Source organism: Eptesicus fuscus, chromosome 18 (assembly GCF_027574615.1).
Source record: "Eptesicus fuscus isolate TK198812 chromosome 18, DD_ASM_mEF_20220401, whole genome shotgun sequence".
Taxonomy (NCBI): Eukaryota; Metazoa; Chordata; class Mammalia; order Chiroptera; family Vespertilionidae; genus Eptesicus; species Eptesicus fuscus.
In genome coordinates this window covers 13,938,341-14,010,429 of record NC_072490.1, presented here as the reverse complement: position 1 = coordinate 14,010,429, position 72,089 = coordinate 13,938,341, and the positions used below count along the sequence as shown (strand labels likewise).

The window sequence follows — 72,089 nt, the reverse complement described above, 5'->3', positions numbered from 1 at the left end:
TCTTCCACTCACTTTCTTGGGTCCCCACCCCACCATGTAAATAAGTGTAAGTTGACCTGCTGGAGGATGGAAAACCCTGTGCACTCGTGTCAAATGAGTCCAGTTGTCCCTGATAAAGCCTCAGACATGTGAGAACACCCAGCCAACATCGGTAAACCTGCCCATCTGGCCTTCAGCTAATCACAAGGGCATGAAGGAGCCCTGCCAAGACCAGAACTACCAGCTAAGCCTGCACTAACTAGTTGACCTATAGAATCATGAGTTAAATTAATGATGTCTGTTTTAAGCCTCTAAGATCGGTGATTTTTAATGCACAATAGGTAACTGATAGCTCCTCAGAATTAATTCTGTTATTGGTAGGAAGCCTGATAGCTGTTCCTCCCCAACACTAAGAGCTGGGAGAGTCTCAGCTGAATGATGATGGGCTCAACTTCTCTGGCTCTGAAGCTAAAATTGGATCTTCTACGGAACAGAGCTCAGAATGCTCTACTCACCAGACCATGTCCAGATGCAAAACACAGATCATAAACATGGTATCTAAACACCAGATACCAATGACTGTTCCAGAGGGCATATGTGGCTCATGAGTGGGAAACAGGACAAAGGTGAGAGACAAGGAAAGGCAGGCTCTTCAGTAGCTGCCTCCTGTGCTGGCTGTATGCTCACTGTGCACAGACACCGCTTGGCTTGCTCACCAGCATCTGGCACACAGGACGAGCTGAAGAAATATTTGTGGAGTGGATATGTAGCCTGAGAGCTCATACGTGGGACTTGCCTCTCTGCATCTGCTGCTGACTACACAAGAAGGATGGGGCTTCCCTCCTAGAGGGAATTGCCCACAAGATCACAGAATCCACTACTTAGAAAAAAAACAAACAGAAATAGCTACATAGCACTTTCTGTAATCACTTAACAAATAATAATTTATTCAATCCTCTTAATAGCCATAGGAGGCAGGCATGAACTTTATACATATTTTCCCCCGGATGAGCTGAAGCATACAACGTTTTATAGTTTGCCCAAGGACATGTAACTGGTAAGTAGGCAAACCAGCAGTCCAGCTCTCAAGTCTGTGAACTGACATCTCCTTTCGCTGCCTGTTTTAATATCATCACAACTAACACAGCAGCCTCAGAGAGTGCTTAGGTTGACCCCTGTGTCTATAGATGAGCACATTAGGGCCCAAGTAACACACACCTCCTGACAGTTTTTTCCCCTATACCACACTGAAAACGTGGAAAGCTATTTCATGGACATCTTTATTTCCAAAGGGGTTCAGAATTTTGAGGCATCTTGAACTCTGAATTTTAAACCCAAGAGGGAGTGGCAACTAACACAAAGACTGGTAGGGAGGAGAAAGGAAAACTGAATGAAATAAGAGACAGGCTTTCCAGTCTGCAGATACTGAAGTTATGTCATGATGGAACAGGGGACCTACCCATAGACTGAAATCTACCAGGGAGTCCTGAAGCCTCAAGGACTCAAGTTTTTGTTTCACAGGTATGTGGAGGAGTCTGGTGTCCTAGGGCAGAGCCTCTCACATGTCAGTATGTCCATGCATCACCTGGGAATCTTATTAAAAACTAAGAAGATGGGTCTGGAGATTTTGCACTTCTCAAAAACTCCTAGATAATGGCTGTGCTGCTTGTTCATGGAGCAAGGATCTAGAGCCCTTAGCCCAAATCAGATCTAAGACCCTGATACAAATTTCACTCAAGGCCATGAGACAACCTGAAAGTAAAACCCTAAATTGTGGTCAGAGGTCATTCAGAGGTTTAGGTGCATGAGATATATAAATATTCATAATAATATTCATATGCACATGTGTCAAATATAGCTCAGATTTTCAGAAAGGAAAAAATACCCTTAAGGACTGTTAACAGTATTTAAAGAAAAGCAACCAGGCGTTATATGCCTTGGGATGTGATACAGTGGGAAGTACCCAACATCATTTATGAAATATTTTTGCCAAAAATCATACTTGAATCAGAGTAAACCTCTAAATCTAATGACCAGTTTAGAGGAAATATGGAGGAACAAAGGAACATGTTAAACATCCATGAGGTACAAAAAAAAAAAAAAAAACAATATCTGAGAAATTCTACAGGAAAAATGACCTGATTTCTTCAACAAAATTTATGCAAAGGAAAATCAAGGGAAATACATTGGCCAAATGTAATTTAAGAATGTTGTCAGAATTCTGATGAAAATAAACCATAAAAAAGAAAATAGTGTATGACATAATCTAGAAAACTTTATTATTAACTGAATATTTGATGATATTAAAGAATGATCATGTTTTAATTATAAAATATTATTGCAGTTATTTTTTTTAAACAAACCAACCTGATTCTGGACATACCTACTAAAGTATGTACAATGGTGATCTGATACCATTCAAAGCAATCCAGTGGTGGTTGGGAGGATTGTACGGGGGCACAGAAAAAAACAAAAAACAAAACAAACAAACAAACAAAAACCAGATTGGCCAGAGAATGAAGCATTTGAAGTTGGTAATGTGAATGGGGGGAGAGGGAGTTTATTAGAATAGTTTCTCCATTTTTCTATAGATTTAAATTTTCCTAATTCAAGGTTGTAAGTAAATATATAAGCAAAGAAAAATATAGAGAAGTAAGGGAGAAAAGGAGGGAGGGAGTTGGAGAGAAGAAGAAAGGAAGGGAGAGAGAAAGGTAAAGAGGGAGAAGAGCAAGAGAGTAGAAATAAGTAGATTCACAAAGTGGGAATTCCAATTCCAATACCAGGACATTAGATTCCAGGACATTTTATTGAAATGGTAAAAATTAAACGTAAAAAAAGAAGAAGAAGAAAGCCAGCTGAGATCACCTGGCCCTGCTAAGGGCAATTTGTTCAGACTCTTCCCTTTTTATTATGGCTTCTTGACAGCCCTGTCATAGATTCCATAGATATAAGGCCTCTGGATCCAGCACAGCATTTGTCGAAGTCTCTTCTGATTTTTAAAAAGAAGATAGAAATTGTGGCTAAGATGATAGCATGGCAACGTGGATTTATGACTGGTTAAACGTCCATCCCCAAAAGGGGTGGATTGGGAGCCCACGTCAGGCAGGGGGCAGCTCTTAGTGGAAGGCTGAAAGACTTCGCTTCCACATGCTGTTTTTTTATCAATGACAGGTGAAGATATACAAGATATGTTGGTCAAATTGAAAGGGACATAAGGTTCAAAGGACTATCTTTGAATACCTTTGATGAAAGAATTATTATCTATATATATCTCAACATTCTACAACAGAAGCCAGTGTTAGCAGGCTGAAATTTAATAGTGCTTATTATTTAACATCAGCCAAGAAAGTTGAGATGAGGAAAAGGCAAAAGCATGTGGCTACTTTTTATCACAAATGTATGTGATAAAAAGTGTCCGTGGACCAACTGCTCTTACGGGCACTTGTAAGATATGGAAGAATGGGACCCTTCCCTCTGAATTTTGTCATCATCCTCTCCTGGTCTGAGAAGCACTGACTTAAAGATTTTCTCTTACTGTAAATTCCATATGATCAATAATGTAAGTGGCTGCCCAAGCTAATTGGATCTGCTAATTTGATTTTAGGGTACATTAAAACAATTACTTCTCCAGAAGAGAAGAGGGAATAAAACGAGAACTGCATTTACCATTTAGTAAGCATTTATGAGGCATCATGCCAGATATTTTACATACATTTAATAGCCACATTGTCCTTTCTAGGTGAGTGCTAATAACCTTATTTCCTCGATGGGGTAAAGAGGTCCAGAGGAGTTCAGTGAGTTGGCTGGAGTCACACAGCTGGTGAGCATCAAAGCTAGGATGCAAACAGAAAGCCTACTGTGCTAGTAACACAAACACTTAATTCTCAAAACTGTCTGGGATGGTCCAACAAAACAATGTAGGGTTTAGTTCTGGGTGCTATCTTTTAGGAAAGCATTAGCACATTTTCGCCTGTGTCCAAAACTCAGTGTCATTGGTCAGGCTAGTGAGAGGACAAGTACATAATATGAGGAGAAGAACAGGCCATTTAGCCTGTCACCATGAATGCTTAGTAAACCTTGGCTGAAAGACTGACAGTGGCTGGAAGAAAAGAGTTTCATGGTGTCTTCTGGTTTGGTTACCAATCGCTACATAAGAAACCACCCCAAAACTCTGGCTTGAAATAATTAACAGTCATTTCTTACTGTTCTCTCTCGTGGTTCTGGGAGTTGACAGGGCATCGCTGAGTGACTCTCACTCAGGATCTCTCAAGTGGCTGCAGGCATATGGTGATAGGGGCAGGCATCCTCTCAAGCTTCGCTCACCTGTCTGGTGCCTGAGTTGGGAAGACAACAAGAGCTGGGGCTCCTCAGGCATCTCCCTCTCTCTCCAGGTGGTTCCTCCACGTGATTCTCTCGTAAGGTAACTTCTAGGGGGGTGGACTCCTTATGTGATGGCTCAGGGCTTCAAAGGTACAAGTCCCATGGGAGACATAGAGTCTGGTGACAGCTCTAATGCCTTTCCTGACCTAGCCAGCATGTCCCACAGTGTGACTTCTGCTGCATCCCTATTGCAAAATCAGTCATAGAGGCCAGCCCTGTTTCAAGGGAGGGGATAACTCTTGAAAGAGGAGGGGAAAGATTCTGGAAGAGCTTATTGAACCGGAAATATTGTTGCAGCCATTGTTGTACAATACTATCTGCTACATTCACCTAAAAATATTTGGGGTGGAGGTGAGAGGCTAGACTTATTCTATGTGGACATAGAGGGTGAGGTAGGCCAGGTTATGGAAAAAAGTAAGATGGACACTGATTTTGTTTCCATAAAGGAAGAGATGTTAAAGGTATTGGATTCTCTTAATATGGATGGATTTTCTGAAGTATTAAGTTGATGGTCAGAATCTTTCTAAGGATTGATATAGTAAGGTGTGTGATCCCTCTGGCTAAAACAGGAACTCTTCATGAGAGCCAAAAACGCCAGAGGACTGGAAGAAACTAAAAGTTAAAATAAAAATTAAAAATGTAAAGAGCACGAGGCCCAGGCTGCCAGGAGTAGGATGAGCAAGTTACTGAACCTAGCAGAGGCTGGAAATGAAAATTCACACTGGGGTCTGGAACAAGAGTTTGAAACCAGAGAGGAACAAATCAGTGTAAGTAAAGTAGGTGTGGATCTCAAGGTTGGAGGAGGGGTGAAGGATGGCCAGGTGACCTGAGCAACAGAAACACACTCTGGAGTGACTAGAGCATGTTCCACATTCCCGCTGGGGTATTAGGCACATTGGAGGTGGAGGAGAAACTACTGGAAAGAGGTTGGCCTGGCCTATAATATGATGTAGACAGGAAGATTTAAGTATAACATGGTGGGCAATATGATTCATGCTTTCAGCTTAAAACCTCTCTGGAGCAACACGGTGGCTAGACTATGAAATCTGTTATCTTTACTCCTTAACGTTCACTTTCTTGGACAGAAGGTGAAGCTCTTATGAGAGTAGGTAGGGGGAAAAATAAATTAAGTCCCAAGTTGAAATAGTGACCCAAAGGTTCAAAGAAGAGATGTAGATTGGGACCCAAACTCCCATCCCTGCTTTGAGTAACAGAATTTTGTAGTTGGAAGTAGCCTTAGAAATTATTTAAACCAATTTCTCATCTTATAGTTGGGAAAACACATGCCATACAGGAATATTTACATATCTCCTGGTCATTTCTTTCTGTGACAGAGTATTCCCGCAACGCATACAGTGAAAAAAAATGGGGACAATAGAATTTGGGCTTGCAGAATATTATTTTCCAATTCCTGCCATAAAATAATTGCTGTATCTCTTACCACCCTTGCAGCATGATCTGGTGGGAAGGAAGAAACACTGTGAGCCAGGAATTCTGTGATTTTATCCCAGCAACATCTTCTCTAGCTCTGGAACCTTCTCTCAGGTCCCTTTCTGATTTTTCTTTAGCCCAGAACCTATCAGAGTTCAGCACATGATTGATGCTAAAGACATGTTTGATGAATGAATAAATGCACTTAAGCTCTAAAATTCTGCACAGTAGTAAAAAAACAACAAGCCCTCTTGATAAGGGAAGTTGCTTCATCTATCAGAATATGAATATATTCAAATTCCTCTATTTCTGTTACGATAAATGCACAGTGATTTTGCTAGAAATACTTTCAAAAAAGGCAATTAATATAAGGGTACCCTAATGCCCTAGAGATGTTCATTCATATCTTCAATTTAGGAAGATGAACACTTCATTTTTATTCACTAGAGAGTCAAGACTCCTGGGGAAGCTTTAAAAATTGATCTCCCTTGCCTGGCTGGTGTGGTTCAGTGGTTGAGTGTTCACCCATGAACCAGGAGGTCACGGTTTGATTCTCTGTCAGGGCACATGCCCTGCATGCGGGCTCGATCCCCAGTAGGGAGCGTGCAGGAGGCAGCTGATTGATGATTCTCTCTCATCACTGATGTTTTAATTTTTCTCTCCCTCTCCCTTCATCTTTGAAATCAATAAAAATATATTTTAAAAACTGATCTCCTTTTAAGCTTCTTAGATCCTTCCTTGCCTCTTAATGAGGCCCCCGGACCAGTAGTGTCAGCATCAGTATTTCCTGAGACCTGGTTAGAATTACAGAAGTTCAGACCCAACCCTAGGGTTTGAATCTGTATTTTAGCAAGAGCCCCAGGTGATTTGTGGACGAGGTAAAGTTGGAGGAAAGCTGCCATAGATCAGGCCAGCAGGCTGCGATTGTTAGCTAGATGCATCATCCCACTTTGCAGTTTATAGCACCCTTTTCCTCTATTAAGGAACCTGCCCTGTGCACCAGCTACTTAAACACTCAAGGATAAACACCCAGTGAAACACACTTCAAGAAGCTGTCAGAATATTTTCTTAATGATTAGACTGAACCATATGAAATCTCTGCTACTTGATGTTTTCCAACAACAAAGATGGCCATTTCCTATATTTCAATATATTTACCATTACTGAGTGCTTCATGTCAGTACTTGAGCAAGGTTTATTCTAATCCAAAAATCCTCTATGAGTCAAAATGAAGTCCACTGTACAGTTGAGAGAGTTAAAAATTAGGAAGACTATGTTCCCAAGGTTGCACAGCCAGGAATGAAAAAGCTCAGGTCCATACCCAACCCTAACCCGCGGCCTGGCATTTCTCAAGATGTGACCCTCAGACCAGCTCATGAGAAGTTTGTTAAAAATGCGTATTTCTAGGTAGCAGCCTAAAGATACTGAATCTCAGTACCCAGACATCCTGAATCTCAATCTCTGGTGTTGGAATCTGGATTTGAGTAGTTTCCCTGGGAATTGGGCATGTTTTATTCATGAATAAATGGAATCCTGCTATGTTCATATGTTGCCTTCTTTCCAGTTAGGCCATTGGCATAAGCATCTAACTTGCTCCAGGGCAGAGTGACCATATATCCAATTTCCCCTGGTTTATGATCATTGTCATGGTATAATTACTAAAAGCTCCTCTTTGATTCTGCTCCGGTTTGGATGATAAATTACACGTTCACTCTGTGTTAGGGAGGAAACTGAGCTGGGTTTCTCACAAGAAGGCATCAGAGTCTCTATCCCCTTTGGACAGATCCCTTGAGCTTCTCAGTGAGCTGAGCGAGTCTGGACCTACCCCTGGTGCAGCGCCCTGAGCCTCACTCTCTCCCTCCTCCTGCCCTGGCCTCCCTGAGCCTACAGCCATAGGACAGCAGTGGCAGGCAAGATTCCAGTTGTACTCAAGGCATTCACATAAGGATGCCCAAGCTGGTGTTCCCTAAAAACCCATTAGAAACCTTTGAGCAGTTTTGATTTATTCTCTACCGAGAGAAATGTCTCTTTCCCATTTCTCATCCTCCGTGCCTTTAGGGTAGCCTTGCCTGAGACTTCTCCTCCATGACTGAATCAGTTGTGTCCCCACTTGGCCACTAGGGCTGGCCAGGTCTGGCTCTTCTCTGGATCCTAGTGTGTAACACTGGACCAGGCACTGAGTGAAATCCCAACAGATGCTTGCTAACGGTCTAAATGAACCAATTAATGTCGTTATCAGATTATTGCCCCAGGAGCAGGTTTCAACAAATTGAGGAGAAAGGAGAACAACAAAACTAATGGACAGAGAATGTAATTATATTAAGGCCCTGAGGGAGCGCAGAAAAGAAAAAAGCCTACAGGATGTCTGCAAAGGCAGGATACAAAAAAATAAACTTATCGTTAAAGAATATGTTAGCTGCATCTTCAAATAATAAGCTCAGTATATTCTCCTTGAACCTCTAGACACCTTTTTAGGTAAAGTGCCCCTAAATTTAAAACCATGGGTCTAATTAAAAATGTACTACAGAACAGCCATCTACTAAGTCTGCAAACACAAAGAAAACAGTGTTCATTATACCGTTTTCAGATTGACATGTTGGCCCATTGCTTTAAATTTACAGGGACTTTATCTGCAAATATGGTTGGAGACCATATATCTTCTATCTATACTGCTTAAAAGTAACCATACTATGTGTGGTGGTGAATTTTACATGTTAACTGGACTGAGCCATGGGGTGCACAGATATTTGGTCAGACATTGTTCTGGGTGTGTCTGTGAGTGTGTTCCTTCCTTCCCCCCCTTTCCCTTTCTCCCTCCCCTTACCTTCCTTCCCCATCCTCCCTCTCTACCCACCTTTCCTTTATCCCTTTGCTTCCTTTTCCTTCCCTCTTTTCCTTTCTCCCTGCCTCTAGTTTTCTCCCAAACAGAAGGATCACCAGAGAATTTCCTGGTTCCATATCATAATTTGATACCTGTACCTTTGCTGTTTGTTTTCCTAGTAGAATACCCTGCCTTTTCAAATTTACTATTCCAGGCTCACTGTTGCATTTGAGCCTGAGGGCTCATATTACTTTCAGACCATCTTCTGGAGAGGCCCTAATTTTGTTAGTCAGAGAGGGGAGCCTGTCTTTACACTGACTTCATCCTTTGTCTTTATCAAAATGAAAGATTTTGACATAGATAAATGTATACCTACTAAATTATTTGTAGTAGCAAATGTCACTGTAATGAGATCAACCAGATACTATTGCCATGGGCTGTTGCCTAGGCCTTAGAGAAACAAGCTAGAGGGAACTTTCTATTGATAATCCTCATTGTAATAAGATGTGACCATCATTCCTCTCTAAAAGGATCATAATGGATATTGATTCTTAGTTTTGGAGTTTGGCTCATTAAAATAGCAAACAGAATTCTTTGGGGAATGAGCTATATTGATTGCTTCATTTTGTTTTATGGGTTTGTTTCCTATGTAACATGTAATTGTATTTTATACTTGCTATAATATGCAAGAATTAAAGACCTAATTTAGCTAAACAAGAATTGGCTTATAAATTATGGAACATTCTCTCCCATCAAAATCCTGGATAATTAAACAAAATTTTAACAAATTCTATCTTTGGAGATTGCTTTGTATTGGAGGGGGTGGGGATGAGAGAGTGGGAAAGAAACTTTTTTTCCCTCCTGTCACTTTTTAACTTTCTTAGCAGTTAAGCCACTAGTAATGAGTTTACGGATTTCAGACAAGGCTGTTAAATTCTTGCTGAGGTCTATTAAGCTGTCTTTTCTTTCAAATTATTTTGCTTCTAAAATCTCAAAATGTGTTGCTTTCAATGGCATAGTGACAAAAGCACAGGCTCTGAAAATATTTAGACTTAAATTTAAACTCTGCTTTCCCCTCCTCACTGCTGTGGGTAGATCGCACTTCTATGCACCTTGATTCTGCACCTGACCACCTCACATGCATTGGCCAATGAGAAATGAGCAGATGTGATGTAAGTAACAGCTTGAAAAAATGCATACATTATTGGGCTGCTTGTCTTGTTCTTCTGTCAAAGCCATGAGAAGAACATGCTTATACAGGCAGTCCTCGGGTTACATCAGACTCAGCGTACATCCTTTCATGGTTACCGCGCCATCTCCCATTTATTTATATGTAAAAAAAGTTCCATCATTTCGACGTATGTACATATGTGCTTTATGTTTTTTATTATTTATTTACCACAAGTAAAGGTCAGGAATTGTTATCTTTTTTTTTAATTGTTTTTACTGTTTCACTTCATTACTGCTGTGTATGTGCTCCATGTGAATGATTCAGGTGCTTATGTAGGTGGGTTCCGACTTACAGCTAAAATCGCGTTATGTCGCGCTGTAGGAACGCATCTCCTACGTAACCCGAGGACCTACTGTATTAGCTACCTGCTCCCAGCAGGAGGAGGGATAACACCTAGAGGTACCCCTGGCCAAGATCAACCTAGATAACTGGCTATTAGCCAACCAGTATATTTGCACACTAAATAAATGATAATTACTGAATGGTGCTGGGATTTGTTTCAGTTAACTGATAGAGCCTGTCAAGCTTCCTTTACACATTACTTTCTTTCATTGTCAAAGGAAATGGTCCTCTATCAGATAAAGAAAGACACAGACAAGAATAAAGAGATCAATTAATATGTCAAATGGATATGTACACAGACAATGGCAAAAGAATTCTTTCTATCTGCAAGAGTCAAGTGTGTTGAAACAGGAACAAATTTGTGGTTTCTAAGGAGTAACTGTCTGGAAGACTAAGAACATAGCTTTGATACCAGGAAACATGGACTAGGATGATGTTTCTATAATAGCATCAGAAAATAAGATGAAAGATAGAAGAAGGAATGATATGAGGGGAGGTGACTAGAACTTAGATGCAAGCGATCTTTAAGGGCCCAGCTGAGTCAAAAAAGAAAAATGAAGAGAAAACCTAAATAAGATTGATTTAGTTTCTTTTTCTTTTCATTTATTTAAACCAAAGAGTCTACAACTCTCATAGGAAATCCAAGAATCTACCCTTTAATGGTAGATTGACAGTGGCTGAGGGAGTTGTCAAGGTAGATGGGCTTAGTGAAGCCTCATGAAACCAACCCACTTCAGTGATAGGTGGTAAAAACAGGAGATGGGTCTACATTCCATGCCAGGGAATCCTTGCACTTCAGCACAAGGATGTAGTTGGAGAGCAAAAGAGCAGAAGAGACCAGGGAATTAGAAAAGAAATGCAAGGAGGTATGCACCTCAGAACCAGATTCCTTAAAGCTGAGCAATAAAAATATGACTTAGGCAAAGAAAACTGGATCTTTTCCGGATTGAAAAGTGCTAGCCTTTAAATCTCCGAATCCCTGTTGGATTTGATATTGTTCAAGACAGAAGCATTTTCCAGGAGAATTTTTGCATCTAGAGATGACGCTAAGGTCTTCTGGGTATTAACAAGTATAACGAAGCTAAAAAAAAGATACTACAAGACTGAGAACTAAAAAGTGTCAGGTGAGATTCAGTGTGGGCAAATATCTAATAAAATGTTTTAAAATTTTGTGTTCTTACATGAAACACCATCAACAGTATCTCTAAAGCTAGTTATCTCTCTTTAATGATTAAAAAGAGGTGGTATACTCATGAAGACAAAGAAGATGGGAAAGACAATGTTAGAACATGGAAAATGAGACAAGTGGGACGTAACTCAGCAGAAAAGAGAAACAAATATGCTAAAGATCTACAGAGCAGGATGACAGTAATATCAAATGGATTCAGATTGTGGGACCCATTGGAGCTACCAACGGAAAGGTAGGGCAAAATATCAGAAGGATTGGTATAAAGTTTATGTAAGGAATAGTCAAACACCCAGGTCCTTTCTCCTACGCCCTTAACCACTAAATGACAATTATTCTCCTACCCAGGAAAAAGATGGAAGGTTTTTTCTCTGAAGAAATTGAACAAGGATAGCTCTATTTCCTGTATGGTAAAAATTATAATGAAAACAGAGAATGAAGGGAATATCTACATAAGTAAAAGCAGGCCCCCATCTTCCTTCCTCTCCTTGCTTACTGCATGGTAGCACATAGGCTTATAAATACTAGGCGGGTGACTAGAAATACTTCCTGTGAGTATAGACTAGTGTGAGAGAAAGATCCACAGATTTCCTCATGAAAAGACCAGCTAACACCCTGATTTGGCTCCGATGAAACACAAAGTTTTGACAAGACTGACTCATATATGCAGAGTTTCTAATCAGCTTTTTAGTACGTCATATAAAATGATTCGATCTCCAAGGATCATCTGGTATGTGTGATCACATGACTCAAGTTCTCAACATCAAAGACTGAGACTGGAATAGCTGCATGTAACAGCCAAAAAGAATAAATGCCTTAAATATAAGGGAAATGAATATCGTTTTTATGTAAAAGAAGTCTGACAGTAAGCATTCCATGATGGAATGCAGGCTCCTCCTATGATGATAACAGAAAGCTGTGTCATCAAGGTAGCACCTAGCTTCTGACCTCAACTAACCTCATGGTCCAAGATGGCTACTACAGCTCCAGGCATATGTTCAATCTCAAGCAGTAGGGAGGAAAAGGCAGAAGGGCAAAGAGAGCAAACCTCCTACCTGAGCTGACATTCTTTAGGCAGCTTCCATAGAAGCTCTCCAAAACACTTCAACTTACCTTTCATTGGCCAGAACATACTCATACATCTAACTACAAGGGAGGCTGGTAAATGTAGTCTTTCATGAGGGTACATATTTGTCCTGAATAAAATTGTTCTATGAAAGAAGGAGAGAATAGATTTCTGGTAGACAATAAGCAATCTCACACAGACAGACAGACAGACACACACACACACACACACACACACACACACACACACACACAATGAATAAAGCAATTGGAAAATAAACAGGGTTACGTGAGAGTAGAAGAAAACCTCAAAAAATAATATTTTCAGAAAGTTAGCTGTTTCACCTATTTCTATTCAAAAGAAAAAATTAGAGCTGTTTCAAGTATAACAGCCACAAAAAAAAAAAGGGGGTTGTTGAAAGATACAGTCGAGGAATCTCACATAAAATAAAAGTGCACGGATGTCATGGCTCAGTGGTTGAGTGTCAACCTATGAACCAGGGGGTCATGGTTTGATTCCTGGTCAGTCCTGGTCAGGGCACGTGCCTGGGTTGTGGGCTCAACCCCCAGTGGGGTTGTGCAGGAGGCAGCCAATCATTGATTCTCTCACATCATTGATGTTTCTATCTTTCTACCTCTCTCTTCCTCTCTAAAATCAATAAAAATACATTTTAAAAATAAAAGCAAAAAGATTAAGAGATAGAACATTAGAAAATACCAGGAACTAGAAAATCAGTCCAGAGACTTTAATATCCTAGTAATAAAGAGCTATCAGAGAAAATTGAGGTTAAAAAAGTAATTAGAAGTGCTCTCTCTTCTGAAAAATATGTGTTTCCATTTGAAAGTGTTCACTGAATGTCCAGTAAAATAAAGGAGAAATGTTCACACAAGATACATTATCATTAAATATCAGAACACCAGAAAGGCATGCTGAAATTTCCAGGGGAAAAAAAGAAGGAAAGATTCCCAAAGGAACACTAGAAGAACATAGAATTTAAAGAAAAAATGTCTAATACAAGCTGAGGAAAACTTACCCTCAACCTGGAATTCTATACTCAGTCAAACTATCAACCAAATGTGAGAATAGGATACTCATTTTTAGACCTGAAGTGACAAAAATGTTTACTTCCTATGAACTCTTTCTGAGAAAACCACTAGAAGGTGTGCTCTATTGAAATGAGGGAGTAAACCAACAAAGGGGAAAATATGAGACCTGGGAAATACAAGATCCAACACAGAGGGTAAGCAAAGGAACTTCTCAGGACAATAACAAAGGGTGGTCTCTGGAAATGAGCTTTGCGCCAGACCTAGAGAGCAACCAATCAAAATTGTAGGAGGATAACAGACTGTCCCAGGATAAATGGAATTAAGCAAATACATGAGAACTGATGAATGTGAACCTCCTGAGAGAGGGTTTAAATCATTCTCAGAGAAAATTAGTTCACATTATAGGATACTGTACAAGTAAAAAAATCAAAACAGCTATGATCTCCTTTAAAAAACACACACCTGAATATTTTTATAACAAGGATATATAATCTGGAATAATTCATAGCTCGTCTATTAATATTTGCAAAGCTACAATAATATAAAATAGTACTTAACCAGAAATTGTGATATGACCATATTAGAAAGATGGGTGAGGGAAGGTTAGAAAATAAAAGGGAAATATAAAACTAACAAAGTTAAATATAGCAATTTAAACACATGATTTAGAAAAATAGAGGTTAATAAGGAGAAAGAGCTAAAAAGAATTAAGATCAGTTGCCTCTTGGGAATGGGACTCCTGGGAAGCGAGTACTGTAAGGTTATTGCTATTTTTCATGTAAATTAAATAACTGTGGTGGCACCATTTGACTTTTAGAACTATGACACCTATTATTATGATAAAAGAAAAAGCTAATCATCTATGCAAAAGCAAACAAAACAAACTGGTTCTATAATGACAACTTCTGGGCAGCATTTGAAAAGATTTGGGAAAAAGGCAAGAAAAACAAAGAGAAATGGCAACCTCCCATTTAAGCACAGCTTCTGTATTCTTACACTCAGACCCCACATGCATTTCTATTCAACCAACTCTGAAAAGCTTTGCCAAAGCAGGAAAACACCCAAGAAGAGGTTTGAATTAATCCAGGAATAAAGCTGCCCCTCTCATTATCCGAAAGCAAGGGTAGTCAGAGATTAAGATCTTCTATATTGGGAGATAAAGCATGGGGAGGACATTATCAATGTTTAATGTCATGAAAGTTTTGCCAAGATGAATAAATACAGTGTCAAAGGAGTAGAGAAAAGAACAGGGGACATGAGTGTCCTCTATGCCCTTCCCTCATCTTCTGAAATGTGATAACTATTAACTGAGAGAAATAAGTCAGTAAGAAATACATTTAATCATCTATATTGCTTATAAAACTAAATCAATGTAAATATCTGAAATATTTAATCAAGAAATACTCAATTGTTGAATTGAGTGATACACTCAATACATGCAACAATATGGATCAACCTCTAAAAGCATTATATTGAGTAAAAGAAGCCAGACACAAATAATGTATTTGTTCATTTTGCTTCTGTTCTTTAAACTGTAACATGTGTGATTCATATACTCTTATAGTATGATATAGTTCCCAATCGGAACAATTCTGGAGGTTCATTCTTACAGTATATGTGAAATATAATACTTCTACCTGAAAATGCTCATGTCATTAATGTTTCTTGAAAACCTATTATGTTGTAGTTACTTTATACATGTCATCATCTTAATACTGAGAGTAACACTGAATTGGTTACCACTGTTCTAAATTGAAGATTAGAAAATTGAGGCTCAGAGAGGTGACATAACCTTGCCCAGGACCCAAATCTATCTGGCTGCAGGGTACTTCCTCTTTTGACACAATCATATTGTGGTGATTTTGTTCTTTTATTTTAAGAGGCATTTCTAAGAGGAAGCAAAGGATTACTTGGAATTGGGTGCAGAGCATTTTCGGGAAAAGCAGTTGACGTTCTTATCTCTCAGAAGTCTAGAGGCTATGGTGGTGGTCCCTTTTTGCTACCAGACTGATGTGCCTCCCCACAGGGCACCTCAGAAGCTGCTTTAGCACTGCCTTTCCTTCCGCCACATTTCACTCTTTTGCATAATTGTGTTGCCCTGATGTTTTGAGAAGTTCCATCCTATAAATTAACTTCATCAATGAAACAGAAACATTTGTCTTTCCTAGAGGGAAACTAAATGAGAAAACAGAAAGTAACTGATCAATGACGAGGAGAAGCCAAAAATTACACAAAACCTGAAAGTGATGCTTCAAAGTGCTGGATGCATTAGATGAATTATGTAGGCTATTCCTAATGAGTTGTGCTAGGATTTGACTCTTGCCAAAGAAAGTAAGTAGAACCTTGGTCATTTGTTTAAGAGACTGTTTATCGCTTGATCAATGGTAGAGACCCCAGAGGTGATGTGACCTGCCCCAGAATTGCTCCTCTTTCTAGATAGAAATAAGTAAAAGGAGAAATACTAACTAAAATTCCATTCCCATCACAAAAGAGTGCCTCACTCTGATTCTTTTAGAAATCTCTTTAGGTTGGATAAATGGCAGAATGCAGAATCTGCCCTTTTTCCAGCCAGTTTCATTTTTAAAAGCATCAAAATGAAGCCTCCAGAAGGGAGATAAGTGCTGTAGCAGACAGCTGCAAACAATTACTCCTTAAAAACAGAACTGAAAAGCAGACTAATTAATTTACAAAGTTCAGGGTACGCCAAGAGTGCAATAAAAATCCATCCCACTTAGCATCCACTCATGTTTCAGCAAAACAGAGCATTTGCAAAGTGCTGTAAATTAAATTATGAGGTGCACAATACTCAGATACTCAAATATATACATATATATGTGTATATACATACACACACACACACACACATACACATATATATCTATATATACAGTTTAACTAAAATCATTCTTAATATAACAAGTTCCTTAATATCTAATTGGTAAACATCCATATAGCTTATGTTACTAGGTCTATACCTATAAAATTCTAAACTTGGGTTGTCTAGATGGCTGAGACCAGGGTGGTATCAGTGGATGCGGTGAAGAGGCTAGACTCTGGGAGCATTTTGAAGGTAGAAACAACAGGATTTTCTGGGAAATTAATATAAGTTATGAAAAAGAAAGAGGCATCTAGGATGAGTCTCAGAAGTTTTGACGTTTAGCCCATGGAAGATGAAATCACCATAAAGTGAGATGAAGAACTCTATGGGTGGAGCAATTTTGTGAGAAGAAGGAAGAAGTTCAGTGTGAACATAACAAGTTTGAAATACCCTCTATACTTGTAAGTAAAGGACTAGAGTGGGCAGTTGAAAATATGTGAAGGAAGAGGCCCGGGAAAGACCTAATATTTTTTGTGGGCTTACTTGGTTGTAGGACTTTATATTCACTACCTCATTTTAGAAGTCTATGGTTACATATTTTACCCCTGTTTCTATTGGCATTGCTTAATAGATAAATACTGGGTATCAAAGATTTTGAATAACTTTGTCAAGTTCATACAACTGATAGATGCAGAAGCTGGGATTAAAATCCAGGTTGTCTGATGCCAAACCAAAGTCCATGCCTGTTTTGCTAAGCCATGCTTTCCCAAGAAAATATCCTTTGTAACTTTTTACATCTTATGGAAGTGAGTATTTCAGTTACTCTCGTTAATTAAAACATAGGTTGCATGTTCTACAGACCCCAAATAACAGTGATTAAACAAAGCAATTGATTCTTTTTCTCTTTTTATGTAACACTAGTAGCCCATTTGCAGGAAGAATCCTGCAAGCGGCCGCCGTGCCTGCACCCGCGGGCCACTGCCACCTGCCCCGCTCCGCCCCGCCCCACCCCGCCCGGGCTTTCCCTCTGGCAGCCACCTTGCTTTCCGCTTTTCCTCCCTCTTCCTTCTAAGTTGTCTTCAGTCTTCACTCCTCCCTCCCTCAGCATATGCAAATTAATGCCATCTTTGTTGGGTAATATGCATACTTGCCCTGATTGGCTGGCGGGCGTGGCTTTGGCTGGTGGGCGTGGCTTGGGCATAGCAAAGGTGTGGTCAATTTGCATATTACTATTTTATTAGGTAGGACTAGAGACCCGGCACACAAAATTTGAGCTCGGGGGTAGGGAGGGGGTCCCCTCAGCCCAGCCTGCACCCTCTCCAATCTGGGACCCTTTGGGGGGATGTCCAACTGCCGGTTTAGGCCCAATACCTGCGGGACATCCTTCTCACAATATGGGACTACTGGCTCCTAACTGTGGACCTGCCTGCCTTCCTGATCACCCCTAACCCCTCTGCCTCCCTGCCTGATCGCCCCTAACTGCCTCTGGCTTGGCCCCTGCCACTGCGGCTTTGTCCGGAAGGAGGACTGGACGACCGGAAGATGTCCAGTTTATCTGGTCTAATTAGCATATTACCCTTTTATTAGTATAGATTGGAAATAGGCAATGCGGAGCTGTTGTGGCAGCTCTGCTACAAGACATCATGAGGAACCCAGGCTCCTTCTGTCTTCTTGCTCCATCATCTCCATGACATTTCCTTTATCTGAATGGATCAAAACAGCCAACTGTCATGGCCATGATTAAAAAAACAGGATGGCTGAAACCAGTTTGGCTCAGTGGATAGAGCGTCGGCCTGCAGACTGAAAGGTCCCAGGTTCGATTCCGGTCAAGGGCATGTACCTTGGTTGCGGGCACATCCCCAGTAGGGGTTGTGCAAGAGGCAGCTGATCGATGTTCCTCTATCATCGATGTTTCTAACTCTCTATCCCTCTCTCTTCCTCTCTGTAAAAAAATCAATAAAATATATTTAAAAAAAAAAAAACAAACAGGATGGAAGAAAGGAGAAAGATGGACCTAATCTGAAAATTGAACACATCCTTTCTATTCACATCCCATTGGCCAAAACTTTGTCATGTGGCAAGTTCAAGTTGCAAGGAAGGCTGAGAAATAATATCTTTATTTTGGGTAACCAACCAAATGTCAAGCTAAAAAATCAGGGCTTCTAATACTTTGAGAGGGAAAGGGAGACTAGGGATCAGAGGACAACAAGTATTACCTATCTGCTCTACAAGCTGGGCTGAATCTCCTCTTAATGTCATTAAGTGAATGTGTGGAAACAAGTTCATTTTGGGTAGATTTGAATTTCAAAATATTATTAAATTCTCAACATATATATGAATTTTGAAACATGTTAATTCCTTCATAAAAAATGCAAGACACCAGGATAATTAAAAGAATGTGTAAAATAATAGAATATATATATATATATATATATATATATATATATATAGAGAGAGAGAGAGAGAGAGAGAGAGAATATGTACATATTTATATACATATATATATATATATATATACATACATATATATAATATATATATATATATATATATATATATATATATATATGTCTGCCCTGGTTCCTGGCACAGAACCCTTAGGTGCATCTTTTTCTCTAATATTTGGTCTTTGATTCAACTTTCTAACACAGAGTTCTTAAATCCTTTGGAGTTTCCTGAGTGATAAGAGAGTGTTTTGTTCTAATGAGGCAAATCTTGGTGGTTCCTACATAGCTACAGGATAGGGGCTGGTCACCAGAAGAACCAAGTCATAAAGAGAAGATTGGAACTTTTATTCCTGCCCCTCATCCTGCCAGAAGGGAAGAGGGCCTAGAGATCGAATTAATGATTGATCTAACAGATGAAGCCTCCATAAAAATTCCAAAAGTATGAGGCTTGGAGAGCTTCTGTGTTGGTTAAACACATCCGTGTGCCTGGAGGCTGGTTCACCTGGAGATAGAAACTCCTGTGATTAGGACTCCTCTAGAACTTGCCCTATGAGTCTCTTCGTCTGGCTGATTAATCATCTATATCCTTTATCATATTCCATATTATATAATAAACCAATAAATGTAAGTACCTGTTCTCCTGTGAGCTGTTCTAGCAAGTGACAGAACCTGAGGAGGGAGACACAGGAACCTTACATTTAGAGCCAGTGTGTCCGAAGCACAGGTGAGAACCTGGGACATGCAACTGGCATCTCAGGTGGGAAGGGCAGTCTTGTGAAACTCAGCCATTAACCTGTGTGGCCTGAACTAACTCTAATTATTGTCAGAATGGAATTGAATTATAAGACACCCAGCTGGTGCTGCAGAAAAAAACACACAGCTGGTGTCAGAAATGTGTGAGTGTGGTAGGTGTATGTGTAAAGGACAAACAGGAGAGTTCCTTCCATACAGATGGAGACAAAGTGAGTTATAAATTGTGTTTACGCTATCGCCATTTGGAGCCACCACTTCCAGCTGGTAAACCAAAATACCTGTCATTCTTGGCCAGGATGAGTCTTGAATGACATGAGTTTTGAATTACCAGATGCTTTCAGTAACGCATCTGTCACATAAACTGGATGCCCAATAATTCTAATTTCCCCTTCCACGATCCAATATCAAGATAGTTCTTTTATAGCAAAGCAGCTCTTCTTTTAGGAAGATGTGGTCCAAAAATAATCCACCAAGATTCCTCTACTTCTATAAGTGAATAGAATAACAATGAGAGTAATGCTATTCTACTTCTTTTTTTATCTTCAGTGTTTAAAACCTTCACTTATTTTCTATGTTTATTTCTCTCCCCACTGAAATTCCCACTCCAGGTGAGCAGGAGATTCTGTGTCTGTCTTGTTCATTGCTACATGCCGAGCCTGGAACAGTGGCCGACACACAGGAGGCCCTCAACACACATTTGTTGGCTAAAGATTAAGTGGTAGCTTATCAAGCCAACCAAAACACTGCACCCTACAGACCCTCCCAGTTTTCAGAATAGTAGCATAAGAGTGCTAAGCATTTCTGCTTGTCCAAACCCCGAACCTGGCCTTATATTCCTAGTTCTACTACCTAAGCTCTCTTCTATGTCTTAAGGCCAAGCCAGATCTTCATGGATTGTAGAAGAAAAGGTTGTTTTCTTTCTACTTTTATTTTTTAAGCTGAGGGGCCATGCAGTATGAGTGGGGACATTGAATGCAGTAAAGTTGGCTTACAATTGCTGGAATAACCCAAACTAGTCTGTTGGGGATTTTTTTGTTGTTGTTGTTTGTTTGTGTGGTTTTTTGTTTATTCGTTTGTTTCTGCAGCTTCTATTAGTTTAGAACAGTTGAAACAGGACTTCAGCAAGTCACATAGCTTACTTGGTAACTGAGTAAGTCATGAAAACATAGTTTCCTTATTTGTAAAAGCTGGGATGCTACCATCCTTATAGGAGGGTTAAATTAGTATAGAAACAAAAATTACTTAGCATAGTGCCAGGCACACAGTAAATGTTCAATAAACAGTAGCTGTCACTAGCTTAGATTTTTGTAACTAGATCACTAAGCTAGTGTTACAATAGGTATCAAAGTCTGACTCTCCGACATAAGAAAAAGACCAGATGATGAAAATGAAGGCAAGAAAACCAAATGGTTCTGAATAGTAGAGGTGATTTTTAATTTAATATTCAAATTATGAACTATTTCAAATATAGTAGAGGCAGCACAGAAAGTAAAGGTGTGTGGACCCACAGCAGAGTTTTCACAAATATGTATATTTAACAGTATGTCAAGCAGGTATCTTTTTTAAGGAAAAAGTAGAACTCCCTTATGTTCACCTACACAGTCTCGCTCTCCTCTTTCTGATGACTATAATGTACAACTTTCCCCTACGCTTTTATACTTTTACTATATGCACACGCATTATTCTTTCATGCATTATTCTTATTTGAGAATACACACATTTATAAACAATACTGTGAGGTTTTGTCTTTACATATGTATGTCTTTGATGTGACATGCTCTCAAATGCCATAGGAAAAGTATAATAACGTATATCTTAATCTTTCTCTCAACATTAAGTTTTTGTGATATATTCACCCTGGTTCATATAGCTTTAGTTCTCTAAAATAAGATCTTACAAATAAAGTTTTATTGGCACACAGCCACATCGATTCATTTTTATAATATACATGGCTGCTTCTACACAATAAGAGCATGTTATTATAGCATGTTAAAATTTTCTGGAAAGGACTGCAGTCCAGGGGTGGAGAACCTGTTTTCTGCCAAGGGCCATTTGGATATTTATAACGTTATTCATGGGCCATACAAAATCATTAACTTAAAAATTAACCTGCTATATTTGGTCAAACATTTAATTAACTCACCCCTAATGCCTTAGCAGGGCCAGACCAAATGGTTTTGTGGGCCTTATACAGCCCTCAGGCTAGACACTCCCCACCCCTGGACTAGACAGTAAAGGGCCAAATATTCTAGTCTCTGTCACAACTGTTAACCTTGGCTCTTATTGTGTAGAAGCAGCCATGGATATTATAAAAATGAATGGATGTGGCTGTGCTCCAATAAAACTTTATTTGCAAAAACAGATGGTGGGCCAGATACGGCCCACTGGTCACAGTGGTCAAACTCTGCTTTATAGTATTTCATTAAAGGAACATACATCCATTAATTTTTCCCATGTTCACATCTCCTGAAATATTATATAAATTTAGGTTATTACCCATTTTTCTCTCAACGAGGCAATGCATCAGTGAAGAATCTTATGTGTTCCCTGTGCACTTGCGTGAGAAATCCTCCAGATCAGGCATCTATAACCTTTCATGTGCCTATGATTCACCGGAGGCTCTTGTTAAATGTACAACTGGGGGGACTCCGGGAAGACTGAGGTTCCACTGGTTTAACAAGCTCCCAGGTGATAGAGATGCTCTGGTCCATGAACCGCATGTTTTAAAGCCTGGCTAGACTACAGAAGTGAAATTGCTCAAAATTATTAGACGCTATCAAATTGCTCTTCGAGGTGGCTGAACCTGTTTACGCTCCCAGCAGCAGCAAGCCGCATCTCATTCTATACATTCTTCCCAACAGCTGGCATTTTCAGACTTTTTATATGTCAGCAATTTGAAGGTTATGAAATTGTACCTTGTTTAAATGTGCTTTTATCAATAACTGTGGATTGCACATCTTTTCATATCTGGTATTGCTCCTCTGTATATATCTTGTTCACATATTGGTGGTTTTTTCTCATTGATTCACATGACTACTTTTAAAATGTACACGTTAATCTTTTCCCTGTTATATCTTTTGCAAATATTTTCTCCCATTCTGTGTTTCTCATTCAGTGGTTCATTTAGTAAATGAAGTATCTTAATTTTAACATGCTATAATTAAACTGGTTTTTTGTTTTCATATTTTAGAATTTTATTTGAGAATATCATCCTAAGCTCCAAAGCTATAAAGATATTCTCTAAACATATTTCTTTTCACATATAGATTTTAATTTGTCTTGAATTGGTTTTGTGAATGATGTGAAGTTGGGAACTAATTTTATATTTTTTTAAAATGGAAAACCAATTCTCCCAACAGACATTTACTGAATAGCCCATGCTTTCTGCACTGATTTGTAATGTTTTCTCATCACTTAGCAAATTTATACATACACACGTGTGTGTGTGAGTGTGGGTGCAGATTCTATTATGATTTATTATCCCTCTGCACCTCACTACCACAGTCTTATTTAATGTAGATTTATGTATTGATATCTGATAAGGTAACTTGTTCTTCAAAATTGTCTTAATTATTTTAGGTGTTCACTTTTTTATATCTTTATTAACTATAATACAGATAAGTGCACATAAATACTATATAAGTATAGCTGAAACAATTTTTATAGACCGAACAGCATGCAGATGAAGAAAAGAATTTTGCTAGCAGCCCCAAAGCCCCGGTCCTGACATAGAGTACCAATTTCCTTTTCTTTTTTAAAATGCTATCAAACTCATTTTATGGATGAGGAAACTAAGGCCTAGAACCCAGCAAGAAAATATTGCTGTGTATAACCGCATTAACCATACATCTTGCACCTGTCATTGAACTATTACATTTAATAACAATCCTATTAATTTTTCTTTTACTGATAAAGAACATTCTGTGTCAGCAAATTGTGGTTTCCTGTTGGGATTTTTTCCCTTAGATTTTGCATCATTTCATTAGAAAATATTGCATTTATGGTTCAGAAAGCTTAGCCGAATCACTTCTAACTCTCTGAATAGCTGAAACAACTTAAAAAGAGAAGTAAAAAGAAAACCAGCCATTTGCTTTCAGGAGAAGCTCAGAAATTACCAATTCAGGTTACAAAGAGAAGAAATTCTCAGAGGCTTCTTTTCAGTAACTGTACCTGGTATTAATGATCTGCCAAGGTGTTGTTTGAACATGCACAGTCAATACGTTATTCAAACAACACCACGGCCAACAGCATGCAGAGGGCTTTCACACACACTGCACTGTAGACAAAAAGTCATGGTTAATTTATGGCCAAGGACATAACTAATATGAGCAGTAAATAAAGTCTTGCTTTGAGGATCAGCATTGAGAAGTTGAGAAGTATGTTGCTACACTGGAAATTCTCAAGGGCATAAACTAGCCCTCTTTATTCTGCTCCTGCACTTAGGCCAGGACCTAGCACAGATAGAGGATCAATGTTTGTAGAATGAGTGAATAGACTCCAAAAAAGACAGAATCCTTTACAGAGATGGGAAGCCGCCCATTGTCCTCACTAGCAGAGAGGTGTGGACAAGGAACCCGGAAGGCTGGTCAACCTTGAAGCTCTGAAAGGTCAGAGCCAACCAACCACTGTTTAGTTGAGACAATGGTAGCTAAAGCAACTTCCACCTTTTAGTTTTATGGAAATTCTTACTGATTGGCTATTATTGGAATTGCCTGCCTAAAGGCTATGGGTGTATCCCATAGTCTTAATAAAAGGGATAGCAAGGCCAGAGCGTGGTGGAGTCCTTCCCCTTGAGTTGGGCTTCCGCCTGGCCCCCAATATTTCCAAATTAATATTTTCTAGTCTCTTTCATTTGCATGCGGCCTCCTCCAGAGCCCGAACCTTGAACCACGCGGGACGTGGGGGGGAGGGGAGGGACACTTGCAACTGGCAGCCCAACGTGGGGCACCCTCAAGAGACTTCTTAAAGTTGTTCTCATTGCTTTCACTCTTTTATTTTTCCTATTTCATTAAGATGATTAAAGGTGAGGGTAAGAAAGAATCTCATAAGAATAATTTTAACAATGACCTCTTTCATGAAAAAAAAAAAAAATTAAAGACCACAGATACAAAATAACTAGACCAAAACTACATATTTTCTGGTAAAGACTTTATAAATAAATAAAGTTTACAGATGTTTTCTTGCATTTGTATAGTATCTTCTCAAAAACCAGACTCATTCTAAGAATGTGTCCCAGACTTCCAGAAGATTTCCAAATTTATCCTCTTTAAAACCAAAACTATAAGGCTTTGCTTTGTAACTCTATACATCAAATTCCCAGAGGATGGGGAAATAAAATTTATGGGTGACCCATCCCCAAAATACTCATTAGTCATTCCTGCTAGGGTACCCTATTCGTATCTTTCTGTGACTCTAAACAACTCCCAGTGAGAACTGAATTTGAGTGTTAGGGAAGAGGCAAAACTCCCTCGTCCCTGCCCCTAATCCTTCTACCTAGAAATAATTTCTTGAAATTCCTTTTAACAGAGGACCACAATTTTTATTCTTTACACATACTTAAAATGCAAAAATATCTCTGGAAGAGAAACAACACTGCTATTGACTTAGATTCACACTAAGGGGTAAATAGCTTATCAGATCTTTTCCAGAGAGTAGGTACTAATAGCCACAGACTCCATGGAGAGAAAAAGGCACTGCAGAAAAGTAAAACAAATGTTGCCTAGTTTACATTTTTTGCTTGAGGATGCCCTGCCTCTGAGTTTAGTGCTGTCTCTGCCAGACCAGTTCCCAGGGTCTTGTTCTGAGCACTTCCAATGCCAGCAGCTGCCCCATTCCTCCGCTACCCAAACCTAACCTGCTCCTAGAATTCACTCCACCAAATGCGGTGCTGGCTTGTTCCCTATCTCAATGAAGCTACTCTCTGGATGGAATAAAACACTAAACAGGAATCTTTTTAGATAACTTTAACCCAGGTGACCAGTAAAGGACTCAGGTTTCCCCAAAAAAGACAGCGTTATACAACGGTTCCCTGGTAGTGGGCTCTGAGAGGGGTACCTGCAGTAGGAGCTCCATTGCAGAGTATTCTCAGAGTCAACAACCCCGAGGGACAGGGAGAGAAGCTGAGCTGCAATGCAGTTGCAGCAAAGGACTGGGCCAATCCGACAGGGAGATCTAGAGCTGAGATGGCTTTCAGAGTTGTCCTGAATTCAGGCAGGAGAACAGCCTTGGTTATAACCCAGCATTGACCAGCCACTGAATGAGGTCTGCGCCTAGAAATGGGGCACAATCTTGGAGAGAGCTTGGGCAAGGCAGTTAGTTCTCTGCAGCTGAGGACAAGTCCCAAAAGAGGCCTGGCAGCTGAGGGACATCAGTCATCAGCACTCCCAGCAACTGGAGAAGTAAGTGCTTCTGTCCTGAAGGGGGATCTTAGTGGGGTACCATGGCACCCACTATAATAAGTCTCTGTCCCTTTAAGCACATGCTTTGAACCAGGGCTCAGAGAAATGAAAAATTGTTCATTATTTTGTTAAAAACTTTACCAAGATCTGTTATTTCCAGAAAATGATGTCACCCACAGCAATGCCATCCATGACTTATTAAAAATCATTATTGCTGTAAGTATTATAGATGCCCCCTTTGTTGTTTTCCCCATTGACCCTCCGCCACCCCACACCTGCCCCTCCAGGGCTTCACCACATTATTGTCTTATCCATGGGTTATGCATATATATGCCTGTAAATTCCCCAATTAATCTCTCCCCCCTAACCCCCACCCCCACCTTCCCTCTGAGATTACACAGTCTGTTCCATGCTTCTATGTCTCTGGATCTATTTTGTTCATCAGTTTATTTTGTTCATGACTTTTGAGTTGTCATTCAACACACCTGGATCAATCAGCATTTGCAAATATCACATTGATAATAACTCAAGCATCTGCCTGCGTCACTGTCAGTGTGGTCAGTCCCACAATTAAAAATGTATGAAATGCATAAAATCATAAATTACTTTTTTCTGTTATTTCTCCTTTATAGTTCAGTTAAAAATATATGCATAAGTAATAATATTCATATAAATTTCATTTCAGGTTAGTAAAGGAAGCATTATGAAATATTTGATATGAAAGAGAGAGAATTCGATTTTGGAAAAAGTAATTGAGGATGGTAACTTGCCCTAGAGTAATTCTCAACCCTGGCTATCCATTAAAATCATCTAGGAAGCTGTAAAGCATCCTAATGTCCAAGCCATACCCCAGACCAATTAAATCAGAACCTCTGGAGGTAAAACCCAGACATCATTATTTTTGAAACTACCAAGGAATTGCAATGTACAGATGAGGCTGAAAATCTGTACCCTAGTGCAGTGGTACTAACTGGAGTGTGCTCCAAGGTCACCTGAGAGCTGGTTCAACCACAGATCCTGGGCCCACCCCCAGAGTTTCTGATTCAATAGCTCTGAGGTGGGGCTGATAATCTACATTCTCACCAGTTCCTGGGACTACACTTTGAGAAGCGGGGTTCTGGAGGCTCTGTCTGCCTGACCAACGTCCCCCAACACATTTAGCAACTGCCCTCTTTCTCCCTTGCCCCCCAACCCTTTCAAACATCTCAAAAACTATTGTAACAATTTTCCCTTTATCAACTTTTGGAAAGACCCTTTCCCCTCTCTCTGCACACAGCTATTTCCAAATGCTACATTTTCCAGCCCCCTGAGCAGCAACCACCAGCCATCAGGTAAGATGGCCTCTACCTTCTTCCATGAATGTTTCATTTCCTTTTGTCTTAAATTTCTGTGTCATCATAGGCATGATTCTACAGATTACTGGACTAGAAATACTCCTTTGAGACAGCAAGACTCATTGCTTCTATTGCACATTTCAATCCCAACATCCACGCTGTTGGAAAGCAAATGCACTCACCTATGTTTTCATCCCAAGATGGGCCAGGTGCAGCTGTTCTCCACTATGCAGCATTTGCAGCCAGGATCTAGAAATGCATTGTATTTGTTGTGACTCAAGTCTAGCAACATCAGTAAACACACAAAAATGGGCAGCAGTAACATATAGCTACAGCTTTCTTAGTTCCCCCTGAAATCATTTGGCCCTCCATATCCAGCTTCTGCATCCAAAATTCAACCAATTCTGGGTCAAATATATATTGTTTTGTTACATTAATGTGTACTATATAGCTAGGCCTAGGTTGGCTGCATCTGTACTGAACATGTATAGACTGTTTTTCTTGTCAGTATTTCCTAAACAATAGAGTATAACAACTCCTTGCATAGCATTTCCATTGCATTAAATATATAAGTAATCTAAAGATTATTTAAGTGTAAGGGAGGGATATACCTAGTGTTAATGCAAATACTATGCAATTTTATATAAGGGACTTGAGCGTTGCAGATTTTGGTATCCAAGAGGGTCTGTATATACCACTCCACAAACTGAGGCAGGACTGTATTTCACAGGAGGGTTTAAAATGAGATTTTTAAACCCCTGCCTTTCTTCAGGTCTTTCAATGGGACAGAGAGCCTTCCAAAATTGGTATTAAAGACTCATACCCTCAACTCCAAACACTAAATCTGAAAAGGCAGTTTGAAGATGCACATAAAAATTAACTTTCCCTTTGAAGAGAGCCTGAAGAAAAAGGAGTCCTCATTTTCTCTAAAGAAAAATATTCACACAATTTTTCAGTTTGGCCAAGATTAATAACTCATAATCTGAAGATATTGGCTTCTGTTGAAGTGAATATCAAGATTTATTGACCTGCGGAGTAAATATTAACGGAGGTGAAACTGAGGTTAATAACAAACCTCAAGGGATAATACATCTTTATATTTGCTGAAATAAAAAGTCAGCCCATATATTGCTCATACACACATTCAAAAACCTCTTTCACCAGAAAGCTCTGGAAATCTCTCTGCTGTGACAGATTGCTTAAAAATATGGCCAAATTTCCATTTGTATGAACCTTCTCTGGGTACCCAGGCAATCAGAAAAGCAAAACTTCCTCTAAGGATCATCAGTAGCCAATCAAAGGGCAACCACTTACTTAAACATGAGATCTAATGGGAAGAGACTCAGCTTAACCAGCATCTCATTCTCTTTAATCTCACTAGTGCAGGCAGCGTGGATCTGACCCATACAAATATTCCATGACCTAAGAAGCCCATCTTTTCCCCACATACAACATAAAAATATTCTAAATTCTTAATGTGTGACAAATATAAATAAATAAGCTCACAGTCAATAATAAATGTCTAAGAGTAACAGTTGTTATAAGACATTTTTTAAAGATAGGAAATAGAAGTTTACATGAGTAAATAAGGAAGTTTCTGGGCTATGATGCCAGAGAGCCAGTGTTGGAATTCTGGCTCTCCCACTTCTTTGCTCTGTGACATAAACAAGTCACTGAGCTATGCTGTGCCTCAGTTTCTCATTTGTAAAATGAAGATAACAACAGTACCTGTTTCATAATATTGTCATAAAGATTAAATGAATATGGACATGTCAAAGTGCTTTAAAGTATGCCCAGAGTATAGTAAGGGGTACATAAATATTTGTTTAAAAGTAAAGTTCTAAAGCATTGGTTCTCAACCTTTCTAAAGCCGCAACCCTTTAATACAGCTCCTCATGTTGTGGTGACCCCCAACCATAAAATTATTTTTGTTGCTACTTCCTAACTGTAATTTTGCTACTGTTAATGAATCGTAATGTAAATATCTGTGTTTTCCGATGGTCTTAGGCCACCCTGCTAGCGGCTCTCAACCTGTGAGAACCGCTGCTGTAGAGCCTAAGACCATCGGAAAACACAGATATTTACATTACGATTCATTAACAGTAGCAAAATTACAGTTAGGAAGTAGCAACGAAAATAATTTTATGGTTGGGGGTCACCACAACATGAGGAGCTGTATTAAAGGGTTGCGGCTTTAGAAAGGTTGAGAACCACTGTTCTAGAGGAAAGGGAACTTTAAGATCATTTGACCCAAAAGTCTCAAACCTTTGGGGGCATCTAATCTTGCTTGGCCTGAACCATTGATGGGTAAGCATTGCTACTACTGATTTTTATTTAGATTTAAATTTAGTAGCCAACATATAACATTCAGAAGAATTCCGTGTAAAATAATCAAGTGTTGTTGAAAAAAATAATTTTCCTTGAAAAAAAAAAAACTTCAGAAAACACATATGTATTGGACTCATAGTCTTAGATGCTGATCATCAAGTGGTGCGAAGGGGCAGCTGCCTGCTGCAGAAAGTGCATACTCTCCCTTTGCCGCAGTCCCCACCACTCTCTATTACTCCCCATCCTGAGGCTGAGTGTCCACTAGCAGGTAGTATTCCATTAACACTGCTGCTTTTAGTAGAATTTAAAAGTAATATTTATCCTCACACACATGTCTTTCGAAAATGGAAAAAAGAAATACAGAAACACATGTTCCAAGAAAAAAAAGTGAGCCAGACATACTTTTCTAAAACAAAAAGAAGATTGCTGAGCTTAATATGCCAATAAAAGTGTGTCTGTAACCAAAGAATACAACTTAAGCTGCCCTTAGGAAAACAAACCGTGAGAAAAACCATGACTGGTATGTGGAAAGGATGCTGAGGAAAAGCTTAATGATCTATAAAAGAGACTGAAATTTTAACACATTGGTTTTGTGAGTGTGAAGAAAATAATGTGATACAAAGTAATGTACACTTTAACATTTATGTCAGCTGTATTTCTGACCCCTGACCTAAGCCAACCTTATCATTGTGTAAATGAAGGAAGTAAAGCAGAGAAATGTAGGGATTTGACATATTTTAGTATCTGACTGGAAGAGGATATGAAACTACAATGTGTCTCTTGGCTCCACTCCATATCCTTTCTACCATTCAAGTACAGATACAAATGGCTTGAAATGTGATTTCATAACGATACTCAAAGTGAATGTACACTCTCATGTGAACTGAATCCCAACCTTCTCATCATCTTATGAGACCACAGAGAGAGGTCTTTAAATTTTCTCAATGTTAGCTCTCCAGTTAGAAAACACTGATCTTAGTCTTGGAATTATAATTGTTCAAAGTTTATGAGAGAGAATAAAATGCTTGTTTTACTGGGTTCTGGGTCCAGTCAATGATGGACAACATATATGACGAAGGTCCCATGCAATTTTAATGGAGCTGAAAACTTCCTAATGGCTAGTGACATCATAGCTGCCCTAACATTATACCCGTTTTCACCATCTTAAGATAGTAGGTGTCATCAAGTCACAGCAAAAAGCATTCCTCACATGGTTGTGGTAGGGCTGGTGTAAGCAAACCTACTGTGCTGCCAGTCATATAAAAGTATAGCAAACACAATTATGTGCAGTACATAATACTTGGTAATAATTAATGACTACGTTACTGGTTTATGTATTTACTATGCTATACATTTTTCACTATTTTAGAGTGTACTCGTAAAAAAAGGCTTCCCATAAAACAGTATGCCTTATATATCTTGTATTTACTGTGTCTCTTAACTGCATCATTTCCTCTTGTGTTTGATTTACTCTCATGTTGTTTTATAAATTTACTAGAGGCCTGGTGCACGGATTCATGCATGGGATGCATGGGTGGGGTCCAGCCAGCCTGCCCGGATTGGGCTGATTGGGCTGAGGTGGGTGGGGGGGGGGAAGGAGCCCTGGGCAGTTGATGGGCCAGCCCCGCCCCCTGGTGGAACTCCAGGTCGAATGCCTGGTCAAGGGGACAATTTGCATATTGCCCTTTTATTATATAGGAGGAAGGATGTGACCTAAGTGCACAATATTTATAAAGTGTATGGTAATATACAGTGATGTCCCAGGTCTCCTCATTCACTCACCCTCGCTCACTGACTCACCCAGAGCACCTTCCTGTCCTGCAAACTCCATTCGTGGTAAGTGCCCTATACAGGTACCATTTGTTATTTTTTACACTGTATTTTTACTGTACCTTTGCTACATTTAGGTACATGTATACTTACCATGCATTACAACTGCCCATAGTATTCAGTACAGTAACATGCTATGCAGGTTTGTAACCTAGGAGCAATAGGTTATACCAGTGGTCGGCAAACTGCAGCTCTCGAGCCACATGCGGCTCTTTGGCCCCTTGAGTGTGGCTCTTCCACAAAATACCACGTACCCTAATTAAGTTAATAACAATGTACCTACCTATATAGTTTAAGTTTAAAAAATTTGGCTCTCAAAAGAAATTTTAATCGTTGTACTGTTGATATTTGGCTCTGTTGACTAATGAGTTTGCCGACCACTGGGTTATACCATACAGCCTAGGTGTGTAGTAGGCTGTATCACCTAGGTTTGTGTAAGTGCACTCTGTGATGTTTGCACAAGGATGAAGTCATCTAAAGATGCATTTCCCAGAAAGTATCCCGTGGTTGAGTGGCACATGACTGAATATGATATACATCTATCCTATTGTTTCTGTCTCTCTGGAGAATCCTAACACTCCCCCACTTTTCTATCCTTCCAACCACTGCTCCAGTCAGGCTTTCATCAGCTCCAGACTCACCCATCAGCTCTTGCCTCACTCATCAGCTCCTGACTCACCTATCCTCCTAGCCCTCTGAGTTATCTTTGGGCTTCAGTCTTATCCACCTCAAGCCTCAGAGAATTCTAAAATTCAAATCCACCCATATCATTATGATGAAAATCCAATGTTCTGGTATCCTAGGAATATTTTTAGCTCTCGTCCCTCTAAGCTCTTCCTGGTCTCTGTACAAGCTGAAGTCTTTCGTCTCTCATCTCTGGCCTATGGTTACCAGGCTGCCACTTAGCTGTTTTTTCCTCTGTGCTTTACTCATGCTGACCCATCTGCCAAAAATATCCATCTCCCTGTTTTTCCTCCCCTTTCCCATGGGGCTGTTACCCTGCAAGGTTTCAGGAAGCCCCACTTCTTCTAAAGACTCAACCAGCTCCTCGGACAGATGGATTAACTGTCCCTCTCTAATGCTTCCTTCACACCCTTCCTACTCACTGCACTGCTTTCTAACTACCTATTTATGTGTTTGTGTCCCCCACTAGAATATATAAATTCTGCCAGGGCAGGGACCAGGCCTAATTTATGTTTTTTAGTCCCAGAACCTAGCACTGTTTCAATGTAATAGTGAGACCTCAGTGAATTTTGGTTGAACGCATGGACAGTTAAAATATATACTTACATACTACACACAGCACACACACCTCTCTCTCTCTGTGTGTCTCTCTCTCTGTCTCTCTCTCTCTCTCTCTGTCTCTCTCTCTCTCTCTCTCTCTCTCTCACACACACACACACACACACACACACACACACACACACACACACACACACAGGAATTAAGGGATCACTACTGGAATATCTAACTTCTATCCTATCTAATTCCCTAGTTGAATTGATATACATGCCTGCTCAGAGAAGAGAAGGATTTAAAGAGCTGAATGAAGGATAAATTTGAAGAGCAAAGGAAATTGGAGAGCGACATAAGGTTATTTGCAGAAGCAAAAACCAAAACAGAAGAGCGATGCATTATGTAGGTGATGATAGAAAGGGGAGACGTTGACATTTATTATCAATTTTGACCAACTAGCCAGGCAAGTGCTACATACTTGAAGCATTTTAATTCATTTACTACTCCTGAAATCCAAATGAGGAAACTGAAGATGAGGAAGCATAAATAATATACCCCAGTTTAAACAGCAAGTAAGAGAAGGGATCTGAACCTAGGTCTGTGTGATTCCAGCATTGTTGTCCTTCCTGCCACACCACGTCGCTCCTAAAGATACGGATGAAAAAAATTTGCTTTTGTCCTGTTCTTCCAGGGGCAGAGGGAAGAGAACAGAAGGCACAGTCACATCTCCTGGCTATTTTATTTGTGAGAATCAGGGCAAACACTTGTATAGCACTTAAAATGTAGTTTGCACCATGTGAAGTGCTCTGTCTACACTCACTTCACCCACGCCACAGCCCCGGGAGGGAGATCCTACTGTGATCCTCCTCATTTTACAGATGAGCAAACGGAGGCACAGAGGCTTCACAACCTTGCCCAAAGCCACGCAGACAGTAAGTGGCAGATATGGGATTCAAAACCAGGCAACGTGGCCTCGAATGGTTGCCTTTGGCTATTCTGCCTCCAATCACCCCGTGTGGGACCCAGATAGACCAGCAGAGCCTGGAAGAAAAAAAACTCCAGAATGCACAGACTTCTCCTAATCACTCCAAAGGCTTTCACTATAACTTTAGGAAGAGAAAAATAGAGCTTTACATCGTACTCCGTTACACAGGTGACCTTCACAAGACCTTCAACCTGTGGCTAAATTTGATTCTGGAAAAAGGCTACGAGTCCATACCATTACAATGTAAGCCCCTATTTCCTACAGGTAAATGGGATAAGATTTTATTTCTAATAAACCATTAATTCCACTAAAATACCAAAATATTCTCAAGAATGCATAAAAGGAACACAAATGTAAGCTTTTGTGAAGATGACACAACATTCATTTGTTTTCTGCATGTACTAGGCTTGTTGAGGTTTATTAAAATAGGAATCAATGAAATTTGGACTGAAGATCAATGACTTTTCTTAGCACAGGCATATGTCACTGCTTTAGGCATCTTAAGCTTGAATTCAAAATTAGAGTAATCTGTCTCAGGAATGTTATTGTAATTCAGTGTGAATGAATGGAAAATTCATGCATAGTAAAAGCTGGGAGAAAGACCATTTCCATAATGTAATTTTTAAAAATATATTGTATTTATTTCAGAGAGGAAGGGAGAGGGAGAGAGAGAGAGAAACCATCAATAATGAGAGAATCATTGATCGGCAGCCTCCTGCACGCCCCACACTGGGGATCAAGCCCGAAATCCGGGCATGTGTTCTGACCGAGAACTGTGACCTCCTGGCACAACCACTGAGCCATGCCAGCCATAATGTCATTTTTAAATGATCTCCTGGTCTTCTGGTTCCGTAAGCCTGTGGACAAAGACCTGTGCCTGATCTGTCAGTATTGCTAGTCATTCTAGTCCTTCTTAACTACTCTCCTGGTTTCGGTATTTTGGTGCTCTGTTTGGTGCAGGCATTTTATTGATTGAAACCATTGTTTTAGAATTTAAATAAACCTGAAAATTATATGCATGTTGACTGCATACTTAAAAGAGTTCTCTGCTGCATTAAAATTTTTTCTTGAACAGAGTTTTGTTGTTTTTATTGTATAGAAAACATTTTTCTAAAGCCCCAGAATCCTCAAGAAGAGGAAGGAAATGACCATTGATAAAGTCAAGCTTCATTGACAAGAATAATTCTTATCTAGTTTCAAAGGCTTTCCCAACAAGGGGCATGTAAATCTGACAGTTTTTAAATGGAAAAAGGTAATTCTTCTTGGAGTGTCAGATGTACAAGATAAAACCAAAGACATAGATGAATCAGAAACGCTCTCTTTGAAACAAAAAATACAGTACTCTCTCTTCCTCTCTCACCTCCCTCTCGTCTCCCCTCCCTCCCTCACTCTTTTACTCTATCTCTCCCTTCCTATCTCTATCCCTCTATCTCTCTCTCTCTCTCTCTCTCTCAGTCCTTCTCTTTTCCTCCCACCTTCCCCCACCTCTGTTCCTGAAAGTTGTTCAAAGTTCCCCTCAAGCAGGTGATACAATTATAAAAGTATTTGAAAGGCAAGTCTTCTTTCTCATATTCCCTGATGAGAATATACAAAAGCCGTTTTGCTAGAAAAATCTATGCAAAATATGCTCTCAATTCTCCAATTATGGTATTGATATACACTGCATCTATTTTCAGATTTAGCTTTTTAAATTTTTAAGAATCACTTTTTTAAATGCTTTGTGACTATCATTTCTTCTTTCTCATGCAATGTGCTTTTGAACAATAATTTGTTTCTTAATTTTTTCTGTTAATGTGTATTTAGCATTTATATTTTTGATACATTTACAATTTTCTAAATGTTTTATAATGTGTTTATGTGTTTTTGTGTTGGAAATGTATTTCCATTCAGTTGATGACTTTATTTTATGAATCCTCAGCATGCTTTAAAAAGGTAGTGATAATGCCAGTATTATACGAGTTTATTATCAAAATGCTGTAATTGTCAATCAGCAACAATCAAAAGCTTTATAAAATCAGGCCCCAGCTGGTTTTGCTCAGTGGATAGGGCATTGGCCTGTGGAGTGAAGAGTCCCGAGTTCGATTCCGGTCAAGGGCACATGCCTGGGTTGCGGACTCCATCCCTAGTGGGGGGCGTGCAGGAGGCAGCCAATCAATGATTCTCTTTCATCACTGATGTTACTATCTCTCTCTCCCTCTCCCTTCCTCTCTGAAATCAATAAAAAGCAAAAGAAAAAACTTTAGAAAATCAGGATTTGGGGCTTTTAAATTTAAGGTAAGAAAAGTGATCAAAATAATGCTATGCTTACAAATAAAGCTATCATTGACCACCTGTCTGTCATGTAGAATTAAACTCTACCTGCAATATCTCTGTAGAACAATTTCGCAAATTTTAATATACACAAGAATCAACTGAGGGTCTTGCTGAACGTTCATTCAAGCTCTGCTTCAGTAGATCTGGCTGAGGCCTAAAATTTTGCAATTTTTAACCAGTGATGTTGACACAACTGATTCAGGGACCACACTTTGAATAGCAAGGCTTTTCCCATGTACTTCCCATTGGGGCTGCCTGCAGCTTTCGCTGTGTTCAGTCAGTGGCCAGAGCAGGAGGCAACACAGCACAAGGGGCAGCCTCTCTAGGCAGAACCACCAGGTAGTCAGGGACACTCATGGAGTTAAATCACAAATGCTGTCATTAGACATGGGGCGCCATGGCCTTTCAGATGGTCAATGGTTCACCTTCCCTTTGACTGACCTTCCTCATGCCCATCCTCTTGTGCCAACTTGCAGGAGTCAGAGTGGTGATTTCTTGGGTATCCCAAGTGTTATCACATGGGGGACCTCATCCTACACATTCCTGCGTCATGGGAATGAGCTTCTGTGTCACATCAAAGGATGTGTGAACACACTCTCTGGGGTCCCTACGTGTTCCAAAATGTCCTTTAAATGAAGTTTAAAATGTTATACTTTCATTTTGATAAAACTGTGTTTGTACATGATGGATGATTTACTCATAAGAATGACCATGGCATTTAAATGCCTGTGTTTGTATCTTGGTTTATGATCACTGTGGTGCCAACATATACGCCTTTGATTAATGTGGATTATTGAAAAAAAGTAGAGCCCAACTGCATGTAAATGCTAAATAATGCCTTCTTGCCGAGTACAGGTCAGAGAACTTCATGATCTCTACAAATTATGACTTTGCAGAGGTTTTGCTACAAAACAGTGGTGGGAAGCTGGTCTTTCACGAGGCATTCTGTAACAGGCTGTGTGAACCGTGAGACACTCTGTGCCTTTGCACAGCCACATAATTTATTTTGAAATGGCAATTTAGTTTCAGCAAAACAGCATCATCCATCACATTGAATTTATGTTGTCCATTTTATTTAACGGCCTCATACTTAAAAAAAATTAATTTGTAATTTGTTTTGATTTCATGCCTTTTTAAGAAATGGAAGCATACGAAGTTTATTGAAACTTTCAGGTTTAAATATATTTCAGTAGAGTTATGATAAAAAAACAACTGAAGCCAATGTTGGAGGCTAAGAAAACTTTCCCCTCTTAAGAGAGCATTCATATATTAGTCAAGGCTGAGAAACAATGAGCAGGAATCCGCTTTAGAGATGTTAAGCCTTCTTTTCCAAATAAATTCTCAGTCAAAGCAGCATGAAGAGGCACACAGCTGGTTTCAAATGAAAGCATTGTCCTTAGAGGACTCTACTGGTGTCTCACCCAGATCCCCTTCATTGAGCCAGCACACCTGTCCCCAGCTGTCTCCTTCTCTGGAGAAATTGCCCTCAGACAAAAGAGTCCACATGAGAAACTACACCTTCCCCTCCCTACTGGAGCTGCAAAAGGCCATCCCCCTTGTCTCAAGATGGAGTCAGGTCTACACTACACTCCGTGACGCAGAGTTCTCCATGGGATCAGGCAAAGCTAGACTCCAGACGAGGCCACATCCTTGCTTAGCACCTTATCATTCTTCAAACTGCTTCCCTCACTTTCTGTCCTGAGAGCACACCCCTAACATGCAGCCAAGAGCCTGTTAGTCTCTGTTTCTAGGGAGCCACTGCCAAGATACCCTTCTAATCCATAAGAAACCTACTTGGCACTAAAATGGTGCCTGCTGTTTGAGCACACAGGAAATCTCTGTGGAAATGGTCCTTTCTTTTCTCCCCCATTACCACGAAGAGGAGACACTCATCTCTTTTTCCAGAGCATGCTCGAAAATACTCCCAAATGAGATTTAATAACCCAACAACTCTAATGAATGAAATTTGAGGATTTCTGACTCATAGTTTGTGTGAAAAATCTCAAAACCAAAATGACTTCTTTTAAATATTTATAAGTCTACAAAACCAGGTGATTCCCTTTCAGGATCCAGTTGTAAGAAACTTTCATCTGATCAGAGAAATCAACATTCCTCCCTTCCCCCCGCCCCTCGCTCCCCAGGCACTCATTGCTACAGCCACTGAACAACCTTTGTAGCTTAGAACAAATAGACCTGCAACCAGTTAACCATCTGGATCCATAGTGACTACCTCTCTCTATCTGGTAGAAGCAACTTGATCTCTGGGTATGGACAATGGAGTTCTGATGGTCAACCTCCACTCTACAATGTACCATTTCATGAAGCTTATAGGATTAGATACTTTTATATTTCTTGTCATTCTACAGTCTTCCCCACTCACCCCTGGTCCAAAGAAAAAAGAGAAGAAACTCATGCAAGTTAAAACTGAGTTAATAATAACAATGGCAATAATTACCAGCCATTAGCATTTACTGTATATCAATTACTGTACAAAGAACTTTAGAATTACCTTATTGAACTGTCACAACTTCCCCCTGTGAGGTGAGCATTCTCTCTCTCCCACAAATGAGTAAGCTGAGACCTAGAGAGGTTAGGTGAGGGGTCTAAGACAGCATGACTGGTTAAAGGCTTCCACTTCTTAAAAAGGCATGAAATCAAAGACCTCAGGGCTTTCTAGCACTTTGCCTTACTTTGTCATTTATAGGACAGATCACAGTGAAGGTGTTTGTTTTTAGCAGGGATTTATTGGCCTGGAATCACCTAGAATCAATAGTCTATGAATCAAATTCTCACTTCTGATCATTCTTTCTTGTTACTTTAGCAAATTATTTAAAGTTTTCCCTTCTGTTTCTCCAGTTGTAGATCTGAGCGGGAATTGCCACATTTTACACTGTGTATCCTTCGATAGAATGTTAATGTGCTTAAAACAAAAATACATCCACAATAATAACAGATCAGTAGCTATTGAAGCTTAGTACATTAGGATTCATTCTACTGTTCTGCTTATTTGTGTGTGTTTGAAATGTCCCTAATTTAATAAAACAACCATGAGATTTAGATTATCTTCTCAAACAATGTATAGTTCCTTTACAACAGAAAAAAGTATTGATGTGTTTGCCATATAAACCTACTTATCTCAGTACAACCTGATATTTAAAACAAAAACAAAAACAAAAAACACCAGCCCTTGTATCAGCAAAATTGCATTTGGGTATGAGGTATAGAAATCCTATTAGGTTGGCTTAAACAAATTAAAGTAAATTTTGTTTCTGTTATAAGAAGTCTAGAGGTAAGCAGGCCAGGCCTGTGCAGCAGATCCATGAAATCATGGATATCCATCTCTTTACTGTCCTGGGCACTTCGCTTTCATCCTAATGCTCATGCATTGGCTGTTGCATCTCCAGGCACCAGGTATGTGGTCCAAGCAGGAGGAAGGGACATAAGCCATAGTTGTTCCCTGGTGTTGACTGATTTATGCAGGCAAGACCTCTTCAGGGATTCCTGCCTCTATTTCATGCACCAAGACTATAAAACCTGACCATGCTAGGGACAAGGCAGGCTGGAAGTTTGAGATCTCTCTTTCCAGCATTCTAGCAGCATTTCTAACTAGTTTTTTTTGTTGTTGTTGTTTGTTTTTTGTGTTGCTTTTTTTTATCAACTGTTAGAATCAATCATGTCTTAGTTTACTTGGAAAAAACCTGGTTTCCTCTGGTAATACCAGCATAATCATTAATAGGGTCCCCTTTCAGCCTCAAGTGTTTGGGTGATAAATTATTTTGTTACCCTTTCTGTAATGGAGAATGGCACAAGAAGTGCTGAGCAAATCAACCTTTAGTATCTGTTGTACTCCAGTAACCAAAATAATTGAAAATCAATGCAAATCTTAATTTCCAATCCTTCATGAAAACACCCAAGGAGTGTATATTTATAACACAAAGCTAAACTTTTTTCAGTTTTTCTTTCCCATTCCTCTAGCTGTCAATGCCTTTGACATGCATGGCTGATGCCCTAAAGTGCCTCTTCTTTCTTTCATTCTAAGTCCAGATATTTCTCTTTCCAATTCGGCCTGCGTTGCCTCCCTTCTCTCCTCTGCCATCCCGGCTCTGGCCCAGGTCTTGATGGTGTCAGTCCACTTAGCCTCTCACCATCTGTCTCACCTTTCTTCTTGCCTCAAGTCCATGGTAGAGGAAGTAAAACCTGTTGCATCTTCCCCTTCCTCTCCCAAGGGAGAAGGAGTTGTCACAGTTGCTATGGACAACCATCTGGTAACAGGGGGAGCATCTGAAACAGTAGGAAAGAGCCCAGGCAGGGGACCACTGCTTCCCTGAGTGCCCTAGTCTGAAGCATCCTACCCACGCACTCCGGAACTGCGAGACCACAAATCCTGTTCCGGCCCATTTGGGTCAGGTTTCTCTTATTTGTAATCAAAGGCATCCTCACAAATGCACTGGGTCCTGTACAACCAATGATGGAGTCTCAGGGTAGAATCTTCTATCTTTTGATGGTGGTGACAGGGAGAAGGAATCTCAAATTTATAAGTTAATATTTTTTTTTAGTCCCGTTACCTACAACTTAATATGTTTTTATTTCATTCCCTTTTAAAGTGTATTAAGAGGAAGCCACAAATGAACTGGCTTTCTTTTGGTTTGAATGTTTTGGGGGGCAGGGTCCCTTCAAGAAATTTGCAAAAGGAAGTAAATGTGTTTGTTGTTCTTTAAAATAGATAAGACATCAGTCATTCTGTGCTACACCGTTTTAAAATCAAAGGCAGTGCCTCACGAAGCTGGTGCTCATGAGAATAGTTTTTCGAAGGAGAAAAATACAAAGCTGTGTGTTTACATGATGAGAAGGTGTCGTGGGAATATACAGACCCATGGGAAAGGGAAAAGCAGAGCCGAAGGGCTCAGATGTTACTCTGGCTTCGAAAAAAAAGGCTTTGATGAGAGGCTCCTTTGAAGGTCAAACACGCTTGTGGGCACTGGACAGCAGCTACACCCCTCAGAGAGATGGACGGCCATCCCTCTGATAAAGCAAAATCGTGGAAGGAAGGGGACTTGGTGCCCTAACAGAAGCATGAGGGTAAGCCTAAATGGCAAACCTTCATAACAAACAGACCTGTTTGCTGAGGGCAGTCCTTCGGAAGCCAGGATGGCACAAAATGCATTGGGGGAAAAAATCACTGCAGACTTAGAAAACACAATCAAAGGCAGGTCAGGAAGGAATAAATCACAGTGCATTTTTGCAAAGATTGTGTAAATCTGTATCTGCTACTGCATTTCTTTAAATCTTGTTCTCTACTGAAATGATCCTTGATGCTAAAAGCAAATGTAGTAAAATATGTTTAGATCCCTATGCTAAATTGTTTTCTTTTTTTATTTATTTTTGAGGGGAGAATTAAATAAGCAACACTGATAGAACTTTCTTCCTTATCTGACCTGTATGTCATTTATACATTCCAATGGATAGCTTAGCTATTACAACTATATTACAACCATAAGCAAATGCTTATTCCCCTGATGCTCAGGTGACATGCTGGCATAGAATCTGCCCAGTAAATCAAACCCTATTAAAGGAGATAGCCATTCTCAAAAAGGAAAGGTCTAAGGAGGGAAGGAGGAAAGTGAATAGAGGAAAACTATGAAAGTTAGTTGTGGGAAGTGGGGGCTGGGAGAGAGTCAAGAATGAGGAGAAAAAGGTCAATGAAAGAAAGAAGAGGGAACTACCCCAGAAAGCAGAAGAATTTTCTGCATTGGCCCAAGGATGCTGAGAAGATAAATGAAATGCACATGACCTGCGTTGAGCTCCCTGCTCAGGAGTACAGACACGGTGTAAACACAACATCCTATTTATTCTGTTTCTCACAGGGCATATGAAAAGGGCACTTAGTCATTCCATAGCTGAACAATGCTCTATTATCCAAATGAAACTAGATGTAAACTATTAAATAACTCTATTCACCCAAAGCATTTGTATATATGGCAAAAGCTATTTAAACTGGTGAATATAATTTTCAAAGGGATTATTATGCTAATTATTTCACATTTGTTATGAGTGGCAGTGGGATGGGGAATGCAGAAAAGAAAGTGGGTACTTGAATTCTAGGGCATAGACCAATGATCCAGAATGAAACACGATTTTTCATGTATTGAACAGCAACAATGTGGTCAGCATTGGACACGAATTTACATACCATTCATGACTTGTCATCTAAGTAGGCAGAAACACCCTTTTTCAGGAGAGAAGAGCGGGTGTCAACCAGCAACATACCGGAAGGTATTCTTTTCTTCCCATGGTGTCATTTACACAAAGCCTACTTTGGTGTATATCTGCTAAGAGGACTTGTGAAATCAGCTGTCTTCAGACAACCATCCCTCATCTATCATTCTATGCCTCCCAACTAAACTGGAAAAGATTATAAACCTTTTATTTTAATAACCAGAGAGAACCCTTATTAAATTTGCAGTGGTGTGCAAGTATCCACTGAAGATAATCAAGGCTCCCACTCAATCAAGGGGATTCCTATAACATTGGCTTCCTATGTGATTCTCCTTCCTATTTCCAGCACTCTCAGAAAAGAAGATCAATACCAAGGCATTCCTGGTGAGGCCAGTCACTGCCATTGGATGGGGTTTTCACTGGTAGTATCTGTATGTGATACACATCTAACATCAGTTGGTGTTGACATATTTTACTCATAGGCGGTTAGGCACAATTCCTATGGCAGGCTCAGAGTTCCTAAATCAACAAGTAAGAGTCAAAAGGCCAAGGAAGGTGAGAAAGAAAAGGTAACTAAGATATAGTGAATATTAAAGATGTATCAGACACTGTTCCTTTTGGTCAACTGCTCAATAGTAGTATGAGGCATACACTAATGTCCCATGAAACAGATGATAAAACCTGAGGCTCAAGGGAAAAAGTCCCTTATCCAAGTTCACCCTGCTGGTAGTAGTGGGACCCAATCATACCTACCCAGTTTGAAAAGATTTCTTAAGACATGAAGAATGGGGAAGGGGTTACGGGAAGGGTAATGTCAGAAGAAGAGAGGAACCAGACAAGGAATCCTGTCGTAATCCCTCTTCCTCCACCTTGGTCTGTTCCCTTACTATCCCCTTGCTCAGCTGAAACCTAGGAAGGGAGGGAGGGGATGATAAAAACAAACAAACCCTGGAGATGATTGTAGAGTCAATAGCCCTGGAAAAACCCTAATGAGATGACAATATCCCAGCATGAAATGGAACAATAGAAATGTCTGAAGGTATGTCAGGGGAGATGGTACCTTCCAAACATTTTGACTGGTTCACAGTAAGTAACATGTATTATATAACTCAGTACATGTGTATGTGTATATAAATGAAATCAAAGATTCATAACAGAATAGTTATTAGTCAGGGTTCTCCAGGGAAGCAGAACACGCACACACGCACACACACACACACACACACACAGAGAGAGAGAGAGAGAGAGACAGAGAGAGAGAGAGAGAGAGAGAGAGAGAGAGAGAGAGAGAGAGACAGAGAGACAGAGAGAGGGAGGGAGAGAGAGAGAGAGGGGGAGACTGTGTTCTGGAAGCATTTCCTCTTCTTCAGATGAGGTCAGGCTTTTCCTTCAGGCTTTCTGTGATTGAATGAGGTCTTCCCACATTGTGGTGGTAAATCTGCTTTACTTAAAGTCTACGGATTTAAGCATTAATCTTACCTAAAAAGTACCTTTACAGCAACATCCAGACATTTTTGACCAGAGATCAGGGCATTTTAGTCCAGCCAAGTAGGCACATAAAATAAGCCATCACAGTTCCCTTAACTATGTGTAATATATTCTGATATTATCCTTTTAATTCTAGCCTACTCTTTTAAAATTCTTTTTTAATGCTGGTTGTAAACTACTATATTGATTTAATGATTTGTTCAGGGAATGCAAACTGAATATCTAGAAAATATTGGCTTGGGAACCTTCTGAGAGCCTCAGAGAGTTTCTTGTGTGACATTATGGGCAGCAGGAGCAGCAAAAATGTCTTTTCCACTCAAGAGGTACAAGGGAGTGGTTTCCAGAAGCCCAAAGTGGAGCCATAGAATGTGTCCCGTGAGCTTGAGAGTAGTACAAATACAGTTCTGAAAGTTAATAGACTTGAAAAGGTTTTATGTTTAGGAAGGAGGAAAGACACAAGTGACCAGCATGCACTGATAACTGCAGTTTAGACAAAAACAAGGAGCCTCAAGCATAGGTAAATGTTGACATCCAGGACAGCATGACCAGATGTTCCCTTGATGGCAAAACACAATGTAACAGCTCCCAATTCAGTCAATTCTATAGAGCAAAGAACAGCATGATGAAATGGCTGAGCTTTATGCTTGTCACCCAGTGGAATAAGAATGTGATATAGAAGTTGTTCCGTTAAGTATTGTTCCATAAAAAGCCATCCCCATCTAGTGGCTTAAAGGAACACCAATTATTTTACCTTTACCCCACACTTTGCTGGGCATTGGGTGGGCTCAGCAAGGTGGTTTTCATTTGGGTCTTACAGGTAATTGTACGCCGACAGTGGCTAGGGCAAGAGTCATCTGAGCACTGGCTCACTCACATGGCTAGTGCCTGGATGCCTCTAATAGCTGGGGCTCCTCCAGCACCTCTATTTCCATGTGGTCCCTCCAACACACAAGCGTCACTGTGGCTGGAGTGAGAGAGCCAGGCAGAAGCTGTTCTGCTTTTAGGACTTGGGCTCCGAAGTCAGGAGGTATTACTTCTGCCATGCTCTAATAGTGGATGTGTCACAGGAAGGACACAGTGACTCCACCGCTTGGTGAAGGAAGAGCAAGTCCTGATATTGCATATTGAACCAGAAACATTATTGCAGCCAATTTTTAGCACATAAATTCTGTTCAAATTCACATAGAAGAAAACTAAATAAACTTCTTTCAAATCCAATTTAATGTATGGAAATCTATATCTACATACCAGTAACCATTTCTGTGTGGCTCAGTCCTCACAGAAGGGTTAAGAACCATGGATGTAGCCTACTGACCTCATTTTATAGCTGAAGAATCTCAGGCATAAATGGGTTTAGTGACTTGCACAGAATCCCACAGCCAGATGATGTCAGAGCAAGGCAGATCCTAGGTCTCTGAGCCCCAGCTTAGCTCTCTTCCTCACTAGTTTCCCCACTGACCTTCACATGCCCTTTTCCTGAGCAGAGCTGAATGGACAAAGACATGTGGAGTCCTTGCCCTTACAAGGGCCACACTGCATCCACACCTGGAATGATGGAGTGGAAGGAAATACCACAAGGCTGCCCAGATGTGAAAAGGGCAAGCACTTAACCAGTAATGCTGTTCTCAAGGCAACGGGAACCCTTCCATGAGACAGATACCACCATCAACAACTGCTACAATGGTACCAGTGTGTTCCAACTGGATATTAACTTTGCCTCCTCTCTGAACCAAGTTAAGAAGACATTCTCCTCTGATCAAACCCAATATCACAGCTTAAGCATTCAGTCTATCTTCGGTCTAAGAAACTTCTAGCTTAAAGTCCATTTGTTCTAGAGGAAAATAAAACGCAATTTTCTATTTGCTAGCAGAAAAGAATGTTGAAGCTACTTCTTAGATACTTTCTGGAAATTAAATCTCTTCTGCTGAGGAAAAATGATGAGTCAATAGAAACTAAATCATGATCAGATGGATTAAATTTTCCTCAATAAAACAACTTTTCAAAGGAAGGACAAAGTGTTTAGAAGAATAGATTTCCAGTAAATTTATATTAACAATCATCAAGCTTCCATGCTTAAGCTTATCAGCCTGTTGTTATGGAAATACGGGATGTGGTCACAAATGCAACAGTATAATTTCACTGCAAGATTAACCAAGAGGACAGTAAAAACCCTAGTTAAAATATAGAACTTGGGTATTTATTAAGTACAAAAAAATAAAAATAAACCAGGAAGGAATTTACATTGACGACTGGACCAGTGTCAGCCCATTAAATTCAATAAAAAGGAAAAAAAGAAAAAACCATGGACCAGTGTCAGCCCATTAAATTCAATAAAAAGGGAAAAAGAAAAAATAAACACCAAAATCAAATGGATAAAACAGTTTTATCTATTGTAAAGGCATAGATAAATCCTTTTAAAATACTGATTCATTAAAATAAAGAATGAGCAATTAGATCTATCAGATTATGATATGAAAGTAATGATAAAAGTGCCATTATTTTCCTTACAGAGACAAAAAAGTCAAAGAAACAAGATTAATGCAAACACAAACACACAAACCATAGTCAGAAACCAGAGATGTCCAGAGGTAAAAGAGCATCTGCTCTTTGCCTACCCTACACCCATCCCCCTCTCTGGCAACATTCTCTATTTTTGTTATGGTAGCTCTCTGGCTCCCCCACTTGGATCCACAAGGTTAGATAGGGTTGAACTACTGGCCTGAGGTGTGCAGCATGTGACCCAGGTAAAGCCAATCACCACAGTGCATCCAATTCCGATGTTCAGGGATTGGTTCAGGGATGTGCACATCACCCAATCTGAACCAATGAAAAGCAATTAGATTAAAAAACAAAAAACCTTCGGAAAGTCATTTTCTTCCTCTTTTCCCTCTTTCAAATTGCAGGGTTCCCTTTCCTGATTCCCAGGAACATCATCTGAGGAAAGAACTGGAATTCCTCAAACAAGTGAAAAACATGGCTCTTGCAATTTTATATTGCTCGAATTGTTGTCTATTCATGTAAGTACTTACTTTTACATTCAAAATTAATAACAAATAAAAATAACACCAATTTTTGCCCTGGGATTTTGTTAGAATGAAGGATGTCTCTAGTTCTCTACTAATTAGTTCAACTACTGACTGTGCTCTGTGTCCATTGAATTTCTGTTCCGGAGAGTATAAAGAAAAAGAACATAATTGAAGTCAGAAAAACACTTGGACAAGTCCTTAGCCTCCGTTTTCTTTTCTGTAGAATTCAGATATTGATGCCTGATTCAATTCAAGAGGTTACTTTGAATATCGACAGGTAAACTCTGAAAAGGCAATATGGCATTGAGAAAGTATTAGTCTTGAGGACCCATGAAATTTGCTCCCTTCCTTATGCCTACTCTGCAAGATGGACCCCGAGTTAGAGCACATACCTCACTCATTTGCTCCTTGTGTTAATGACAGGACAGAGGCTAGTCAGTACTGCGCTACAATCCTCAGCCAATCCCCAGGCAGCTAGTCTCCATGTAGGGACTCAACAATGCTGTCCACAGTCACAGACAAAAGGGAAGAGAACTAGTCCCATGATCCAGGTTCCCTGCAATGGGACTAGGAAATATGAAGGAGCAAATAGATACTCACCTACCGGTACCAGTAAATATCTCTGCCACACAGGGTTTGACACACATCAAATCTAATCTGTGATCACCCTGACAACATATAACTTTACACAGGGCAGCCATGTCACTAGGTAAATTGCATAGACAGACTCATTCTAATCCCCTCCAGTATCTCCAATCTGATTGTCATATTCCAAGCTCAACAAGATTGCTATTAGAGTTCAGGGGAAATTTTTTATTGTTAAGAAGACACACAAAAGATACAGTATAGTGCACTGGGCTGAGATGAAGGGAGGAACCCCGGGAATCTATAGCCTGGAAAACAAAAGACAATAGGACACGAAGAAGAAAAAAAATTATGAATGATGTCAAGTTTTAAGAAAAATCTAGAGCACAGTTGTGAACTGGTAGCTTCCAAGACATGCCCATACCACATACATGTTTTGTTTCACTTACACAAGGTTTAAAAAAGTGTTTTAATTAATTGCCAACATTTTAAAATGGGAAATTGTAGGTAAAAACTCAGGTTTCCTGCTTCTGTTGAAAAACAGGAAGATTGGGCCACATTGAATCAACAACAGCTTTTCTGCAATGCCTGGCTGAAATCAGCTGGAGGTGAAGAGTCGCTGCTCCCATTCACCCCAACCCCTACCCAGCCCACTTTAGTCATTTGTCCTGCCTGGTGATCTCAGTAAGTGTTTGAATTGTAACTTCTCATCTAACTGTGCTGTTCCAAGTTCTCCCCAGCTCTGTGAGCAATCATGCCATGAAATATACAGAGCTTATTTCAAACATGAATCTCCAGCAGGCATCTCCAAGCACCATTTCAGCGCAGCACAACCCTTTTACAAAGCTAAATTGCAAGGAATCAAGGACTTTTTGCAAATGTCCACATCCTTGATCCTATCATTTCACCCTGGAAACCCCATCTTAAAGAAACACTCCCTGCAGTACTTTAAGTAAAAGTTCAACAGGACTCTATTTATAATGGAAACCAGTTGGAAGCCACTAGCAAGTTTATGCTGAGGTCTTTAGGTAAACTATACTATGAATACTCTGTGGGCTCTAATGAATAGATTCAGACAAATATTAATTGAGAGTCATTGTACTAAACCACAGGACTGTACTCTGCAAAAATGTTAATTCATACAAATCAAAAGATAACTGAGAGATTAACCAATGAACATATATGCATATATGCACAGCCCATGGACAAACAATAGTGCAGCGAAGGCCTGGGGGTGGATGGGAGCAGGGTAGAAGGGGTCAATAGAGAGAAAAAAATGGGACATCTGTAATACTTTCAACAATGAAGATAAATTTAAAAGTAAAAAAAAAAAAAAGATAACTGAGGATCCCATTAAGATTAAAGGAGACCACAAAAACATGCCTGCTAAATCCAATGTGCTATCCTTGATAGAACCCAGTTTGGAAAAATACTGCTATATAAGGCATTAATTGAAGCAACGACAAAATAAGAACTTTTTAAAGATAATGCTATTGATCACTATTACATACCCTAAATCTGATCATTGTGTTGTGATAACAGAAGAGCATGTGTCCAGGAGATACTCCTGGAATAATTAGGAATCAAAGCTCACAAAGTCTTTGACTCAATCTCAAATGACTAAAAATAAATAAAAGCAACATTAATAATATTGTATAAGTAACAGAGAGAGAGACACTGCAGGTGTCACAAAATATTAACAATTGGTGGATTTGGGTGAAGGCTATATCAGTATTGTACTATTCTTGCCGCTTAAAGTTTTCAAATTGAAAGTTAAGAAAAAGATGCTTATCTGGAAAATGCATATGACATAGTATTAAATGAGAATTTAAGCTACATAATCATGTATCCTGTGTGATCTTAACTAAGTTAGAAAAATCTCTTCAATGTAGAAAATAAGACTGGGAAAAAAATACTGAAGCTTTAACAATACTGCTACTTGGTAGGTGGACTGCACTGAGAATGCTTTTACACTTCCATTTTTTCCTATATATCCTTCACATTTTTAATAACCATCTATCACTTTTATAATGAAAAAAAAAAAGAAAAACTACCATAGGAAAAAAAAAGTCATTGTATTCCACTTCCCCAACTTTGAGCCTAAAGCCAAAATGCAGAACAATGACAAAGGAATGGGTTCAAGCTCTCAGCCAGCAAGGTATGAGAGACTGTGTTTCAGGGGCTGCCAAATGACCTTTAATCAGCACCTGTCTGTGGCAGAAAAATCATAGTATTCCAGGCAAAGAATTTAATGTATAATTTAGCTTTAATATCACAGTGGGGCCTCTGGGTATATCCCCAGGTGTAAGATTTATGGCCACGCTGAGGCGTATTTCTGAATTTGGCTGATTCTTCATGAACCTGGACTTCAGGTTCACATGCTAAAAAATAGCTAAACTCAACTTCAGATCATAGGCCAAATGGGTCAGGCCGGCACACTTCTTTCATCGAAGGTGAGGTTAGCTTCCTCCCATTCCCAGGAGGGATCCTGGCCAGAGAAACCCCAGCGACTCTTCCCCACCTCCTTTCTGCTTCTTCTAACTGAGCTTACTGCACTGTCTCTCATCTCTAGCTCAGGTTCTCAAAATCCACACCCTCCCCCTGACCTCTCCTAGACCAGGAGGCCGCCTCACTCTTGTCTATCTGAAACAACTCAGCACCTTTATCATCCCTCTTCTCTCCTCTGGCCTTGACAGAAAGCATCCAATAAAAGTCTTCCTCTTCTTCATTCCATTGGCTCTGATAGTTCTCTCCACCTGCCCCTCTCTCACCACACCCATTACTCCACCTTGCTGAGATCACATCTATGTCTGTAATCCCAGCCAGCTGCTCCCATCAACATGGTCTGACATGTCTGCCCACCCTCTAGGCAGCCCCAGCTGAGCCAAGAGCTTCCATTCAGACCCTAAGAACTCTGTCTCAGCAAAGCCTACTTTCCAGCTTAACTAGACCAGAGAAGCAGCGGTCAATATCGCCAAGTTCCCTCCAGGAGACCAGAGGTCTTCTCATCTGCTTGGGGGGACTCTAAGCCTCTGGCTGAGTAGACCATCCTAGCATTGCCTTGAAGCCCTCATCCTGTTGACCTGGCAGGAAAATGAACTTCAGTCAACCTAGAGATTCCCCAATCCCAGGGCTATACAAAGGTACTGGGCTCCTACATGGTACCATGGCATTTAGTTAAAAGCCTGGATGGAGTAAGACCACCTAGGATCAAATGCTGCCTCTGTCACTTACCAGCTTTGAGACATTATGTAAGCTACTACCCTCCCTGTGTCTCCATTTTCTCATTTGTACAGTGAATAATAGTATGTACCTCATGGGGTCACTGAGAGGATGAAATGACTTAAAATATCTAAAATGCAAAGAACAGTGCCTGGCTTATAACAAGCGCTATCTAAGAGGTTTTACTACTTTTCATGGCTCTGTACTGATTATGGCCATCATCCTGGGACATATATCCCTGAAGATGTAAATGTCACATCACTTCTCTGACATGTTTGGGGTTTAGGAATCCTTGGAGAAGCAGGGAGCTTCTGTGCCTGGGGTCCAGTCCTCTCGAAGACACTGTGTACCTTCCCTGATATGGTCCTGCCGCCTTCTTGAGAGCCTCCAGGGAGCTGGACATGCTCCTGGTCCTGGTGTCCTCTGTTGGCCTTGCTATTTCTCCCAACACCTCTCCTTTTTCCTTTTACCTCTAAGATACGTAGCCTACTCTTCTCAGTGGGCACAAAACCCAAAACATGTCACCCCCACAGTAATCACAAAGCCTGGGTGCTCTATCAAATGGGTGAAGACAGGTGAGCTAAATACCTCGCGTGGCTCTCTGTGTCCACTTCCCAACCTCCAGATCCAGAAGCTGCCCTGCGGGGGCTGCATCAATGAGCTCCTTTGTCTCTGGGTTGGAGTAAGCCAAGAGGACACAGGGGTAAAGGTCAGCAGGAGGTCAGAGGGCAGAAGAAAGGAGAAATTGGAGTGTTTATTCCCCTGGCTCTTCCCAGCCCCATTGCAATAGTTGGCTCCATTTCTCAACAGAAGGTCATAGCCTGGGCGGGGGTGGGGGGAGGGGAAGCACCCTCCCCTGCAGCCACAGTTCATTCCTAAGAACAGTTATGCTATTACTTATAAGAGGTTATTTAAACTGTCTATAACCATTGTATTCTAAAAGCCTTGAATGCCACATACAGCCAGAGCTGTAAGATCCTAGCTAAGCTTTTGCTTTACATTTCCAAAGCCCACAAAGATGGTCATCTAGCCCTTAGGACCACCCACTCTGTCAGCAGCACCAAGCTCAGTAAACAGGAGCATCTTCTGATCAACACAGTAGTTCAAAGCCTTGATATTTTTTAGAAAATCACCTGCAGAGCTTTAAAAAAGTATGCACCCAAGTCCTACACCTTGAGATTCTGATTTAATTGTTTTGGGGTGTGCCCTTGGCTTTTTTTTTTTTTAATTTAGCAAAAAAATTATAGTGAACAGCTAGGAGGTCTGCAACCTATTGTTTATTTATTTATTTTTTAAAAGCAAACTGCAAAGGCTGAGCTCTTTTTTTAAAAATTGATTTTAGAGAGGCAGGGAAAGGGAGAGAGAGAGAGAGATAGAAATATTAATGATGAGAGAGAATCATGGATCGGCTGCCTCCTGCATGTCCCACCACTGAGGATAGAGCCCGCAACCTGAGCATGTGAACTCGATGCTCAACCACTGAGCCACGCCGGCTGTGCTGCAACCTATTGTTTAAATACGATTCTTTCTCCTTTTAAGATAGATAATTTTAAAATATCAACATTATGTCTATGTTAAACATTACGTAATGGTTTCCTGATTGTTTTTATTTATTTTTTATTTTTTTAATTGTGAAAGGCATTACGGGTCAGAGGATCTTCAGCTAATTGTTTTTAAATGCAGTAGCCAGAACTGTCTTTGGCAAGACTTGCTGTCACAGTTGGATGCACACTGGTATCACCTGGAGAGTTTAAAAATATTCTGATGTCTGGCCCCCCAGAGATTGTGATTTACTTGGAACAGGTGACAGCCTGGACATTTGGGCTTTTATAAGCTCCACTTCTCTGGAGATTTTTAGAAGGTCTAAGTTCCTAGTAAGAGACTGAGAAATTCTGGCCAATCAGAGCTTGTCGTGGAGAGCCCACAAGAACAGATGGCATTAGATGAACCCCCGGCCTCTCGGGGCTGCTGACGTTGCCCCCATATTGGCTCAGCCACCACTTCGTTTTTTCAAAAGAGCATCCTTGAGCTCCCTCTGGTCCGCTGCACACCAATGTCCACCTGGCCACCTGCTTACTGCCAGGAGCTGCTCCGTATAGTGACTTCACATGTATTTCCCCCGCTCTCTAATGTCCAGCCACAAAATGGAAAACTCATTACATCAAAGTTGAAAGGGTTGTCAGAAAACAAATGGTTGCTGCTGTCTGGATGTATCAGCAGCAGTCAGCACAGGTCCGTGGGGAGTGTGGATTCCTGAGCATTGCTACAATGCTGTCAGAACACTCAGCAACTGTCACTGCTGTGGAAAAACTGCCACCGGATCACTGAGCTGTGCTGTCCCCCTCCCAGGTACTCTCAGGGTTCTGCAGGAAGTTGCTTCTCACAGCCTAAATCCCTGGTCTTTAGCATTAGTGTTACCTTCTTTGCTTAATTAAGCAGCCTCATTACCAGGATAATACCATTCAGCCATGGGGAGGATTTAATGGATGTCCAAATTCAAATGCCAAGTTCCACCGATTTCTGTAAATCCAATTTCTGTCATCTTATATTACTACTTCTCGGCTGATGGCACACCCACAATTCTCCTCGCCTTTTTTTTTTTCCCTTTAGTACCTATTTGTTCTCCTTTAGAAGGTTAAGAGTTTCTCAAAGAATGCTCCCAAAATATGCATTGCATTTCTAGGGGTAGATTCACAGAAATGAAATTTTAGGGTCCAGAGGATTATTTTTTTAATAGGTATTGCCAGAATACATGTTAAGGGAATGTAATACTCCATTTTGTGTCATGAAAGCATTGGTGGAAATTTTTACCCATATTCTTACTATTAATCACTGTTATCACTCTTTCAGTCATTTTCTCACTCTGGTGGGTGTGAAAGGATATCTCTGTGTTACTTTAATTTTTATTTCCCTAATACTAGTTGAATTTGAGAACATTATTTCATATTTGTCAGCCACTTTGGTTATATACTTTATTAGTTATTTATGCATAGTTTTGAATTTTATTCTGAAGACTTTTACTGGCAGTTTATAAGAAATCTTTGTAAGAACTGCCATCTTCATTGCAGTTTTTCCCCCCAAGATCTATCTTTTTAATTTAATTTGTTTATGGACCCTTCATTCTTGACCTGATTTCCACCCCAAAGCATCAAGTACTGGCCAAAATGTGTAGGGACTGTTGTAACTGAATAAATCAGAATCAAATGAATGACTGGACAATTCACTCTTAGCAGCTTGAAGATATAATGGGTAAAGAAATCACAGAGAAACTAAGGCCATTCTTCCTGGAGAAGAAACTATTGGGTAGGTGGTTAACAGGTAGAGAGAAATAAAAATCTCTTTCAAATATCTAAATAACTGTCATGTGGAAGAAGAATGACATTAACTTTAAATGCTCACAAGTGATAGAACTACATCAAAGGAGAATGACAAGTAGGCAGATTTGGGCTTGATATAAGGAAGAAATGTCCTAATGGTGATGAAGGGCCCCAGAATTAAGTGGTTACTTATGACTTAAGAGTGTTTCATGGTCAACATAAGGATGGAGAACTCCTAAGAGAAGATATCAGATAAAAGTTTCTATCAGTCAGAAGAAAACAAACCAGTTGAGGTATTTCAAAGAAAATAGGGTTTAATACAGATAATTTGGTGATCACAAAACTGTAAGAAGGACTGCAGAAATTTAAGGAAGGAAGCAGGCATTAGTTCAAATCCATGTCATTCAATGGTCAACTGAATATAGTTCACAGACTTCTAACCCTTGAAGTACAGAAGAGAGTTAGAAGAACAAATAGCATCTAGTGGAGGGTTCATGAATCCGTTTTGGGTAAAGATAGAGAGGTGTACTTGATGCTACGTGATCTGCTTAAAATTTATAGAAGTGAGATTCCATAGCACTCTGCTCATGCCTTTCTTCCAAAATTGCTTTTAAAAGACTGTTTGGTAATAACAACCATCATGACACTCTTGAGTCTTCTCTACCTTTGCAGAATATGAGCAAGATTCTAAATACAATGAAAACCCACTTACTTCATTGCTCTTATACATTCTGTGCAAATTGTACTTAAGTAGATGTCATTTCGCTGAAGGTGGCCATCTGTGTGACTGCTAAAAACGCAAGCCTATTATTCAATTCAATTAGCATGTATTGAGGAGCACCTTCTATGAGCTATTAGAGTATTTTTAAAGCCTAAGAGACCCAGGTGATCACTGGTGGTGCAGGCACAATCATGCACTGCAATGCGTCTCCTACCCAGCCCCAGAATCACCACAGGGGCCTATGGACAGCAGGGAAATGAGGAACAGTGGCCTTCCTACTTGGGTCAATTACATCATGATAAGTGGGTAGGTCTCCCTCCTCCACCCCATTTACACATCTAATTTCAGGACCAATTCTACAAGGTCACATAATGAAGACTAAGAATAGATTCCACTGAAGAAAGGTAAACTCACAAAGGTAGGTCAGCAACACAGACATTCATACGGTACTCATCTTTCATCAGCCCATTGAGAGGCATTTCAGGGCCAGTGGGGCAGTCAGGAAAGGGGCACCTCTCAGACCTCACCTCAAGTGAGATCTGCCATGCAGAGTGCAGTTAGCTGACAACTTCCTCTTATAGGACCTCTGGGATCTACAGGGAGGCCACACTCTCCTTGAGCAGCTCTCAGCCAATGACTGAGCATCATACAGTTACTAGGGTCTGGCAATCTTTCCCAGTGTGGAACTTCTCAAGGGACAAATTTGGTGCTGGCCCTCTACATTGGACTGGCCAAAACTATCTCAGGGCTGCACTGGGGACCTGGGAGCAGTGCTCTTTGTCCACATATGTGAGAGATTCCCTGGGGTCCCTGCCTATGAATGAAACTGCTGGATTCAAAGGACTTTCTTCACATGGCTTCTAAAGAAGTGACATCACATGTTGCCTCATTAATTCGAGCATCACAATTTCAAACCGGTAGTCTATCTTGGAGTTTATTTGAGTCAAATTATAAAGGAATTTATAGTTTCTAAAGCAAGATGTCCCTTTAAAAACCAGCCTGCCACTACCATTCAGATATTGTAAATATGACAAACTAAAGATCATTCATCAAGCACATATATCAAAGACAACTAAACTTGTGTTGAGTTTGAAAGATGTGGCCAGACTCCTGTTAAAAGAAGATAGTGTTCTAAAAGCAGCCAAATCCCCAATAATAATGAAATTTCATTCTTCTGTGAAGAAGATTATAAGAACTACAAAGCTAATCCCATTTCATCCTGATGTAAACCTCATGGGGTTTTTCCTCTTTGTATACCTATATTAAGTTCTTTATTCCACTAGTGAGTACAATGCACCTGTCTGAGCTTCTTCCTCCCAAATCTGCCTGCCTTCCTCCTGTCTTGACCCAGGTGTCAGATCCACACTGTAGTCTGAAGTATTTCCCTCCTGATTCCTGGCCTCTTATCTTCCACAGACATTATCCCCTGTACTCTTCTTGCAATTGTAACTGGGTCTTTGTGAGTAGTTTCTGGATGGCCTAAACAAATACAGCCATGGCATCTGCTAAGTACAATGTGTGCTTTGTTCCAAAGTAGCTCTTCCCTCCTTTTGGCTGTCCATTTTCACATAGCTAGAGTTGGGAGAAGGAAGATAAAGTGCGCTTATTGCCAAGTAGTCTGGATTTGGGGTGCCAAATATATGAGTTGTCTGAGAAAGCTGGCTGCTCTGATTCTGAGGGAACTTTGTCTCTTGAGACGATGGAAGGCCCGGGCCTATAGGAAGCCGTTCTTAGATGCACCTTCTTCCACTAAGTGAAAGGAATTCTGGTCCCAGGTGGCTCGTTGCCCAGGTAAACCAGGGTAAGTCCCAGGGTGATTTGGAGATAGTTTGGCTCACTATATAGTGCACAAATGGCATTATTCATTTTCTTCATACATCATGGCGGTCCTTTGGAACAAGAGTTAATTAGGCAATACTGGATTCTATAGCTCCCAATTCCAAATTTGGAACAGAATTATACATGCATTTCCTGCTCTTAAAAACTTTCAAGTTTTGAGTGCATGATCTAAAAATATCAAAAACAAAAAACCCCCTTGATTTCTCAAGTTAATAGTTTTATATATATTTGGACCTTTCTTGAAAGGAACCTCATTAGTCTTAAATTTTATAAAATGAGATTAACTCTTTGATGTGTATAAATTTATGTTACTGACCTCATTTTAGGCTAACAATTGCAACATGTATAACATGCTTACTAGCACACAATATAAATTCATTCATTTATTATAACAACGACATAAGCAGGATTTTTTAAATACTGCCATTCCGTGGGTGAGGAAATGGAGGCAGGGAAATTAAGGAACCTTCCGAAGGCAGCACAATATGTCCATTGCACAGGCAGGATCCAATCTGACTCTTGAGATTCCAGCCCCAAAAGCTACCACCTCTTTCACCTGCTCTATGAAGCAAGGAGTCTATGTATACAGAACATATGTATGCTTAATCCAAATCCCCCCAAACTAAACATTCCTCAAAATAATGGCTTCATTCTTCTGAACCCTTAGCCTGAGTGATGCTCTCGGTTGTCTTTAAGCATAATTTCCACTTAATAAATGTCCTCTTTTTGTTACAGGAGTTTCATTAATTTGAGTGTCTCTTGGGCCTGACAGAAATAATTATTGCATTCAGGAAATGGAAGGGACATGAGTTATAACTCTGGAGGCAAATAGAGCAGGGGGAAAAACAGGAAAGGCAGAGAGAGATAAGTGCAAAAGGAGGTGGGGGAAGGAAATGGGGAATTGAAGAGTCGTGGTCCACAGAGGGGTCTCAGTTTCTGCCCTCCCTCCTAATGTCAGACAATTACCAGAAGGCTGGTGGTGGTGGTGGGGGGGTGCGGGGGAAGAGATTGCTAAACTGACAATAGGGAGGTCCCACAGGGAACTGCAGATTTCCCTGAGGATTGCCCCAATAGGAGAAATGAATGAGGGGCAGCAGCCACTGGAGATGGAGGTGAGATGAAGGAATGTGTCCTGCATTTTTTTTTTTAACTTGTAGCTCCCGGAAACTTCCCTTTGCTCTGGTTATTCCTGGGGAGCACTTAGGAAGAGCAGATGAAAAGCATCCTTCAAACAAGCACAGGAAGGAAGCCTCCTGGCAGGAGTTCAGAGGCCCTGAATCCTCGTTTTCAGGCCCCTGCAGAGGACAGGTGGGTTTCTCCGAAGCAGAGCCCTCTTCCTTACTCACTTGGTGACTTTCTGTGAGACTATTTCCTGACACAGGCCTCTCTCGCTGGAGAAGATCCTTTCCCTCGTTCAGGCCACAAGGGCCAGACTAATTTTTGCCCCATCATTTGAAACAATTATTAGTTCTATCCTGGCTTTTTGCCTAACGGCCCTCCCCAACACCCGCAATACCTTAATGCTACATGCCATGACCTGGCTAAGCAGCTACAACTGAAAATTTAAAGATGGAAAAGTCATGGCCTCCTAGCTGGCCTCCTCATATTTCCTTCCCTCCCCTCCCATCCATTATTGGTCCAGCAAGCCGAGTGTCTTTTTATAAACATAAATAACATTATATCACACACTATCCTTGCTGAAAATCCTCTTAGATACAGGGCAAAATAATCCGCATGGCCCATAAGGATGTGCAAGGAAAGATCCTTGCCTATCTCTCCACTCTCATTGTTGAATAGTCACCCCTTGATCTCTATTTTCCTGCCACATCCACCTCTCTGTTTCCCCAAGGCCTCATGCTGCTTCTACCCCAGGACTTTTGTACATGCCTATTGTTAGTCTAAAACTGTATCCCCTCACAAGTGAATTCTTACTTATCTTTTAAGTCTCTAAGCTGGATAGTCTCCATTTCCCCTCCAGATCCACTCTCCACCTCCACCTCCCTATTCTGTACTCCAGGGGACTACATTAATGGTCTCTTGTCCTCTGGCCTCCAGGAGAATACTGAAGGGAGAGAAGAGAGTGAAGTCAGGGCATTTAGTTTCCTGCATCACTGTTTGCAAAGGCCAACTCTTTGCAACTATCAAGGATGCAGTATTGGTCTGCTATTGCTGTGTAACAACCAAAACTCTCAGTGGCATACAACAGTAAGTATCCATTTCTCAAGTATCTTTAGGTCATTTGTTGTGGGGGTCGGGGCACTGCTGACCTAGGCTTTTGTAATAATAATGTTTGATATCCTGGAATTGATGACTTGGCATCTTGAAAACATGTGCCAAAGTAATGGTTAAAGTTGTTAACATCCGTCCCATCCCTGTGATTTTGCAGTTGTGCATCACATTACAAACCCTCTAAACACAAACTCCAACATCTATGTTTTGCATCCTGCCCAAAAGGAGGTCCTCACCAACAGCTTCCCACCTCTATAGGAATGAAGGTTCTCACCTCATCCCTTCGCCTCCTGACTGCCCCTGGTGCTTCCCCACGTGGCTTTGTGTGCCATGGCATATGAACTCTTCTTTTAATGGCATTTACCTCTCCCTGCTGCCACTCAGTCATACTTATAAATTAAATCCCAGGTACACTTTCCAATTGTTTGGCCATTTAAAAAGTCCAACAACTTTAAAACTTGATCACATAATCAATTTAGGGGGGAAAAAGGAGATAGAATTGTGGAGGAAGGGCAGCTGCAATGAAACTATCTTTTGCCCCAGCCCTCTTCCCAGCCTCTTAGGTTTTCTTGTCAGGCACTAAGAGGGACCATGGTGGAGGAGGAGGAAGCGGGAAGAGATTAAGTCAGCGTAGGTCATAGGTCGTTCCTACCCAAAGCCTCTCAGAAGGGTTCAGTGCTGAAAGTTAAGCCATCCTACATCTCTTCTCTTGCCTAATACTTCTCCTCCAAATCCAAAATCTAGCCTTAGCCAGTTTGGCTCAGTTGATAGAGCATTGGCCTACAGACTTAAGGATCCTGGGTTTGATTCCAGTCAAGGCCACATGCCCGGATTGCGGCTCGATCTCCAGTGGGGGTCTTGCAGTAGGCAGCCAATCAATTATTCTCTCTCATCATTGATGTTTCTATCTCTCTCCCTTCTCCCTTCCTCTCTGAAATCAATTATATAATATATATATATATATATATCACTTGGAAGGTCCCAATCAGGAAGGTCCCAAACCTTCCTCACCCGGTCCCAATCAATTGTGTGTGTGTGTGTGTGTGTGTGTGTGTGTGTGTATATATATATATATACAAATATATATATATATATATACAAATATATATAATATATATATATATATATATATATATATATATATATATATATATATATTCCAAAATCTGGATATTACCTGCAGAGCCTCTCCACTTGGATGTTTTATAGAAACCTAGACAAATATAAAGCTAAATCCCGTGGTTTTCCTTTATCTGTGACCTTCATTTGGATCATCCATTTCTGTCACCCTGTAACATTGCAGTTACAAAAGCTAGAAACCACTGTATCTTTTCTTTTTTTTTCTTACCTGTTCAAAGTCCCTTTCATATTGCCAATGCCCAATAGCCTCTTGCTACTAGGGTAGTCTTACCTGGCCAACATTCCTTGTTGATGAATAGCAGAAAAACAATCCAGCCACACTCCTGGTAAACTCATAGCTTTCTGTCACATCGGAAGGAGAGGTGCTGTGGCTGCCCTCGCTCTCCACCCTGCAATCTCGAATCCTCTTTTCCACCTCCTTAAAAAGACAAAGGACAGCAAAATCAGCAAATGTGCACCAGACAGACATCCAACTGCACATCCCTGTAATGGAGCACCCTGTGGGGGAGAGGACACACAGCACTCCCTGCTGGGCAGTGACTCACGATGACTTCTGTAATTCTCTCTTTCTGCCCCAGTTTCCTGCTTAGATAGAATGAGTGAGAAAACATGGGTGGAAAGGATGGCTGGGGATATGGTGCAGGGCAGAAAAACAATTAAGTAGGTTATCATTCAAAATTTTACTTTTAAAATTTGCCTGTAGAGAGCGCCTGGGAAGGCACATGGGCATTTCTTTAACTATTGTCAGCTAAATCCAGTGGCATTGGCAAAACCACATCTTGGAAACATGCTTTGCCAAAAGGTAGGAGTGTTGTCAGCTTGACCTTCAGCCCAGGTACCAGGGGGTAGGTTTTGTTATTTAAATCTAGCCAAGCACCAGGAATGAATACGACTGGGGCCCACCCAAGAATGCACATAATCTCCTTTGTCCTGACTTTTAGTAAAACTTCCTGTTTTTTGCTGTATAAAATAAACATGCTGTATTGGCTCTGGGTCCCTGTCCCTGTCAGAGGACAGGGGTCCCACCCGACCCCAGCTTTTTCCTTCTATCTCTGTGTCTGTCTCTTTCTATCATTTTCTCAATCCCCAGCCACCCCTACTCAGGAACTGGACCGCTCTCTAGCCACGCTGGATGCAGAAAAGAGAGAAATATCCACATTTGCCTACAGTATAACTCCCTTTTACTTCTGTGAGTTTTGATAAATACCTACAGTTGCATAACCATCACCGCAGTCAAGGTACAGAACAGCTTCATCACCTGTACCTTCTCCCCTTTATACTCAATCCCTCCCCTCACTGAAACCCTGGCAACTACTAATTTGTTCTCGGGGTCTGTAGTTTGGTCTGTTTTAGAATAGCATATAAATGAGATTGTATAAGGCCTTTATTAGGCTTCTTACATTAAGCTTAATACAGCAGGTCCTTGAATAACGTTGTTTTGTTCAAAGCCATTTTGTCACAACACTGATGAGATGACACAGGAACTTAACTTTTGTTTACATCAGTTAGCCTGCAGTAAAACTGTTTCCATGATAAGTCATTATACCACAGTTCCAAGAGCCTAGTGATGACACAATGTTAACTGAGGACTTACTGTACATTTAAGATTCACCCACCTTGTCCTAGCCAGTTTGACTCAGTGGATAGAGCATCGGCCTGTGGACTGAAGGGTCCCAGGTTCGATTCCAGTCAAGGGCACATGCCTGGGTTGTGGGCTCAGTCCAAGGTGCAGGAGGCAGCCAATCAATGATTCTCTCTCATCATTGATGTTTCTATCTCTCTCTTCCTCTCCCTTCCTCTCTGAAATCAATAAAGATATATTTAAAAAAAAGATTCATCCACCTTGTTGCTTGTATCAATTGCATGTTCCTTTTTATTGCTGGGTAGTACTCCACTGTATCATTATTTAAAAATTTTTATCTCTGTTATCTAAATTTGATAATTTGTATTGATATATCTTTTTTAAATATGGCATATTAATTTTAGAGAGGGGGAAGAGAGTGAAATATCTATTGGTTGCCTCCCACATGCACCCCAACTGGGTACTGAACCCACAACCTGGGCACGTGCCCTGACCAGGAAACAAATTGGCAATCTATTGGTGCATGGTACAATGAACTTAAAGATACATTAATACAACCAACTGAGCCACACCAGCCAGGGCTGTATTAATGTATCTTTAAGTTCATTGTCTCTTTCATGTCATCTCCACTCTTATTAATCTCATCAAGCCAATTTTTTATTTAAAATATTTTCTCAACTTTATATCTGGCTCTTTTCTAGGTTCTTATTTGTGCTGAGATCTTTTACTTTCCATTCATTTCAGGAGTGTTGTCTTTTCCTCATTAAGCATGGCTATAATAAGCCTTAAAGTATGACTGATAATTCTAACTTCTGGATTTCATATTTGACATTCATTTCATTTCTCTTTAAAATTTGGCAAATCTTTCTGGCTCTTTTTTGTTGAATAATTTTGGAATGGCTTGACTCTGGAGATTTTGAATATTATGTTGTGAGACTATAGGCCTTATTAATATTTTTAGGAGATTGTTGGGGGGAGGGTATTGCTGTTGTTATAACAATCGATTCAGTTACGTTCAGGCTGCATGTTCATCCTCATCTTCTGTGGATGCTGGTTTCAATATCAGCTGAGTTTTCAAAGCCTTCATTGTATTGCTTGGGTCTGACTCACTCATGTATCACTCAGGGATTAATCTGGGACTTGGAAAGGGACTTATATTGTTTTTCTGGTCTCACCTCCTCTTCTATTTGGGGGCAGGGGGATCTGTTCCATTCATGTACTTCTTAAAGATGAACCTAAGACTAATGTCAATTCATATACAGAATTAGGCTACTGCCTTCTCCAACACTTTCCTAGCAGGAGTTTCCCATACTCTTTGCCTGGAAAACCTGGTTAATCTCCTTATATCCCATAATGTATAAATAACTGTATACCAAAAATAGTAAATATTTCTATTGGCTTCTATGGGTAATATGGGATACTGCCCTAAGCAATGATGAGCTTTTGCTTAATGGCAGTGCTTGCTAAGAAAGTTGAAAAGTAACGGTCTTTGTAACATTAAGTCCAATAGTACTAAAAGGCCAAGGGATTTTCTCCAGAGTTTCTAGGTACCAGAAAACTTCCTAGAAATGAATATATGTATCAATGATCTAACACAGACATCTATTCAGTGTAAAGGGAAAGGAAGAAAATTCAAGGTCATGGTGTTAAGTACTTTTTAAAAAAGAATAAAAGCCGTGCCACTGTGGCTCCGTGGTTGAACATCGACCTCTGAACCATGAGGTCACAGTTCGATTCCTGGTCAGAGTACATGAGCAGGTTTCAAGCTCAATCCCCAGTAGAAGGCATGCAGAGGCAGTCAATCAATGATTTTCTCTCATCATTGATGTTTCTATCTCTCTCTCCCTCTCCCTTTCTGAAATCAATAAAAACATATTTTTTAAAAATACAACATAAAAAATAAAATAAAATAAACAGTAGTTAATTAAGAAGACACAACAATACAGAAAATATGTATTCACATATTAGTATGCTCTTTGGAGTATTTTTATATTAGGGGAAAAATAGAAACAACCTAAGAGTTTATTATAGGGAAATATTTAAGTTAATACTGATATATCCACTCAAAAGGTTAATATGTATGTAGCTAATAAGAAATGTTTAAAAGAGGTTTTATTGACATAACAACGTCTATATTTTCTTAAAGTGAAAAATATGTGTGTGTATATATATATATATAAAATACATTTTCCATATATACATATATAATATACATTTGTGTGTTTGTCACCAGCTTGCTTTACAAAACTAGCTCTGTGGAGTAATTGGCAGCTCAGGGGTATTTTAAGGGCTTTAATGAATCAGCTATATAGCTGAACTTGTCCATTCTGTTGTGATATCATAAAACACAAAAGTTAAGTGTAGGTAGCCAAAGAAAGATTATGAAATGAGTCACTTAAGCTCTTAGTGAATCACTAAGCTTGACTATAATGGAATAAATAACAACCTAGAATCAATGAAATCGCCTAGAGTGAGCAATGTCTATGAGTTCACATTAGCCAATGGCTCTGAGAGCTCAGGAAAACAGATGGTATGGCTGGGTAATTCCATTTTATATCATCAGGGAGAGCAATTTACCCGTGTACCCAATTAGCATTGAGCATGTTGCTTGAACCCAGCCCAGAAATTCATAGTGAAATTTGGGCACTGGAGAGATATCCCCTTCCCTGTCCTCACTGTAAAATGAAAAATGAGAGGAAAAATGGGGAGAGAAATACGTACAATAAAAAGGTAGCACCAAAATCAGGTTGGTGAATGTCTACCAGGAGGTGAATGGATAAACAAGTGGTAATACAGTCATAGAATAGATTACGTCTTAGCAATAATAATAAGAACAAACTACGGATACACACAACAGCATGGATGGATATCAAACACATTATGATGAGCAGGAGAAGCCAGACACAAAATAGTAGGTAGAGTATGATCCCCAAATTAATTTATGACAACAGGAAGCAGATCACTGGTTTCCTGAGATGGAGGGCTGGAAGGGCAGGGGAGGTTGACCGCAAAGGACCACAAGAAAACTTTCTGGTATGATGTCCTATGTTTTGACTGTGGTGGTGGTTATATCAGTGGTAAAGGAAGTACATTTTTACTTCTACCTTCACAGAGGCAAAACTGGCGGGACCTGACAATTAACCTGATGTAAGACAGATCAACAGAAGAAAAGGACACACATTTACAGTATGTATGTTTCACATGACACAGAGCCCTCAGAAAAAGGAAGACTCCCAAAAGGGCAGAACCTACAGGCTTTTACAGTAGGTTGAACAAAGAGAGGCAATTGTGGAAAAGTAACTAAACTGTATGGGGAGGCTAGGAGAAGATAAAAAATATTTTTAACATGGACCTAGGTCTCAACCTCTCATCTTTGATGATAAGAATGTTACTTTTCTTTTGGTACAGGAAACACATTTTCACATGGAAATTTCATCTCCTGCCTTTAAGGAAAAGAAAGATCATCAGAGTGTTTCTTGTATGTACATTTGTTAACATTCATTAATTGCACGTTTAAAATATGTGCATTTTATTCTATGTAAACTAGTACCTCATTAAAACTTATTAGAAATTTAAAAATAGTCTGGCAGCACAAAAACCAAGGAAAGCTCTCACATGTTAAAGAGAGAGAATCATGGAGTTCTGTTAAAGGGCCTTTTGCTACCAAGCCTTCCCCTGTCATGTGAATGACTGAGTGGGGTTGCCTACGGAGGTGTTTTCAATCCTAACTGCACATCAAGACAACCCGGGCATCATTTTGAAATTCTGATGTAAGTACAGCCAGGGCAGGGGCCTTTTTCAAGGCTCTCAAGGTGATTCCCACCGTGTGGCCAGGGTGGGCGACCACTGAAGCCCTCTGACTCCCCTTCTCTTGCCCAGGGCTCCTCTAGCACAGACGTCCACCCTGTGGTTGAGCTTCTTTACTCTCCAGGTATCCCAAGTGTTTCCTAAGGTCAGGGAGGTCCCTGAGCCCAAACCATGCAGGGTCAGATGAGGCAGTGGCCAGGACTATGCTATACCAGTAGAAGGTTCTGAGAGGAAAAACAAATCACTCTACATGTTCACCTGGGCACATAATATTCACTAAATTAATTAGCTGGACTCAAGTGGTCATTTGAAAAACACAGATGAGTCATTCCAAGCCCATTGCTTGAAGGCTAGTAGTATGTTCATCCTTCCACGGAAGGATTAGGTAGGACTGTGTCCAGGGAAATTGAAGTATGGTAGCAATCATACTTGGGTAAAAATTGTTGTTTAATATTTTAACCTTGTTGTTTTGCGTTCTGTACTCATTTAAAAGTTATTTCGATTTTCTGAACTTATGTATGCTATCCCAATACTCCACTGATGGCAGTTTGAATGTCCCATTGATTGTGATCTCACTGGTCATCGAAGCACATTCCTGGGAACCAAGACAGATCAATTATCCTAAATTGTCTCAGTAGCTACAGATAATGCATTCCTGTTGACTCAGTGATCCCAGAATCTGGACAGCACTATTATTTTAAATTGTGCAGGTGGTCCGTCCTAGATAGTGTGTTTCTGTTGATTTAGTGATTCGTAAATACTTTAGATAACTAACTTGCTCAGTTTCACTTCTGTAAAATCGCGAAACAGGTTCCTCATTCCAGACCTAAAGATGTAATCGATACTTTTGTGATATTCTGCCAATATAAGCCAGACGTGGCAAGCTGATTGGGGCTGCGAGATTTGGAGCTTCAGCCCCTCGTATGCCACCGGCCATTAATAAATGACTCCATAATTTGCTTTTTTGAGGCGTCCTATGTAAGGTGGGGGTACATCACAACAAAATCATATATTTTATCTCCTCAAAATGAGGGAGGTGAAGAGGGAAATATATCAGGACAAAGAATTTGATATAAACATGCAAAACTCATTGTCTTTTACTGGCCCTCTAAAAACGGAGGAAGGAGCTATTAAATACTGAGAACTGCTAGTCGCCAAGCACTTTATACACATTATCTCATTCAGTTCTCACCACCCTTATTGCGTTTTGTGTACCAAGGGTATGATTTTTCCCATTTGGTGATACGGCTCCTGAGGCTCAGAGAAGTCATTTACTTTACTCAAGGTCTCACAGTTAAGTGGCAGAAACCTGCCTTGAGAATCCACTTTCTCATGAGTTCTCTTTCTACCATGCCATACTTCCTCTTACTATCTTGAAATTGATAATAATGACAATAGCAGTAATGGTAATAAGAAAGAGTTTTATGTGTTAGAAACAGATCTAAGATTATATATATATATATATATCTGTGTCTGTATATTTATCTAGACCTATACTTATACCTAGATACAGATTTTAAAAGGCCATTTAATCTTCAGGACAACTCTAAGAGGCAGATACTATTATTATTCTTATCGAATATGATACAACTAAAGTACAAAGAGGTTACATATTATTTTAAGGCATACAGCTACAAGATAGAAGTTATTTAATGATAAACCTCTCCTTTAAAAAATCACTCTAACAATGCCAGCCAGAAAAAGAAAAGATAAGAGAATTCCGTTAACCTTGCTTCCGACATCAATATTTAATACAACTATGATTTTAAAATACTGCCTCTTTCCTTCAAACTCTGCCAACTTGTAATAGTCCATTTTGACTTCAGCAATTTTGATATACGGGAAAGGGCTGGTTATTGCAAACTCTGATTTGCAAGATCAATGTGCATATTATTACCCATCATTTTGAAAATCATAGATTAGCAAGATGGAAAAATACTTCTGACAGCTTCTGCGGCAAGAAAAGCAATGCATTGTGTCTGACATGGGGGAAAAGGACCCAAGAAAATAGTGCTTAGAGCAAGGACTGTCAGCTGGGATTGACTGTGGAAAAAAACGGGGTCTGCCTTCTACATCAGGTTCACTCCAAGCAGCAGCCCACATGCCAGGGCTGTGCATGTCCCCGACATATGCGAGTTCTTACCTCGCTGAGCCCTGCGGGGCAAATGCAAGCGTGGAAATGTGAACTGGGTCCAACCCTGCCTCATACATCATCAGCACAAGTGTCGGCTGGGTTTGCACTGAGGAACCTTTATTCCTAAGAATGCTGCGAGAACTGGAAAAAACCGCAGAATCCATCACACTAACAGCATTTTCATGCGAACGTATTTATGTACATATTCTCATGGTGGTGTTAAATATAAGCAGGAAGTATTCCCATATGAAAGAGAGATGAAAGCTAATGAAGTTTACCGATTTAAACTTTTGTTGGTTATAACAAACCATTTATTTGCACCACATTTAAAAGTCACCCACATTCATTCAGTTGTTATTCACATACTTACAAATCCAAATCCAGACCCATCTCCTCCCTGCCCTGTTTCCTGGTCACCACTCCAAGCTTGGCTGGGGGTCTTCAGGAAGGAGAACTCTTGGGGGGTCTCCAGCATGACTTCTCCCCCTCGCCCTGTCACCTAGCAGTGCCACCAGGCAGGAACAGCCAGTGGCATCCTCTCTGTGCACAGCCAGTCCCGGAGCCCCAGCCATCCCATCACCAGGGGATTCTGTGCTTCCTGGGGTCCACTTTTCTAGGTGGAATTGGTTTATAGAGTGTTTTCTCATCAGAATACAGACCCCCAAAAGTTCCGTGTTTCCCATCTCTGCTGTGATCACCACTTTTCTGTCTCTTAACATCGTGGGGAGATTCCAAAACTATTTAGACCATTTTCATTATTAAAACTGGTCAGGACCAGTTTTTTTTTTTTTTTAATATATATATATATTTTTATTGATTTCAGAGAGGAAGGGAGAGCGGGAGAGAGATAGAAACATCAATGATGAGAGAGAATCACTGATCAGCTGCCTCCTGCATGCCCTACATTAGGGACCGAGCCTGCAACCCGGGCATGTGCCCTGACCAGGAATTGAACTGTGACCTCCTGGTTCATAGGTCGACACTCAACCACTGAGCCATGCCAGCCGGGCAGGACCAGTTTTAAATTTCCATCTTGTGGGCACTTCAAAGCTCTCCACTGCCACCCGCCCCCATTAGACAGTGGCTGGTGTGGGTAAAGCACCCCCTCCACCCAACACCCGTAGACCCTGAGCACGGGAAGAGTCCACTACTGGGAGCAGCAGGAGGAAAATGTGCAGGGAGGTATTTGGTCCCAGCAGGTCTGAATTTGAGGTATTCAGGCCAAAGAGTGTGGTCGATGCACAGGGTGTGCGGGTGTTGCGTGGAGCGGGTGCTTTACACACCTCACTTTCCATCCCTCCTAAGCTCCACTGCTTCTGAGGCTCTCAGGCTGAGGAACAGGAGAAAGCGGGAAGAGGAGAAACATCATCACTTCCCTGGCCATGGAGACCCATCTCTTGTTGCCATGGCTGCTTCTCCGGCCTTCACCTTCTGGCCCTCCAGGCACTGTGTTAGACCTCTAAGTGCTCATAAGCACAGAGCCGTGAGGTTCCGCCCTACTCCAGTTTTCTGAAGTGAGGGTCCAGCTCCATCCCCACCCCTGGTGGAGGGAGGGCACCTTTCTCCTGGGAAATTTTAAGACCTGAATTTAGGTAGAAAGAGAGAGGTCAGAGCCCCCTTTCTGCATCTGCTATTGCTCAAGTGCCTCCAGTTTAAAATCATCAATATTCCAAAGTGGCATATTTTGGGGTGGCATGATCTGATCCCCTTCAGTTTACATAGAGCTTCGGGAACCTTCCCCCACATACACAGACAATCACATCCACAGTTATGAGTATTCATGCCTAGCGAGGTTTGGTTTGTTCAACTCCAATGGACCAAACAGAAACCTGTGTAACCGAGAGCTCTCTGACAACAGGCCCCAAGGAAGGCCCAAAAGCAGGAGTTTGGCCACCACCACCATACAGTGGACAGAGCGGGCTGGGAGCCCTGGCAGCAGCCAACATGAGCAGCTGATCTGCAGCATGGACCACACTCTTTGGCCTGAATGCCTCAGATTCAGACCTGCGGGGACCAAATATCTCTCTGCACATTTTCCTCCTGCTGATCCATCCCCATAGAGGACTCTTCCCGTGCTCCAGCCAGATCCCCCAGGTCCCTTTGACTGTTTCCGGTTGTCCCTCTAGCAGCTTCTGTTTTGGCTTTGAAAGTTCTGCACATGTGAGAGGTTTTGCTCACACAGAAATAGAGTACAAATGCCAGTCCCCACCTCACCCCCAGCTATGAGACCTTTGACCAATGACTGTGGGTGAGGAGACCGAAAGCCCAGCTCTCTCTGCCCCTAGAGGGACACCTCTGAGGTGTCATTCACAGCCCGAGGTCCCCTGAGCTTTGAGACTGAAGATGCCCAACCTGGGTCTTCACCATGACTGCCACCTGCCAGGATTTTTCCCCTTCTTTCCCTTTCCCCTCCCACTGCCTTCCTCCTGGGATTTCCTTAACAAATCACATGCATGTGAATTCTCATCTCAGCGTGTGCTTCTGCAGAAGGAGCCCGACTAAGATAATCCCTTCTGAGCAGGGACAGAGGGACACAGTGGAGCAAACACACCGGGGAAAGCCATTGGCCCTTCTCACACATTTCTATCGCGATTCTCCATTCTTGTGCTCCAGCTCCCTCCCACTGGGGTTAACTTAAACCACTCAGAATAAAAGCCCTAAAAAAAAATAAACTAAAAAGCATCCTCTTCTTTGGAACGTTTATATGGATAGATTTTCTTTTTGAAAGGAAAGGGAATTCTAATACACTTACAGAAACTATAATAATTAGCTCTAAGAGGAAACTGAAGAGTTTCAAAGTCATGATTTTGGCAGAAAGAACTGAAACACTCGGAATGAGCATTAACATTGTAATTTTCTAGAGTAGTTAGATAACTGTGTAAGTGTGTCGGGGAGAGAAGAGTCGCTATCTAATTAGTAGAAAACTTCTAAGAATCGCATGCCGTACTGACTAAGCATTTTTATGAAAAAGTCCCACTGAAATCAGAAATATAAGCAATGAAAAAATGTGGGGTTTTTTTTTTTTTGCTTTTAATTTTTTTACTTAAGAGGATCATATTCAGGCAACCCAGAGGGCCACATCCTATAAGGAGCCTGCATGTGCCCACATTAAATTGGAATCTGTTCAGGGGGCGCTGGGGTGAGAAAGAAGGGAAGACAGTTGCCTCTGGTTGCCTCCTTGCTAGGGCAGGCGTCTGGTTTGGGTTCTGCAGAATCAGAGCCGGAGGCAGGGATTCTTGGGCATATGAATTAGTGAGGGAGTGAAACTTGTAGGGAATGAGGGACACAAGAGAAGGCAGGTGAAAAGTCCAAGCAAAAAGTGATGCTAGGTAATTCTGTGGTGAGCCCTGGACAGTAAATTGCAGCACCGTTTTTTGCCTAGAGAAGCTGGGGACTGGGTTTTTATACCCTCAGTGAGGGTCATCCATTGGCCTTGACCTGCCTAGTGGGGGTGGGGTGGAGTGGGGTGCTTCCAAAGAGAGACAGTCCCTGGAGAAGGGGCGGTTGTGAGCCATTAGCAACCAACATCCACAGCAGCTGGGGGGTGGGCACGCGGGTCTCATAAAGGGATAGGGCACCAGGTGGATCTGCTACCCCAGATGACTTCAAACCTCGATGTCCCAGAGGAAAGGCCACTGCAAGGTGACTCGCTAGACCAGTGGTCAGCAAACTCATTAGTCAACAGAGCCAAATATCAACAGGACAACGATTGAAATTTCTTTTGAGAGCCACATTTTTTAAACTTCAACTGCTTCTAACGCCACTTCTTCAAAATAGACTTGCCCAGGCCATGGTATTTTGTGGAAGAGCCACACTCAAGGGGCCAAAGAGCCGCAGTTTGCCGACCACGGCGCTAGGCTATAGTGACATGTAGTGTGCCTCCACAGTCAGTAGTTTTCCAGGAATGTTCTAAGGAAGGAGACCTAATCCTCAGATCGTTCCATTCTATAATTACCCGATGCTGGTGCCCGACTGAAACAAAAGGATTTTCTTCTCTTTTCTGCAATTTAACATTTAAGCCTTTATTAAAAGATGTGTATCTCACCCACTCCAAACCCTTCCGCCTCCCCCTGGAAACCGCACGAAGCCGGCTGCACTCTCGGCAGGGTGTTCCTCCCGGTGGATGGAATCTTGCTCTGAAGAGGCCAGGTGGGTGGATTAATGAAATCTGTGGTTCCCAGCCCAGCCAAGGAACTGAGTCCTTGGAAGCAGAGATGAGCAGGGGTTTCATCACTTTGATAACGAGGAGATTTAGGAGAGGCCTTCCCAGCATTTGGGGATTTCTGTCAAGTATCACAAGTCACGGAGCTTGGTCCTGTGGGAGACTTCAGGCACAGGAAGTCAATTTGAGAGCTCCGCCACTTAGGCCATGTCAGATGAGCAGTGGAGATGTGTGCGCACGTCCAGCCTCCCTGGAAACCCTGCGGGGTGTGCAAGGAGCAGGCGTGGGAAACAGTGCCATTGCAGCTGCGAGGCTGTGAGAGATGCCGATTGATGGCTTACCTGGGAATCTTTCTCTGGGTTAACAGAAAACCATGGGCACACCCAAAAAGTTCCAGAAAAAATGCCACATGGGACATTCTAGACAAAGGAGAGGCCTTTTCAGACTAAATAACCACTTTCAGAAATGCTGCGTTGGGAATCAGCCAGCTGAAGAATCAGCCAGCACTGACTGCACAACAGAATGAAAGGGGGTGCCGGCCCTTTTGTCAGCATTCCCCTATGAGACAGTAGTGCCTGTTTAGCTCAGGTCTAAGAATTCACATCGCCCTCCTTCCCACCGAGCCACTGAGCTGGGCAGGAGCTCTGTGTGTGAGGACCATTTTCATGAAAAGGAGCATGAAAAGAAGCCAGGTGGG

At 40.7% G+C, this 72,089-nt stretch overlaps 1 long non-coding RNA gene across 1 annotated transcript; it reads left to right on the top strand.

The window, feature by feature from the left end:
* The first annotated feature begins 52,720 nt into the window (after nucleotides 1-52,720).
* Nucleotides 52,721-64,620, top strand: LOC114235175 (uncharacterized). The gene is made up of 3 exons (XR_008558857.1): nucleotides 52,721-52,810; nucleotides 58,394-58,543; nucleotides 64,402-64,620. It is a non-coding gene; the product is annotated as an uncharacterized LOC114235175 (long non-coding RNA).
* Nucleotides 64,621-72,089: the final 7,469 nt, after the last annotated feature.